This window comes from Rattus norvegicus, chromosome 6 (assembly GCF_021556685.1).
Source record: "Rattus norvegicus strain SHRSP/BbbUtx chromosome 6, alternate assembly SHRSP_T2T, whole genome shotgun sequence".
Taxonomy (NCBI): domain Eukaryota; kingdom Metazoa; phylum Chordata; class Mammalia; order Rodentia; family Muridae; genus Rattus; species Rattus norvegicus.
In genome coordinates, this window is record NC_141539.1 from 19,238,387 (window position 1) to 19,310,475 (window position 72,089).

Below are 72,089 nucleotides of genomic sequence, written 5' to 3' on the forward strand. Positions count from 1 at the left end.
GGAAGGCAGGTAAGGAGTTAGAGTAGGGAAAGCAATATGATAAAAATGCATTGTACAAAAATTAAAATAAATACATTTTAAAGCAATTAATTTTTTCATGTCTTAAAAACAATAATAATTTGTTCTATGACAGACTGATGCTATGGCAGATTGCTCTAATATGCTCACATTATATTTGTATAATGATACAAAACCAAACGAGATGGTACAAATATGGTCATCTCCTGCTGTATTCCAGAAAACTTTGACAATCTTTATTTATATCTAAGTATATTGCCTTTGGCAAGAGATTTTTCCAGCATGAGTTTATTCAAGGCAACAGCGTGTGGATATTTCCACATTATAATTTTCTAAAGAGACTTTCATGGGCAGGAGTGAGTTTTCAACCAAAGTTAGGCTCTGAGCCTAAGTCTCTGTTGTTTTCTATTTGAACCATTTCTCCATTGTCGCCATCTGAACACCTGCTGTTTCCTAGTTCTTTCATGCCATATGCATCTTTACTGCCATAGTTTTATTAGTTTTGTTTCCTAGGTATAAATTCTTCTTCCTTCTGTCAAATTATATAACATTCATGCTCTGAAACCTAGTTCAAGGTCTGTTATAATTCCAGTCACCGGTCTATCTTCTCCACATCTCAGATTTTTCTTTGTTACACTTTCCAAATATGTGTGCCTATACTGTTACTATCCCATTTTGGAAGAAAAGGCTGACTGGTGCCATATTAAGCCCTCGTATGGAAATCAAGTATTGAACATTGAGTTTGTTTCCATTTCTAGAAAGGATGTTGGTCTTTTGTAAGCATAGAAGGTTATTTACCCTTTTCTCCCAAATAATTGACAAACTGTGATGCTTAGACACTAAAAAAGAAAGCTTTTAACATTAATGTTTTATTGTAGACTAACCTATGCAGATGGGAATTGTTCTAAGCAAACATAATAGAAGAAATCATTTTAACTCATAATTGTGAAAACTGTGTAGTTATAGGACTTCATTTGGGTCATAAAGTCACATAATCTGGTCAGTAAACAGATTTATTCTTTCTTTTAGAATACATTAAACTATTTTTGTTTTATTAATTTATTAGAAAAATAATAACTATTCTGTTAACTGTGTTCTCTGTTTTACTAGTTTTATTGTCTTCACATTGTTGACATTCGTCATTTTAGTTGAGTATTTCAGTTTAAATATATATAACACAAGAACAAATTTTCAATTTTCATTTAATTTGTTCTTCGACATATTTATACAGGATTATTTTCACCCCTCTCCACTCCAAGAGACATTGCATATGCTTAGGACAATGGAAATTTGATACCACATTAATTTTCCAATTGACCTCACAGTTTATAATATCAGTCATGCATCCCTTCTCATGAAATGGGGCTCTGACCCAATCAGAAATATCAGAAGAGCATGTGTATGAAGAGCCCCTGTCCCTAACCACAAACACATTGTCTTTGTTGCTAATTTTCATCTTCAGTGTCAACTCTCAAAATGTAGATTATGATCTGTCCTTGCTAATTTCAAAGTATCTAGTTCCAGCATTTTGACTGCTTATCAGAATTTTGCATCTTTCTCTTGAAATCTCCTCTTTGAATGTTTTTTTATCATGTATCACCCATTTAATTTTTTTGACCTTTATAAATACAGGTAGAATAAATGTATTGCTAATCTCCAAAATGGTATATTTGGGCATCCCTTGATGCTAAGGCAAAGAAAAGCATCAGGTATAAATAGGCCAAGAATGTACCGCAGCTGGTAGAGCACTTGCTTAGCATGTGCACAAAGCTGAGGCTTATCCTCCAGCATCACATAAAACAGGGCAATGGTGGCACAGCACCATCATTGAAGTATTGCAGACAAGAGGATCAGAAGTTCAAGGTTACCCAGCATAAGCTGCATAAGACCCCATTTAAAATAGTAATGAGTTAATAAATCTTAACTCATTCACTTGATGACATTACCTTTTATCCAGTTTTCTGAATAAGATCACAGCAAACAAATAGAAGCACCAAAGTTCCTACCTAAGGATATAAATTACGATCCCAAACTCTGCAATCTGACACTGACACCTCCAGCCCCTAAATCTTTCAAATACTCATTTCCATCTTCCTATTCATTCCCACTGCTGTCCTAGGAAAAGCCTTCATTATCTCCCTCTTACAACAGGACCACAATTCTACCAAATCCATCACTATGCCCTCAATATATCATCTATACATCTTCTAGTGTTAATCTTCATATGAGAGTCCAACCATGTTTTTCTCATACAGCCTTAGTAATTCCACACCCTTCCTTCCACACTGCATTTCTCCAAGTGGCGCAGCCCAAGTGGTGAAGACCATTATCCCTGTAAACCCTTTATCTGAAACACTGGCTATGGGGTAGAAAAGTTCAACTTTACATAATTTCCGAGTATAATATAGTACACATCATGTCATTTGAAAGACACTCTTCTGTAGGCAACAAATTAATCTACCTTTGAGGTATACAATCACATTTATTATCTGAATTAATTCTCTAATTTCTTTTCTGATTTTTCTCAGCATTGGTGAAGTAATATGTAATCCACTGAACATGATGCTTGCTCTCAAAAATTAATTGGTCAAACAAACTGGTATCTTTAGTTTGTAATTCTTGGAGATTCTGGCAAATTTTATTCATTATTTTTATCTTAATATTTGACATCAGAAAATGACTTTGTTCAAGTATACACATTTGTGAACATGCTCATGTATGTTTATGTCAGTTCACATATGTACAGGTCCTTGGGTGTCAACCACTTTCTTGTTGAGTCTTTCATCAGCCTGGTAGTCTTTATGTAGGTTAGCTTTGTTGGCCAATAAGCACCATGCCTCCTTTTTCCTCTGCATCCCCATTGCTGGGATTATAAGAGCCTGAGACCAAACTTTTTACATAGATTCTTGGGGTCAAACTCAGTTCAGTTTTTTTTTTTTTCACAAAAGACTTGACCCAGACTGAGCTCTGTATGCCGAGGAAGCTGTTTTGAACCTCTATGTCCTGAGAATTTAGCCTGCATTGAGAATCTATCACAATGCCTGAATAAAAAGGATCCAACATCACCCAACCCCTACATACATTGGGCTACTCTTGAATTCGTTTCTCATGCTCTCGTTCACATTTAGTGTAGGCTCTATTCTCCTTACACCATCAGGTGTCAGTTCACGTACTGCAAGGATTTCTTTCCTTGTTATAGTCTCTTTACCTACATCAGAACATGGCACGCAGGAAAGTTTGGTTTGACTGTTTCAATTAAGAACTTAATGTGTGTGGCAGGGTGAGAAATAGCTTAGTATTTAAGAGCGGTGATTGCTCTTCCAGAGGACACAGGTTTGATTTCCTTCATTCACAAGGTGGCTCACAACTGTTTGTAACTCCAGTTCCAGGGCGTCAGACACATTTTTCTTATGTTTATGGTCCCCGAATGAAGGTGTCATACAGATATACATGTAAGCAAAACACCCAGATATATAGTTTCTAAAATATGGAGTTTAAAAATAATTTAATGTTAGAAATATCTTCTTAATAAATCTTTATATTCTGTGATGTACAAATGATAAACCCTGGGGGAAAATATATCTACCTGGATTTGACAACTATATGAAAATTTGAATTTGGTGACTACAGTCAGGCTGTGAATACCTAGTTCCTCAGGTCAAAGGGTCCCAGATGATTTCCATTATATCCTCTACAGTAGTAGATGACTGGTGTATACTCTTACTTCTCTTCCTGTCCTCAGTAAATTGAATTTTCATGGGCAAAAGTGGCACATATCAGACTCTTTATGCACACATTAAAAGCTAGTGTTTTCTAGTGATTTTAGTATTGTTTAAGCACACACACAAACACACACACAGAGACACACACAGACACACACACAGACACACACACAGACACATACACACTGCTTAAAGCAAAAAGCTGACTAGAAAAATTTAAATCTGGTAAAATATAATTCACTTATAAGAAGCAAACCAAAACCAGTGAAATGAGCTGTATCAAAAGCATTCTGCTTTTCTTTATCTAAATACAACCTCCTATACATGCCCTTCATTTTATGTGGAAACAGCCTGCTCCTGGTCTCCTTTCACAATCTCTGCTCTACTGTCCACTGAGTCAATGACTGACAGTGACATTATATTTAAGTATTGTCCAGAGAGAAGATGACAAGCTGAGCCTGACTCATTCAGAGATCAATGGAGCTACCTATTTGATATTTCTTTCTAATGCTGGTTCTGTACATTTAAAATAAGCTTATGAACTGAAACAGGAGGATGCATAGCGATAAAGCAAAGGACACTCAAAGGGAAGTCTGAGCTGCAATCAGCATGGTCGATGGCACAGTGAGAAGGAACCAGAGAGGAGTCTGAGCTAGTTGAATCATTGTGAGCATATAGAAGGAAGTCAATACCAGCAAAATAGGCAATATATCGAGTCCCCTGAGGAAAATGTCAACAAACTTTGTCAGTTTATTTGAAGTTTTCCTACACTACTTAACCCCAACATCTTTTTTCTTGTCTTCTCATAGCTGGAAAAAATTAAACATGCTTAATAGCCTCTGCACTCTGAACGTCATTTTTTACTTAGTGTGCCTTCTGACAATTCTTCTGCCACTGATTCATGCGTAAATCTCAACTTTCCATCAAAGTCAAACTCAGTTGCCTTTCTGCATCCACCCAAGAAACCTAACACTTCACTCTTAGTTATATCTCTATGCTAACTGCTTGGAATACCCATGGTATCTATTCTCTTGCTGAATCACCTTATCCCAGGCAGTCATATTTGTACATGTATATTGCCTCACTCAACCTGTGCTCTTAGCCTGCTAATGCTATTCAGACAATAATATACATCTGTAGATTCTTGATTCCTAATGTACTGTGTATATGTTTATACTGGAAGATAAAAAGAAAAATATGCTTGATTAAAAATGTGAGTTGGGATCGAAGACACGGTCAGTAAAGTATCCGCCACACAACTCTGAAGATCTGAGTTCAGATTTCTAACATGGGATGTTGCTTTGTGAGTGGAGTCTATAACTCCACTATTGTGGAATTGGAGAAAGTATAACTAGAGTTCACTGATGGCTAGTGTAGCTGGCCAGTTCGGTGAGAAACCCTGCCTCAAAAAAATAGGCTAGAGAGATGGCTCTGTGGTAAAGAGCACTTGTTGTACGGGATCTGGGATTGGTCCCTAGAACCCCAATGGCTCATAACTATCCATAACATCAGTCCTATGATATCTAAACCCTCTTTTGGACTTTGTTAGCACTAGGCATGCACATGGTACACAGATAGATATACATGCAAGCAAAACATACACATAAAATAAAATAAAATAAATCTAAATAAGTAAATAAGCTAGTGAGTGAGTGTGACACAAATGCTGGTCCCTGACCATCATTTATACTTATATGTACATCTGTGCACACACACGCGCGCACACACACACACACACACACACACACACACACACACATGCACACATACATGCATGCAGACAAACACCACATCAAAATTAAAATGAAGACTAATATGGACAAAGTTATGGGAACTTAGATGTGATTTATAAAACAAGGTATTGGTGCAGGACATACGTGCACATGATACAAATATAAGTTAAGGATAAAAATTAGTCACTGCTATTTGTATTAATCAGTTTCTCAGTCATTTTTGTGCTTGCTGCAAGACAGTGTATGTTTGTAGAGAGGGGTTGTTGAACAGTTTGCTATGCCACAATGTGTGGAAAATAAATGAAATAGAAAAAAAGAGGTTACAATGTCTCCTTCAAGAACATTTCCTCCAAAGTTCTAGCAACTTTCCTCCATCTTCTTCACGTTTTACTGTTGGGTAGGAGTTCCACAAGCTACTAACCAAACCTTCAACAAATGGGCTGTTGAGAAGCCTCCCTCAGACACCTCCTGCCACAGCTATGCCAGGCTTCTTCTGTTCAGGGTGTTTAAAAACATCATTCCTCACAGTTCCTCACAGTAGTCCCACGAAGTAGATTTTTCTGTCTTTACTTTTAACAAAGAAACTAAGTCTTGAAACTAGTTGCCAAGGGCCAGTTCTTTTGTTGATTTCCAAATACTTGGGATTTTCTCTGCTATATTCTGTTGTTTAAGAATTAAAGTTTCCTTATATTGGTTACAAATTTTCCCAAATCACTAATTGTCGATGTTCACTGACAGTAGATACTATACTGAGGTCAGGTGGGAGTCAGAAACTCTAATGTGCTATTGCACAGCAAGGTGTCTGTGGGTGACAGTAGAGTATTTCAAAGAGCCAGAGAAAGGATTCTGAAGTGTTTATCTATTAAAAATGAAAACTACTTGATGATATAAATGTTGACCCTCTTTTGAACACTGCATAGTACACATGCATTTAATAACTGCAGGGTACCCAGTAAATGTATACATTTTGAATCAGCCTGAAGACAAACTTGCTTTAAAACTACTAAGCACAGAAAAGAAAACATTGCAGAGTTTTTTTCATACAATATTTTACTTTAACTTTTAAAATTCTGTTTTGTTTGAAAGAACAGCTATAGCTAGTATTTGTCAATATGAATATCTGATTGAGACATATAGTCACTATGTAGCAAAACATTACAACTTCTTAGTGATAAACAGTAATACATATTAACAATACAGGAAGATAACATGGTCAAGGCCAGACTTTCTCTATAAATGCACATCCACATGCACACTCATGAGTGTGTGTACATATGTGCATATATGCATACATACATGGATTTACAAAAAGTCACAGTTCTTCGGTGACTTTTATCTGTAAAATAGAACATCTATTTTACATTTTAGCTTCTATAATTTTATATCAAAATTATTTTACTTTTTCATTTTTAAAATACAATCAAATAAAAGTGATGGTTATTTAAAAGTCATATGCTCAGTAAAAACTTCTCGGGTCTAGTATCATTAAGTACTTGGTTTTAACCACCCATACTAGATAGTGAAGGACTGAGAAAAGTGCTTTTGAACTTAGTACGGTGACTGTACTTCAGCCTTAGTGTCCCAGCCTGTCTGGAACATTAGTATTACCATCAGTTCCTACAGAAGCACTCCAATATTGTTTGACACCCCAAAATTGGGATAATTTAGTTTTGAGTGATTTGGGTTTGTCAATTAACTCTGTTGATCCAATTAGTCATAGTAAGGAAACATTTTTACATGCACACACACACACAAATACACACACACAAACACACACACACACACACACACACACACACACACATACACACCACCACCACCACCACCAAAATAAAATGAGGAAGAGTTGATGGAAAAGTGTCTTACAGCTGTATCAAGTATTAGATTAAGAAAGATGTTGAAGCTTTTGGAAACTGAGGAGGATGTGATCATGTATGGTCAATGTATGATTCATTTTTTTCTCAATTATTTATTATTTGAAATACTCAGTTAGTTATCAGCCTGTGTGGAGTTCATAATACACTGAGACACAATGATTTTAGCTTTACATTGCCTCCAGGACAATTAAAAAGAAAAAGAAAACAAAATGTGAAATGCCTTGAATTTTCCTTAAATTGCATTGAATCCCATCATGAGCTTTTCTAAGTAAGGTTTAGAGTATAAAATATTTTCATATTCATGTTAGGATAACTGCTAAATAATGAAAATGACTGGTAAATGTAATCTATACAGCAGAATCAGCCTGTAGTTCACAGAAAACACCCTTGAGGGACATCTGCTGATGGGTAACTCCAGGGTAGGTAAAGTATTTACTGAGACTAACATCTATAATTGTTCTCATCTGAGATCTGACAACCCTGCTGTGTAGCCATGGTGAGATGTAGACTCTGTTAATGATGTCCTCTCGGGCAGATATAAAACTTTACTTCAACCCACTTTAGGAAATCATTTTAATATAATTTCACAAGTAATGACCCCTTCAGGGTCTAGAAAAAGACAAAGTAGAAATATATGGACTTCAATAGGCCACTATGTTTTATTCCTCCCTCTGGGAAAGAGAACTGCAGCAATGTGATAGTCATCTCCAGGAAGTAAATGCATTCCTTAGTATTTTTATATATATTTTTATTACATCTGTTTCATTCCCTCACAAGACTCAAGTGTGTGCTATTGTTCCCAAGCAGTCCTCAGTTACCAGAAGAAAGAAATGTGATTTGAACTTATACAACACTACTGCATTTGCAATAATGTTTCATCATTTATCTTTGAGGCCATTTCCTATCTCCCAGGGACTAAACCGGCAACCAAAGAGTAGACATGGAGCAACCTATGGCCCCAGCCACGTATGTAGCAGAGGATGACCTTGTCTGGCATCAATAGGAGAGGCCCTTGTGAAAACTCAATGCCCCAGTGTAGAGAAATGCCAGGGCAGGGAGGCAGGAGGGAGTTGGGGGGGGAGAAGGGAGAGGAAAGCACACTCATGGAGGTAGGGAGTGGGGGAATGGGAGAGGGGTATTCTGGAGGGGAACCGGGAAGGGGGATAATATTTGAAATGTAGATAAAGAAAATATCCAATAAAAAATGAAAAAAATCCACATTCCAAACCAGTTCATATAATCTTGCTGGATATTAACAGCAAAATCCAGAAATAGTTCATCTAATTTAACATTTTTTTATAGTTTAGCAGACGTTGTTGCAATCATCCAAAATGTATATTTATTTTTCTGCTTCATAGATATTTCTATCTAGAAGTTGATCTCTTTCTTCATGACTTAAATCTGAACTTAGAAATTTTTAATGAAGAGAATGTCAGTTATTTTGGAACACAAGGTTCAAGAATCCTTCCCACTTACCCTCTCTCCAGAAACCCAGCTGTACTGTCATACGTCTGTTCCCAGATTATTCTGTATAAAATGGGGAGAAATAACTGGATTGGTTATCCCCACTACCCCCGTTTAAATCTAAACAGCTGAAAAAGCTTAACTATTCACATCTAGGGAAATAGCTGGAACCAAAATTACTCAACTAAACTCGGTCTAAACAACTGCAAATGAATAATGAGCTAAGTAATTGTTTATAGTTTTAAGTCATTGAGTGTTACCTGCCTTGTTATGCAACAAGGAACTAAGAGATTAACTCTATATGAGTTCTGTGTCTCTGACACATGCCTAGCATAATATGCAGTGCTGAGTAGAAACTCAATAATGAGTTCCTTGACTGACCTGAATGTTCTATAGAAATAAGAATGAACCGTTTCCATTGGACAATTAAGCATCATCTAAATGATCTTCATAAATAATCAAATCACATCCATTACATCAAATAGCCTGAACATTTCATAAGAATATTGATATATAAGGGAAGATTACTGTTAAGATGATTATAATCTTACATTGACTGTATATAATCCAATGAATGCAACTGTGGCTAGAATTGATCAGAGTACAAAAGTTAGATTCTATGTTTTCCTCATATTTGTGGAACTAACTTCAAAATGGGTTTACCCCATCTTACATTTCTTTCCATTAACATTTCCATTTCCATTAGCATTCTTGGATTTGCCAATGGAGTTATAAAGAGTAGTTAAACTTAACCACTTCCTTAAAAAGAGTGGTTACTGGATGACAGCAGCTGAATCACCACAGAATGCTCTAAAAACACAATATTTTGTGCTTTTTGTCTAAATTAGATTCTGTAATTTAGTAGGGTTCCCAAGTCATTTGCCAATGTGTCACCTTGAAATAAACTGAAAAGAAGTGTCCCCAGCCCAGAGTGATTGGATAGTACAAGGGTAGAAAATTGTACTTGTTCTCACTTTTTTTTGTTTTTGCATGAGCATTAAAAAGTCACAAATGCAAACTGGTTAAGAGATTTTTTTTCAACAAACGTTAATCGCTTTCACATAGCTGTTCATAGAGGACAGAAATTCTGTCTCTTCTAGAGAAGACTGTTTTGGGATGCTACAATCATCAAGAGGGTGGAGAAAGAATGGTTATAATAGCAGTAATTCCTGGGGCGGGGTACTAATATCCCCCAGAAACTGGGCTGACCTGAAATTGGGCAGACTGCAAAGGAATGAGGTAATTCCTTTAGATGGACGGACTCTAACCTCCAGTCACTTTATAAGTTTTTTGGCAATTTCTAGGTGCCAGAGAGGTAGATATCATGGGCCTCTGTGATTAGCCAAGGTTCACTCCATCATCAGATAATTACAATGGAACTTGTAAATCTCTATACTTAGGTTGACTTCCTATTTTCGTAAAACAATGCATTTTTAAATGAGGCAAAGTGACATTTTGAGAATTTGTGGCTCACCGAGAGTACTCCTTCTGAAATATGCCTCTCCCAAGAACAATAGAACAAAATAAAGGAGGTGGGGGGAAGCGGGACACTCATCCATTGCTGGTAGGAGTGCAAACTTATACAGACAGTATGGAAATCAGTGTGGCGGTTCCTTAGGAAGAAGGGAATAGATCTACATCAAGGTCCAGCTATACTGCTCTTGGGCATACACCCACATAATTCCATATCCTACTACAATGACAGTTGTACAGCCGTGTACTTTTCTGCTCTGTTTATAATAGCTGGGAGTAGCCTAAATGCTCATTAATGAATTAATGGATTTTTAAAAATGTGCACATTTACAAAAATGCAGTATTACTTGGCTGCTAAAACAAACAAACAAAACCCAAAAAGAAAATAAACAAACAAAACCTTAAATCATGAAATTCATAGGAGCTAAAGATCAGCCTGAGTGAGGTGACCTAGACCCAAAAGGACAAATATGGTATACATTTGCTTATACATAGATGTTAGTTTTTAAGTCTTTGAGAAGCAGATTGCAAGCCATAAAACCATAGAGGTTAGGTATAGAGTAAGGGACTAGAGAGGAAGGATGAATCTCCTGAGGAAGGGGATATAAAAGTTGCGTGGGCACTAAAGCAAAAGGATCAACTTAATAGGAGGAAGGCAGAAATATGGATTGGATAGCTAACCTTAGGGCCATTTGAGAGGTTTATGGCAACATACTACAGTAGAACCTTCTTAAAATATATACATATATGAAAGAAATCTATGTGGATTCACTAAATAATGCAGGAAGCAAAGCAGCAAGTAAATATCTCTCACCAGCAAATGAAGCTTTCAGTGCTAGGAATTGGTTCATGAAATGGATAGCCAAAACAACACCAAACAACAAAGAAACACCAAACAACCTAAGTTATTTCCAAAGCTACGGGTATCTCTCCACAAATTGGCAAGTCCCTATTGCTGGAGACAATACCTACTAAGTTACTGAACACAGAGAAATCAAGCTGGGGCCTACTAAGAGCCTGAACTCCTACTGGTTCTGCATGCTATAGGAGAAAGTGAGATACTGCAAGAAACTCCAGTACCACACTGATCCATGCTTGTGGAACTATTCAACCACTATCTGATTGGATTTATGGCCCACTCCATGAGATGGACCCCATACCCAATACTATTTAGGTGATCAAGAACCTCAGACTAGATAGGCTAGTTATCTAAGGGAAAATCAATTATATTGTTCTTCCAAGGGAGCATAGCAATACAATGACTCTGCTATAATATAATGACATTCTGTTATACTCACAGATCAGGTTTCACTTAGCCATCACTAGAGAAACTTCCTCATCCCACACAGGGAGAAGGGAACAATTACAGGGACCTACAACTGGTTTATGTACATAGAGTGAGATACCCAGTATGAAATGGAATATCTCAACCAATACCCTGCACCCCAGGACTCAAGGAAACTTGTTGGGGGGGGTGGGCAAAGAAAGAAATGAAAGACCAGGTCATAGAATTCACCAAGAAAACAAGACCCTTCAAATACTGCAAGACTGACAGACATATGAGCTTACAGAGATTGTGGCAGAGTACACAGGAACTGTACGGTTCTAAGCCAGATGGTGCCCAGCACTGAGAGGAAGTGAGTATACATCTTCATTCCTAGTCTAGAATGCATCTTCTGTTAATAAACTGCTCACTAAGGAAAAATCAGTTTTCTCCAAAAGTCTTACTAGGGACATAGACCAAACTTAAGTTCAGAAGCCATGCCTAGCATTATTAGGTGGCCAATGCAAAATGAACTAAGTGCTATTTTTTATTTTCTTATCCCTAGAGATATTTTGTTAATCTCTTTTTACCTGGGTTTATGTTTTTTGGGATTTCTTTCTATATAAATGCATGCATCTCTGCATTAATACATGTTAAACTTATGCTTTTTTATTTTTATTTTGGTTACTTTTTCTGTTCATTTATTTGTTTTGTCCATTCAGATTTACTTGTTTTTATTTCTTCACAACCTATTTTTCTTCTTTTCTTTCCTTTTCTTAGATGTCTGTTTGTTTTCTACTGAGAGAGAGTAAGAAAGGGGTTTGGATTTGGTTGGTGGGGAGGTACTGAGGATCCAGGAGTAAAAGAAAGGGAAACAAACGAACTTATCCTGGATTATTTGGGTTATTGGTATTAAACTTTGAGTTCTTCATAAGTTTTGGATATTAGCTCAGTACCAGATGCAGTGCTGGCGAAGATTCTTTCCAAATATGTAGGCTACTGTTTTGTCTCGACAGTGTCCTTTGCTTTACTTTGTCTTGAAAATTTCATGCCATCCCATTTATCAATTGCTGATCTTAGAGGCTGAGCCATTGGTGTTTTGTTTAGAAAGTTGTTTCCTGTACCAATATGTTCAATGGTATTACAAAATGGGGCACAGAGATAAACAGAGAATTCTCAAAAGAGGAATCTTGAACGCAGAGAAGCAGTTTTAAAATGTTCAAAGTCCTTAGACATCAGGGAAATACAAATCAAAACAACTCTGAGATTCCATGTTAAAGCAGTCAAAATAGCTAAAATCAAAAACTCGAGTGACAGCACATGATGGCAGGCATATGAAGCAAGGGGAGAACTCCTCCATGGCTGGCACTTATACAACACTTCGGAAACAAATTTGGTGGTTTCTCAGAAAACTGGGAATGTATCTATCTCAAGACCGAGCTACATCACTCCAGGGCATATACCCCAAACACAAAGACACTTGCTCAACTATGTTCTTAGAAGCTTTATTTGTAATAGTCAGTAACTGGACATAACCTAGAAGTCCCTCAGCTGAAGGATGGATAAAGAAATTGTGGTACATCTACACAATGGAATACTATTCAGCTATGAAAAACAAAGACATTATGAATTTTCCAGGCAAATGAATGGACCTTGTGAATATCATCTTCGGTGAGGTAACCCAATTCCAAAAGGGTATGCAAGGCATGTATTTGGATGTTAGCCAAAAAATACAGGATGCCCATGCTGTACAAGGTGGCTGGACAAGAAGGAGGGCACAAACAAGGAGGCTTGAGTCTTATTGGAAGGGGGAATGGAATGATTGTGAAAGGCAAATGGAGGGAATGAACTGGGTGGGAAAGAGGATGGGGAGGGGAGTGGGGGACCCAAGGTCAGGTGTGGAATGGGCAGGTGGGATAGCCTAATGGCCATGAGAATGAATGGAAATCTGCAATTGACTGTATTGGGGAAGTAGGAGACATACCCAGAAAGAGCTGGAAACCTTGGATTAGGGGTATGCACAAGAATCAGTGGGAGTGTCCTTAGTTGTGACATTGGGTATATGGAGCTTGGGGAGGCTGCCTCCTGTGGCCAGGCAGGAAACCTGCTGAAGATATAGGGATACCAACACCTACAAATTTTCAACCCAAACTTATCTACAACAAATGCAGTGACAGCGAATGGAGAAAAGAGTCAGGGAATGACCAATCAATAACTGGTCTCTAATACTATTAATGATACACTTTTCTGCTTGCATACAGGAGTCTAACATTGCTGTTCTCTGAGAGGGTCCACCCACCAACTGATTTGGACAGATCCAGATACTTACAGCTAAACAGTAGATGGAGCTTGGGCACTCTTATGGAAGAACAGTAGGAAGGATTGAAGTCCCTAAGGGGATAGAAACTTCATAGGAAGACCAACAACAGAATGAACTAACATGGACCCTTGCGGCTCTCAGAGCCTAAACTACCAACCAAAGAACGTACACAGATTAGATCTAGGCGTCCTCACACATATGTAACAGATGTGCAGCTTGGTCTTCATGCGGGTCCTGAACAACTGGAGGGAGGCTATCCCAAAATCTGTTGTGTCTATGTGAGTTATGTTCTTCTAGCTGGACTGCCTTATCTGGCCTCAATGGGAGAGGAAAAACCCAGCTTGCAGAGACTTGAAGTATAAGGGTTGTAGATATCCAGGGTGCTCCCCACCTTCTCAGAGGAGAAAGGGAAGGGGATGGGGAAAGGATTTTTGAAAATGTGACTGGGAAGTGGACAGCGAGCAGGATGCAAAGTGAATAAGTAAAAAATAAATTAAAAAATTAGAATAGAATTCTCTGAATATATACCAAAAGGCATCTAAACAAGACAAGAACTAAGATAATATTAAAACAAGCAAACTTGAGTGGAACAAACCAAACACACAGATACAAGGAGCACAATTAGACTGTCACTTTAATATCAGGTTTTCTTTGCCCTTCCTTCTTCAGGGATACTATTTAATGAGAATATCTCATATCCAGACCAGGGACTATTACAGACCATGAAGACAAAAATGTCTCACATACTGAAGTAGAACAGAGGCCAAAGAAAATAGAACACAAACTGCAGAGTCACTGTGTTCCCTGCATGTAAAATAAAACTTGAACCATGACCTATCCAGCCTTAAATAACAACGTGAAGAACCCTCTCAGTTGGTTGCAGGACTCAACATCAGCTTTGGCAACCCAATTAATCTACGCAATAAAGTTTAACAAGGAATAAAACACACGGGACGACAATCTCTCAAGGCAACTCTGGTGTGACATGAGCTGTGGCTTTTAAAGAGGCCTAACAGCCTACAGTCTTCACAAATCATTTCTTAGGTCTGCATTTTGGGGAAATGGAACTGAATAAGTGGCCTGTGGGCATTTTTATTTGATGCTCTTTAGGAGTTAGGTAAGCCCCAGAGGCATCTTTTGAATTTGCCATGTGGGGCCATAGGACTGATTTCTCCCATCTTCAACTCTGATTTGAGATATGGAAGGAAGAGTAATTTCTGTTTTCCGTTACTCTTGCATTAGGACTGAAGAACCAAACTTTTCCTGTTTTCCTGCTTTCATTCGCTGTCTTTCTTTCTTCAGAACACTTAAAACAGTCTCTCACAACACATAAAATTCTCTCTCTCTCTCTCTCTCTCTCTCTCTCTCTCTCTCTCTCTCTTCCCCTTCCTCTTCCTCTGTCCCTCTCTCTCTTCCCCTTCCTCTTCCTCTGTCCCTCTCTCTCTTCTCCCTTACTCCCTCTCTCCTCACTTTTATTCTCTCCCTACTTACCTCCCCCTCTTAGAATTCAGTGAAATTTGTCCTAACTTTACAACACATCAACCCCAAATTTTAGGATTTAAGACATACAATGCATTTTATCCATTCATCTGGCCTATATGAAATAAATGTCTTACTCCCCTGCTGGCTAAACACTGGACATACACATTAAAGGGAAACTCTGAATTTAGAAGTTTAAATCTTGACCACAGCCATCCTATAGAGCAAGTTTTTAATGTTCTCTTCAAGTCATTTGCGTATTCTGCTAAGGTTTCTGTTTGTACGTTCTGTGTTCTTTGTTTTTCTATCTGTAACTAGACTCTTCTGACTAATTTGGTCTCCTGTTTCTTTTTAGAAATATTCCATTTTTCTTACATGCATCATTAGAAAAATATGAAAATGTTATTTTTATATCATTATACATAGTGATAACAGTACTATAAGTTGAAAATGAACATTAGGGGAACTGCAACAGCTAAACATAAAGAAAGAAAGAAAGGAAGAAAGAAAGAAAGAAAGAAAGAAAGAAAGAAAGAAAGAAAGAAAGAAAGACAGACAATGCCCTTAGTGAAATCACTGTGGTAAAAATTCAAGCTAAAAAGGGTTCATTTTGTCATTGTAATTTATGATTGTAATAATAACCAAAGTAACCCTCAGCTTAACATTATGTATTATTTCTAATTCTGTAATTATGATAAAAAGTTCTATTTTGTAATCTTAAAATATTCTAATTGGAGAATTTTATAGAAAGATTTCCACTGAGAGGAACTATGATAAAGGTAGAGATTTTGTAAATTGAATGCATTTTTTCAAAGCAGCAACGGATTTTGTTCAATATTAATGGGACTTGCTTCCTCCATTGTGACCTTAGTACAAAGGATGATATATCTAATTTATCTTATCTTTTAACTCTTGCTATACTTCTATTTATACTTAAAAAGCATAGGCATGTAAATTATACCTGCTAACCTCCAAAATCTTTCATAATAATCAAATACTTAAATTTATTTCCCATTGTTCTTCCTTTAAATTAAGTGCGTCAGAATCAATGTGACTTTTATTTTACTTAAGTCTGCCATGTGGCCCTTACTGCAACATTTTTGTTTTATTTAATATACTGAATTTACAGGAAAGGCAATGCAAATTATAGAATAGAGCACAAACATTTTCTCTCCAAAGGAATATTATATAATTAATATAAAATAGTATACAGCAAAGGACGAACTTAGAATGCAAGCTCATTCTAGTCAGATCATTTTTAAACATCAATCATCTGAGATGTTTATTAAAGTCGTTAATTATGTGTATGTTTGTGTGTCTATTTGTTTATATGTACACTTGAATGCAATACTTATTATGGCCAGAAGAGGGTGAGGAATTCTCTGAAAATGGAGTTGTAGACACTTATGACCTACTAGAAACAAGTTCTAGGAACCAAACAGGTCCCTTGCTGGAAAATCATGGTGCCCTTAATCACAAGATCATCTCTCCACCCCTTAACATCACTCATTTAAAATTACTGCAATAAAAAATGCTTACATTTTATTTAAGCTATTTCCCAAAAGAGCTTCACTTTATCATTCTATAAAATTCAAGATGATGTTTTATTTGCTAAAACCCTAAATTAACCTTTCCATTTTTCTTGTAAGTCAGATAAAATGGAATCTCAATAACACCTTAATCATTTAAAATCAATATCTTACTTTCAAATGGCCTTTTGTAATGATTGGCAATGCTTTCCTAGGTTAATAGCTATCTGTTTGTAAACAAATTAATTACTTTTTTATTCTAAAACCACGAATATGAATTACATATGATCCTGTCAAATAGGAACACTGTTTCAGAGTAATATTCTTTGGAGACATCTTCCAAATGTACATGCGTATTTTCTTTTCCCTGTGAGTTCTTTAGTTTTTACTTAGCTTTGTAGAGTAAAAACAGCAAACTTTTTATAGACTTGAATTTAATTTCAAGGAATCAACCACGTTTACAAGGCCAGTAACTCAATTGAATGGGGCAAGGCTTATCTCAATGTTTCTAACCTTCTTTGGTCATGTAAACTATAGAAACATTCAAGAAGTTTCCAGGCTTAAACAGCATACCAAGTGAGACAGAAATAAAAAAGAAATAAAAAGTGTTCTCCTTGGCACACCTCGCCTTCTAAATTTGATTAATAGCAGCCATGGTGTGCTCATTTTACTGCCATGTAAAACATCAAGTAAGATTGCATCAGCAGAGGACCCACGGCAAGAAATAACAAAGCTGTGGTTTTAAAGATGTTTAGTGTCAAAAATGTTTAAATTATAAATAGAATTGTGATAGAAACAACCTGAAGGGTATTCCTTTCACAGGATAAAAACGTGGGACTCATACTGTGTTTAGTTTTCCTCAATATTTATAATTCCTTTGAGTTATGTATTATGTATTTTCATCTCATTTACCCTGTCACCAAACTCCCACATCAAACCGCCTCCTCTCTATTCACTCGGTTTTGTGTCCTCTTTGTTCACTTTTTTAAACACATCAAGTACAGTTTGTGGAGCACATATACTCTTAGGTATGTAGCTTTCTTACAAAGCATGATCAACCTTTCTGCAGCCACATTCTTAAGAATGATATTCTCTCTCCCAGTAGTTATCAGTTGGCAAAAGATGCTTGGCTAGGGATGGAATTTTATGGTCATCTTTATTCTCCATGGTGGGACTTTATCTAATATGAGCTTTGCACAGATGTTGTCCATTTTGTCACAATTGCTGTAAGCTCTTGGGTGTGATTCATCCTGCTGAATCTGAAAAACAATATGTCCTTGTAGTCATCCACCATAGCTGGCTCTTACAATATTTCAAAAAACTCTTCTGCAACGACCCCTGAGCCCTGGAGGGAAGGGATATGATATGGATATTTGAGTTAGGATGAGATTTCATAGCCCATCATTCACTGTTCCATGACTAATTGTGATGCCCTGTGTTCATCATTATCTACTGCAAAAAGAAGCTTCTCTGATGAGAGGTTGAGAGATACATTAATGTATAGGTGTACATGATAAGACAGTAGGAGTCAGTTTGATACTATGAACATTTAACAACATAATAGTAGTAGTTTCTCCCATAGGGCTTATGATCGGTCTATCCAAAGATTTTTGGACCCAGTAATGGTGACAAGTATGAGTTTCAGCTTATGGAGTATGCCTTATATTTAATCAGAAAGAGGTCAATTGCTCCCATGAAGTGAGTATTTCAGAGGAAGGACACATAAAATCTCAAAGTTCTGTCCTGTTAGCTATTGCCTAGAGAAACAGATCCATGCCTTTAGTACTATGCCATGGTTTCCATGAAAGAAATAATTTTAATTTTACTTTTCGTGAGATATTTAAAATAAAACTAGATAGCTGAATGTGGCACTGTATTAGTTACTTTTATATTACTGTGATAAATTGCAATCACCAAAAGCTAATTGGGGAAGATTTTAGTTTGACTTGTGATTACAGATGTTTTTAACAGTGGAAAAGACCTGGTTGAAAGAATGGTAAGCTGATCATTTTATCCAACCATATGTATATACAACGAAAAATCAATAGAAAAGGCAAGTACAGAAAAAATATCAACAACTAGACATTAAACAACACACCTTTGAGTGATGAATGGGTTGTTGAAATCAGTAAATATATTCCCAAACTCATAAAATTGAATGAAAAGTAAAATACAACGTATCTGAACCTTCATGATATATTAAAGACAAACCTATGAGGAAAGTTCATAGTTATTAGTACTAATTTTTAAAATTAAGGAATCCTATCCAAAGCACCTAATGATGTATGTTAAGGTCCTAGAAACACAAGAGGAGATTTTGAGGACAGAAAGAAATAGTAAAGATCGGAACAGAAACCAAAGTAAGGAAGACTAAGGGTACAGTGCGAAAAATCAATGAAATAAAAAAAAATTAGCTCACTGAAAAGATAAGTAAGATTGGCAAAGAATTAGCCACACAAACCAGAAGAAATGAAAATTACCCAAATTAATACAATTAGAGACGATTGTTAAGCAGCAAACCGATGTTAATGAAATTAAAAAGATCATTAGAGAATGCTTTGAAACCCTAAATTCTAATTAACTTGAAAAGTTGAAAAAATGGATATGTATCTAGTCACAAATGACAAATTACAATTAAACTAATACTATTAAAACTTGGGTCTGTATTAAGCAATTATATTGAATAATAATTTAGTCTCAAATTTAAATGATAAATTCAGGAACAGGAGAGTTCACTCTTTGGTTTATACCAGAAACTACACCTGTAAAATCTCAGCAGACTGACGCCCAAACATGAGCTGAACAAAAATTATACCAATGGGCATGGCAAAAGAAACTGGGAAAAGTCCACAAGGCCTCAACTCTACACAAAGAACTAGGCTACTTAGGAAGCCTGAAAGTGGAAGAAGTGGTCTTTCCCACGAAGAACACACCAATTCGTTGTCCAGTGCCAAACATCAGCCTGAAAACAAACAAATAGCATTAGACAAAGGCAACAGGTTATATTTAAGAAACACATGTCCAATGACCATTAGTGAAAAAAGGAGGCCATACATTTGAAAGAGAACAGGGAGAGTTTGGAGAGAGGTCTGGGAAAGGAGAAATGTTGAAATTGATTTATAATCTCAAAAGTAAAAAAGAAAAATTAAAATTAATATATACTGGTCTTGCCAAGGACCTGAGTTTGGTACCCAGTATCCATGCCAGGTGTTTAATGCTGCCTGCAGCTCCAAATCTGGGAAGTCTAACACCTTGGACAAGTACACACAAACCTGCATGCACACGCATGCATACACACATACCACATATGCATATAGAGACACATGCATGCATGCGAGTACTCACATACACACACACACACACACACAACTATACACACACAATTAAGAATACTAAAAGTAAAAAACAATTAAAGTTTAAAAACAACTAGATTCCCTTCTGAACTCTACAGGACTTTTTTATTTTTCCTCCATCTTTATTAAATTGGGTATTTCTTATTTACATTTCAATTGCTATTCCCTTTTCCAGTTTCCAGGCCAACATCCCCTAACCCCTCCCCCTTCCCTTCTATATGGATGTTCCCCTCCCCATCCTCCCCCCATTACATTACAATCACGTTCACTGGGAGTTCAGTCTTGGCAGGACCAAGGGCTTCCCCTTCCAATGGTGCTCTTACTCGGCTGTTCATTGCTACCTATGCAGTTGGAACCCAGGGTCAGTCCATGTATAGTCTTTGGGTAGTGGTTTAGTCCCTGGAAGCTCTGGTTGGTTGGCATTGTTGTTCATATGGGGTCTCAAGCCCCTTCAAGCTTTCAGTCCTTTCTCTGAATCCTTCAACGAGGGTCCCGTTCTCAGTTCAGTGGTTTGCTGCTGGTATTTGCCCTATTCTGGCTGTGTCTCTCAGGAGAGATCTATATCCAATTCCTTTCTGCCTGCACTTCTTTGCTTCATCCATCTTATCTACTTTGGTGGCTGTATATGTATGTGCCACACGTGGGGCAGGCTCTGAATGGGTGTTCCCTCAGCCTCTGTTCTAAACTTTGCCTCCCTATTCCTTCCCAAGGGTATTCTTGTTTCCCTTTTAAAGAAGGAGTGAAGCATTCGCATTTTGGTCATCCTTCTTGAGTTTCATGTGTTCTGTGCATCTAGGGTAATTCGAGCATTTGGGCTAATATCCACTTATCAATGAGTGCATACCATGTGTGTTTTTCTGTGATTGGGTTACCTCACTCAGGATGATATTTTCCAGTTCCAACCATTTGCCTACGAATTTCATAAAGTCATTGTTTTTGATAGCTGAGTAATATTCCATTGTGTAAATGTACCATATTTTCTGTATCCATTCCTTTGTTGAAGGACATCTTGGTTCTTTCCCACTTCTGGCTATTATAAATAAGGCTGCTATGAACATAGTGGAGCATGTGGACTTTTATAGAAGAAATTATACCAATGTTCTTCAAATGGTTCATAAAGTAAAAACAGAGAATTGCTACTAAGCTCGTTTTTCAAAACCAACCTCACCCTGATAACCAAACTGAAAGGTAAAACTGAATAAAGAAGTGAGGGAAGAAGAGATGGTGGCAAATTTTAAGAAGAAAGGAAAGAGGGAGTGAATGGAACAATGAACGAAAGACGAAGTAAGGAAATAACCCAGCCACTTCCCAGAGGAACATGACTGCTAAATTTTTCACTAAAATACTTGCATATCTTCTATAGTGCACTTTTTTCAAAACTCACATGTGTCAACTGAGGTATCTAGAACACAACCCCTAAGTGTAAAAATATCACAGAAGAGAGGAAAGAAATCATGTGAACCAGAGAATTAGAAAGTCTTCTGTGAGACTGGGTTGGCTAGAAATTGCAGGGAAGCTACATGATGAATCCCAATAATAAGGCTACCTAAATAAAACCTGAACAAAGAAAACACTAACTGCCATGAAAAAAAAATGGGTGGGAGAATGGCACAGGTCCCCAACCTCAGGTCAAAAGTTACAGGAAATGAGCAATTTCTAAGAGAGGAAGGATTCGTCTTCGTCCGTGGGGATGCATACCTACATATCCAATACCAAGTGATCAGACCTAAAAACATAAAACTAAAAACAAAACTGAATTCCTCAGCACACTGAATTTATAGATCTCTGAAAAATAATATCTATTACACAACAGATTTATATAAAGTACATTTATAAATATAATAATTATGACATTGATGATGAAAAGTGGCCATGATTTTGAAAAGAAGCACATGAAAGGGAGGGAAAATTACAGGATAATATTTTATTTAAAATTTTAAACTAAAAGTGAAATTTAAAATCACCTATATAGCTAAATTGATTTCATTCCAATAATATAATAGTGTACTATACAAGCTGATACATGGAACAAAGTATATAAATAGCCCAAGGGTTGAAATCCCATGATCATCTCAATATATTCAAATGTCTTTTTACAGAGCTGTGAAGAAGCTAAAATTAGAAGAAACACATGTTAACATATCCATGGCTACACACAATCCTATACCTACCATCATTTCTTTATTTCATTTTTTCTTTATCAATTTTATCGGATATTTTATTTATTTACATTTCAAATGTTATCCACTTTCCCAATTTCCTCTCCATAAATCCCCTATCCCATCCCCCCTTCCCCATTCTTCTGTGAGGGTGCTCCTCTCACGCCCACCCATTTCCACCTCATTGACCTGACATTCCCCTACACCTAGCCTTGGTCCTCCAAGGGCCTCTCCTCCCATTGATGCCAGATAAAGGCAATCTCTACTTCATATGTAGCTGGAACCATGGGTCCCTCCTTGTGTACTCTTTGGTTAGTGTCTTTAGTACCTGGGAGCTCTACAGGGTCTGGTTTGTTGATATAGTTGTTCTTCCCATGGGATTGCAATCCCTTTCAGCTCCTTGAGTCCTTTTCATAACATCTCCATTGGGTTTAACATCATCTTAATAGACAAAAATTAAGAGCCCATCTCTAAAAGAATGAGCCAATGCCATTCACTCTCCATTTCAATAACACCTAGTACTTAAAGTCTTAGCCAGAACAATAAAACAAGAGAAAACAATAAAACAGATACAAGATGGGAAGGGAGATAAAATGATACTCACTTGCATTTGATGTGATCCTTTACTTAAAGTATTCTGGAAAATAAAATAATCTGCAAAAGATTTTTTTCCAGAAAGTTCCTTGATTTGGATATGTTCAGAAAATTAGTGGTATATAAAACCAGCATACAAACATCAACAGCTTTCTGTGATTTTTCAATAATGAATGTGTTGAGCAAGAAGTTGGGAGGGCAATTACATTCATGATACTCTTGAAATAAAGAAACACAATAAAATTAAATGTTGGAATAAGCCTAACTGAAGAGCATGAAGTACACTACAAGGCAGATTTTAAAACAGTAAAGAAAAAAAACCTCAAAACACATTTGTTATGGTTAATTAATTTTGATTATAGGATTAATTGAATCCACAAATATCTAGAATATTAGTGAAACAGCGTATTTGTGGCACAAAAGCACAGGCGTAAGCCACTGTCTTTAAGAAAAGCTTAGTGAGAAAAATTATACAAGTTACTATTTTCTAATCACAGTTGATTTTAAAAGAAAAAATTGTTTTGTGATCTAGGTGATTATTATGAAAATAAGTCAAATTATAACAAGTATTATAATTTATTATAACATTATGATTATGTATAATATGTATAGACATAATATAAATTCATAATATTATATATAACATATATAACAATTATATTCTATATAATATGTAATTTATGTGAATTATTATATATAATATACAAGATTTAACATAATTAAATGTTTATAATAAGTATAATTATTACAAGTATTATAATAAGTATAAGGTTTATAATTATATATAATTTTAATATATGGCAATATATTATACATATATACTTCCAATGGTATATGTTACTACTTTTAATGTTATATATTAGCACTATAAGAGTAATCTTCTTTGTTTTACAGGACCATAAGAATAAGAACATTGGAAATAAAACTAAACTTTTTAAAATAACATTACTATTATTATGTCATATTTAATTTTAAAGAAAGGTATGGCATGCTCTTATTTCTTGGAAAATGATATTTTAAAATAGGATAAATGCCTGAAGATATAGGTCAAGATTTTCCTGGTAGTTACAGGTTCCTAGCACTACAAAAATGTTTTTGTACTATTCAGTTTTCTAACTTATTCTCTGCACATTATTAATGACTTAGCACTTTTTATTTACCTGTTTTACAAATAAAAGAACTGTAGATCCAACTTAAGCTGGCTTCCCTGACACTAGTGCAGAACATACGAAACAGAGTGCTATCTCGTGGACCCTAAGACTTGAAATCATGTCCTTACTAATTTAAAATACATATTTATCTTAGAGCCTTTGTCTGACACAGTCAATACACTCATTCTTCTTCTTTCCTTAGGACTTTTCTCTCAAGACCTTCCTATTTGCTGTATCATGTCATTGTATTTATGTAGCTGTGCATCAGGATGATATACCCACCCATTCTTTAAACTCTTGAGAAATGTATGTACTTGAAACACCAACTTTGTCAAAGCATTGATGTAAATAAACACAACAAAGCACAGCCTCCCTTCAGTCAATGTGACCTGAACAGATGATCAAGTCTCACTGAGAACTGAGGAATAAAGTTATGTGTAATAGAGGCCATCATTCACATTTACCAAGTTCTGGTCTTCTTTGGTGTGGTATGTATCTCTTTAACATAAATGAAGGAGTGTGTTATTATGTTGATGGATTTCAGTATACAGCACCATCCCTACATCCCTGGGATGAAGTCTACTTGAACATAGTGAGTGATCATTTGGATGATCAATAGATTTGGTGTGCAAGAATTTTATTGAGTATTTTTGCATCAATGTTCATAAGCTAATTTGGTCTGAAGTTCTTTTTCTTTGTTAGGTTTTTGTGAGGCTTTGGTATCAGTTCAACTGTGCCTTCCTAGAATAAATTAGGTAGTATTATTTCTGTTTCCATTTTGTGGAATTGTTGAGAAGTATTGGTATTAGGTGTTCTCTGAAGGTCTGGTAGAATTCTGTACTAAAACCATCTGGCCCTGGGCTTTTTTTGGTTGGGAGACTTTTAATGACTGCTTCTATTTTATTAGGGGCTATGGTACTATTTAGATAGTTTATGTGGGCCTTATTTAACTTTGGTACTAGAAAATTTCCATTTAATCTACGTTTTACTGTCTTGTTGAGTACAGGTTTCTGTAGTAGGATCTGATGATTATTTAATTTTCCTAAGTTTCTGTTGTTATGTCTCCCTTTTCATTTCTGATTTTGTTAATTTACCTATGGTGTCTGTGCCCTTTAGTTAGTCTGGCTAAGGGTTTATCTATTTTGCTGATTTTCTCAAAGAATCAGCTCTTAGTTTTGTTGATTCTTTGTATAGTTCTTTTTGTTTCTAATTAGTTGATCTTAGCTCTGAGTTGAATTATTTCCTGCTCGCTACTCCTCTTGAGTGTGTTTGTTTCATTTTGATATAGAGCTTACAGATGTGCTGTTAAGTTGCTGTGTAGGATCTCTCCAATTTCTTTATGAAGGTACTCAGTGCTATGAATTTTCCTCTTAGCACTGCTTCCATTGTGTCCCATGTGTTTGGGTATGTTTTGCCTTCATTTTTTGTTAAATTCTAAACAGTCATTAATTTCTTCTTTCTTTCTTCCTTTCTTCCTTTCTTTCTTTCTTTCTTTCTTTCTTCCTTTCTTTCTTTCTTACCTGTCCAAGTTATCACTGAGTAGAGAGTTGTTCAGTTTCTATGAATATGTGGGATTTCTGTTGCTTTTGTTATTGAAGACCAGCCTTAGTTTGTGATGATCTGATAGAATGCAAGGGATTATACCCATATTCTTGTACCTGTTGAGGCTTGTTTTGTGTTTAGTTATACAACGAATTTTGGATAAGGTCCCATGAGGTGCTGAGAAGACATATTCTTTGTTTTAGAGTGAAATATTCTACAGATATGTATTAAATCGGTTTGTTTATAACTTCTGTTAGTTTCACTGTGTCTCAGTTTAGTTTCTGTATCCATGATCTGTCCATTGGTGAGAGTGGCATGGTGAAGTCTCTCACTATTTTTGTGTGAGGTTCAATGTGTGCTTTCAGCTTTAGTAACATTTCTTTTACAAATGTGTCTGCCCTTGCACTTGGATCATAAATGTTCAGATTTGAGAGTTCATCTTGGTGGATTTTTCCTTTAATGAGAATGAAGTGTCCTTTTGCATCTCTTTTGATTGCTTTTGGTTGAAAGTCTATTTTATTCAATATAATGGCTATACCAGCTTTTTTCTTAGGACCATTTGCTTGCCAATTTTTTCCAATCTTTTAGTCTTAGGTTGTGTCTGTCTTTGTCACTGATGTACATATCCTCTGTGCAACAAAACCCAGAATTTTTCCTGTTTAAAGAAAATGAAGGGACAAAAACAGAGCAAATGCTGAAAGAAAGAACCACCAGAGACTACCTCACTTTGCAATCCATTGCATCCATAGAAACCAAACCCCAATACTATTACTGATGCCAAGATGTGCATGCAGACAGGAGCCTGGTATGGCTGTCCTCTGACAGGTTCTGCTGGCATCTGCGTAAGATGGATGCAGATACTCACAGCAAACCGTTGGACTGAGTTCAGGGACCCCTATAGATGACTTAGAGGAAGGGCTGAAGGAGCTGAGGGGGATTATAACCTCATAAGAAGAACAACTGCATCAATTAACTGGACTCCTTGGCATTCACAGGAACTAAACTGCCAACCAAAGAGTATCCATTGGTGGATCCATGGCTCATGCTTCCTATGTAACAGGGGACTACCTCATGTGGCATCAGTGAGAGAGGAAGAACATGGTCATGTGAAGGCTTGATGCCACAGAGAAAGTGGATGCTAGAGGAATGAGGAGAGAGTGGGTCGGTAAGTTGGGGAGCTCCCTCTTGAAAGCAAAGAGGAAGGTGAAGGAATAGGAAGTTTGTGATGTGGAGAATGGAAAAGGAGATAGCCTTTGAAAAGTAAGCAAATAAATTTATTAATTAAGAAATAATAATAAAAGGAGGACTAGGAGAAATTTTTTTCTGAAAATGGAGAAAGGCCTTTGTAATTAATGGCAGAAAATCTATTCTAACACAAGTCTAGTACCTATGGAGACTATAAGGGATTGGTAGCTGCATAGAGAATTAGATGATCTAGTATGCATGCAAATCACTAATGAACATTTTAAAACTATTCCAAATGAAGCTACCATTTATTTCAAATTTTAAAAAATAACAGTTAAAAATAACATGAAGCAAACGATAAACTTTTATTTGACTTTTATCTTTACTCACATAAGCTTTTTATTTAGTGTTATGTGTTGTTTCCTTGTCTTGTTTAACTATAAGGTGCACATAGATCTATGTCTTTAAATAGGTTTCTTTGCACTGGTTGCTTCCTCCACCCTCGTAAATTTACTTTACATAAAAGTCTTTAAAAAATGGGTGATTTGTGGAGCAAACACCAACCTATTGACAAAGATACCTGAATTTCCTATCTTTTCAGTGGGCTCATTAATTATTTTGCTTTCTGAGACATGGTTACTATAGAATTTGATAGAAGTTAATCCAGCTACTTGCAGCCTAGCATAAATGCATAACGTGAAAATCATGAACTCTCCGTGGTCCTGCCCAATATTCACAATTCTCATCTTAGAGAAACAAATACAGAGGCGAATGCTAGAAGCAAATGAATGAACTGAGAACGAGGTCACCATTGGAGAAGTTAGGGAAAGGACTGAAGGAGCTGAAGGAGCTGAAGGAGCTTGCAACCATACCAACCAAGCAATAAGAACAACAATACCAACCAACCAGAGCTCCCAGGGACTAAAACACTACCCAAAGACTACACATGGACAGACCCATGGCTCCAGCTGCATATGTAGCAGAAGATGGCCTTGTTGGGCACCAATGGGAGGAGAAGTCCCAGATCCTGTCCAGGCTGGACTCCCCAGTGTAGGGGAATATCAGGGTGGGGAAGTGGGAAGTGGGGGTGGTTCGGGAGGGGGAACACCCTTAAAGAAGAAGGGGAAGGGAGATAAGATAAAGAGCTTATGTCCTGAAAACTGGGAAAGGGAATAATATTTGAAATGTAAATAAAAAATATCCAATCAAAAATAAAAATAGGGAACACAGCTAAACAAAGAATTCTCAACTGAGGAATATCAAATGGCTGAGAAGCATCTAAAGAAATGTTCAACAACCTTAATTATCAGAAAAAGTGCAAATCAAAATGACCCTGAGGTTCCATCTCACACCAATTAGAATAATTAAGATCATAAACTCAGGTGACAGCAGATGCTGTCAAGGATGTGGAGAAAGAGGAACTTTCTTCCATTGTTGGTGGGATTGCAAGCTGGTACAGCCACTCTGGAAATTAGTCTGGCGGTTCCTCAGAAAATTGGACATAGTACTACCTGAGTAGTCAGCTACACTATTCCTGAGTATATACCCAAAAGAGCTCCATCATATAACAAGGACACACACTCCACTATGTTCATATCAGCCTTATTTATAGTAGCCAGAAGGCAGAAACAACCCAGATGTCCTTCAGCAGAAGAGTGGATACAGAAAATGTGGTACATTTACACAATGGAATACTACTGAACTATTAAAAGAAAAATGACTTCATGAAATTCTTAGGCAAATGGATGGAATAGAAAATATTGCCCTGAGTGGGATAACCCAATCACATATAACATGGTATGCATTCACTGATAAGCAGATATTAGCCCCAAAACTCAGAATACCCAAGATACAGTTCACAAACCACATGAAGCTCAAGAAGAAGATCAAAATGTGGATGTTTCAGTTCTTCTTAGAAGGGGGAACAAATACTCATAAGAGGAAATACAGGGGCAAAAAATGGAGAAGAGACTGGAGGAAAGGCCATCCAGATCCTGCCCCACTTGGGAATCCATCCCTTATGCAGCCACCAAACCCAGTCATTACTGCTGATGCCAAGAAGTGCTTGCTAACAGGAGCCTGATGTGGATATCTACTGAAAGGCTTTGCCAGAGCTCTGCTGATACTTGCAGCTAACCATTGGACTGAGCATGGGGGACCCCTATGGAGGAGTTAAAGAAAGGACTGAAGGAACTGAAGGAAATAACAACCAACCAGACTCCCAGAGCTCCCAGGGACTAAACCACCAACCAAAGTGTACATATGGAGGGACCCATGGCTCCAGCCGCATATGTAGCACAGGATGGCATTGTCTGGCAACAACAGGAGCCCTTGGTCCTGTAAAGGCCCATTTACCCAGTGTAGGGGACTGCTAGTTTGTTGAGGTGAGAGTGTGTGGGTGGAAGGGGGAGCATCCTCATAGAAGCAGGAGGAGGGGGCATGGGAGAGGGGAACTCAGAAAGGGGATAACATTTGAAATGTAAATAATACATAAAATATTCAATAAAAAATGTTTCAGTTTTCAATGTCTTAAAAATACCTTTACTTCTACTATTCCAACATGACTACTTTGACTACTCAATCCTGTTGCCTCCAATTTCAACTTAATTTACCTACCTTATAAGGTTTATGATCTGTCAATATGCTGTTTTGTGACTTTGTGGTATCTATTATGTGAATAGCCTGTCAAGGACATTCTATGCATTAATAAGATCAGAAACTTACCCTGAGTTCACTGTAATAAATACACGTAGTAGGATACCTATGCAGTCTCTTCCAGTTTTTATGACTGTACTAATTATATACAATACTAATGATGGAGCAGAAAGAAAAATCTGTGGAAAGATTATAAAAACCATAAGGTAAAACATAGTAATAAGTTGAGTTCTTCAGTGTTTTTATTTCTACCACCTTTAGTGTTTTCTGAGAACCTCTGCAATACTTAATGCCCCAAACCACTCAGTTGTTTGAAATATGTGCTAATCCAGATACAAAGAACAGTGTTGTTAATTTCTACCCCAAAGCACTGAATTATGACTTTGTTCTTGATCTCTTGGCCCCCATGCCTCACCTGACCTCAGTTTGCTCATCTTAAGATGTATAAATGTATTCTTCATGACCGATTAGTTGCTATGGACTGAGTGTGAATTGCCCACAACAGGCTCATATATTTGTATGTTTGATCCTCAAATGATCACACCATTTTGGAAAATTGTAGAACGTTTGTGAACTGGGAGGCTGGCTTCAAAAAGTGAGTGATTATGGGCAGACTGTACATTTTATAGCTGGCATTCCTCTGGTAGAACTCTTCATCCTATGAAATGTTAAAATCTGCACTGAAAGTTTTTGCCAACAGAGCTGGAGAAGCCACACTACAAGCTTCCCAAGTTATGATGCAGGGAAATAGATTCCTCCTCTCTACACTATGTCAAGTATTTGTCACAGTAATGAGAAAAGTAATTCTTATAATTGCATATGATGTTAATTCAAAATGTACTCCATAAATGTTCTTTATAGTGCCAATCGTACAATGTCTCTTCGACAGAACAACAAAAGAAATGGGAATTCATAAAACTCTATCACATAACCACCTTTAATTTTTGTAAAAGACATCAAAACAGTGTAAATTATGAATTGAATGTAAGAATTCTACAAAGCAGTGCATAGAATACTAAAATTTCAGAAACCAAGGAAAGAATAAGTGATTTAACAATAACAAAACTTAAAATTATAATTTTTCTAATTAAAAATATTCTTCTCAAAATGAGCACTTATTCCAAAATTCATACATACTCTAAGGTAAAATAGAAATTATACTTGCATATTGTATCTGTTTATTTATAACTAAATCTAATTTTCCCTTCCATTCTTTTCTTTTTTTGGTTTTATTATGTTTGATTTTTTTTCTTTTTTTTTCTATCCCCTCCCCCCTCCCCTTCCTTATGGGTGTTCCCCTCCCAACCCTCCCCCCATTGCCGCCCTCCCCCCATAGACTAGTTCACTGGGGATTCAGTCTTAGCAGGACCCAGGGCTTCCCCTTCCACTGGTGCTCTTACTAGGATATTCATTGCTACCTATGAGGTCAGAGTCCAGGGTCAGTCCATGTATAGTCTTTAGGTAGTGGCTTAGTCCCTGGAAGCTCTGGTTGCTTGGCATTGTTGTACTTTTGGGGTCTCGAGCCCCTTCAAGCTCTTTCAGTTCTTTCTCTGATTCCTTCAATAGGGGACCTATTCTCAGTTCAGTGGTTTGCTGCTGGCATTCGCCTCTGTATTTGCTGTATTCCGGCTGTGTCTCTCAGGAGCGATCTACATCCGGCTCCTGTCGGTCTGCACTTCTTTGCTTCATCCATCTTGTCTAATTGGGTGGCTGTATATGTATGGGCCACATGTGGGGCAGGCTCTGAATGGGTGTTCCTTCAGTCTCTGTTTTAATCTTTGCCTCTCCCTTCCCTGCCAAGGGTATTCTTTTTCCTCATTTAAAGAAGGAGTGAAGCATTCACATTTTGATCATCCATCTTGAGTTTCGTTTGTTCTAGGGATCTAGGGTAATTCAAGCATTTGGGCTAATAGCCACTTATCAATGAGTGCATACCATGTGTGTCTTTCTGTGATTGGGTTAGCTCACTCAGGATGATATTTTCCAGTTCCAACCATTTGCCTACGAATTTCATAAACTCGTTGTTTTTGATAGCTGAGTAATATTCCATTGTGTAGATGTACCACATTTTCTGTATCCATTCCTCTGTTGAAGGGCATCTGGGTTCTTTCCAGTTTCTGGCTATTATAAATAAGGCTGCGATGAACATAGTGGAGCACGTGTCTCTTTTATATGTTGAGGCATCTTTTGGGTATATGCCCAAGAGAGGTATAGCTGGATCCTCAGGCAGTTCAATGTCCAATTTTCTGAGGAACCTCCAGACTGATTTCCAGAATGGTTTTACCAGTCTGCAATCCCACCAACAATGGAGGAGTGTTCCTCTTTCTCCACATCCTCGCCAGCATCTGCTGTCACCTGAGTTTTTGATCTTAGCCAATCGCACTGGTGTGAGGTGAAATCTCAGGGTTGTTTTGATTTGCATTTCCCTTATGACTAAAGATGTTGAACATTTCTTTAGGTGTTTCTCAACCATTCGGCATTCCTCTGCTGTGAATTCTTTGTTTAGCTCTGAACCCCATTTTTTAATAGGGTTATTTGTTTCCCTGCGGTCTAACTTCTTGAGTTCTTTGTATATTTTGGATATAAGGCCTCTATCTGTTGTAGGATTGGTAAAGATCTTTTCCCAATCTGTTGGTTGCCGTTTTGTCCTAACCACAGTGTCCTTTGCCTTACAGAAGCTTTGCAGTTTTATGAGATCCCATTTGTCGATTCTTGATCTTAGAGCATAAGCCATTGGTGTTTTGTTCAGGAAATTTTTTCCAGTGCCCATGTGTTCCAGATGCTTCCCTAGTTTTTCTTCTATTAGTTTGAGTGTGTCTGGTTTGATGTGGAGGTCCTTGATCCACTTGGACTTAAGCTTTGTACAGGGTGATAAGCATGGATCGATCTGCATTCTTCTACATGTTGCCCTCCAGTTGAACCAGCACCATTTGCTGAAAATGCTATCTTTTTTCCATTGGATGGTTTTGGCTCCTTTGTCAAAAATCAAGTGACCATAGGTGTGTGGGTTCATTTCTGGGTCTTCAATTCTATTCCATTGGTCTATCTGTCTGTCTCTGTACCAATACCATGCAGTTTTTATCACTATTGCTCTGTAATACTGCTTGAGTTCAGGGATAGTGATTCCCCCTGAAGTCCTTTTATTGTTGAGGATAGCTTTAGCTATCCTGGGTTTTTTGTTATTCCAGATGAATTTGCAAATTGTTCTGTCTAACTCTTTGAAGAATTGGATTGGTATTTTGATGGGGATTGCATTGAATCTGTAGATTGCTTTTGGTAAAATGGCCATTTTTACTATATTAATCCTGCCAATCCATGAGCATGGGAGATCTTTCCATCTTCTGAGGTCTTCTTCAATTTCTTTCCTCAGTGTCTTGAAGTTCTTATTGTACAGATCTTTTACTTGCTTGGTTAAAGTCACACCGAGGTACTTTATATTATTTGGGTCTATTATGAAGGGTGTCGTTTCCCTAATTTCTTTCTCGGCTTGTTTCTCTTTTGTATAGAGGAAGGCAACTGATTTATTTGAGTTAATTTTATACCCAGCCACTTTGCTGAAGTTGTTTATCAGCTTTAGTAGTTCTCTGGTGGAACTTTTGGGATCACTTAAATATACTATCATGTCATCTGCAAATAGTGATATTTTGACCTCTTCTTTTCCGATCTGTATCCCTTTGATCTCCTTTTGTTGTCTGATTGCTCTGGCTAGAACTTCAAGAACTATATTGAATAAGTAGGGAGAGAGTGGGCAGCCTTGTCTAGTCCCTGATTTTAGTGGGATTGCTTCAAGTTTCTCTCCATTTAGTTTAATGTTAGCAACTGGTTTGCTGTATATGGCTTTTACTATGTTTAGGTATGGGCCTTGAATTCCTATTCTTTCCAGGACTTTTATCATGAAGGGGTGTTGAATTTTGTCAAATGCTTTCTCAGCATCTAATGAAATGATCATGTGGTTCTGTTCTTTCAGTTTGTTTATATAATGGATCACGTTGATGGTTTTCCGTATATTAAACCATCCCTGCATGCCTGGGATGAAGCCTACTTGATCATGGTGGATGATTGTTTTGATGTGCTCTTGAATTCGGTTTGCCAGAATTTTATTGAGTATTTTTGCGTCGATATTCATAAGGGAAATTGGTCTGAAGTTCTCTTTCTTTGTTGTGTCTTTGTGTGGTTTAGGTATAAGAGTAATTGTGGCTTCGTAGAAGGAATTCGGTAGGGCTCCATCTGTTTCAATTTTGTGGAATAGTTTGGATAATATTGGTATGAGGTCTTCTATGAAGGTTTGATAGAATTCTGCACTAAACCCGTCTGGACCTGGGCTCTTTTTGGTTGGGAGACCTTTAATGACTGCTTCTATTTCCTTAGGAGTTATGGGGTTGTTTAACTGGTTTATCTGTTCCTGATTTAACTTCGATACCTGGTATCTGTCTAGGAAATTGTCCATTTCCTGAAGATTTTCAAATTTTGTTGAATATATGTTTTTATAGTAAGATCTGATGATTTTTTGAATTTCCTCCGAATCTGTAGTTATGTCTCCCTTTTCATTTCTGATTTTGTTAATTTGGACACACTCTCTGTGTCCTCTCGTTAGTCTGGCTAAGGGTTTATCTATCTTGTTGATTTTCTCAAAGAACCAACTTTTGGTTCTGTTGATTCTTTCTATGGTCCTTTTTGTTTCTACTTGGTTGATTTCAGCTCTGAGTTTCATTATTTCCTGCCTTCTACTCCTCCTGGGTGTATTTGCTTCTTTTTGTTCTAGAGCTTTTAGGTGTGCTGTCAAGCTGCTGACATATGCTCTTTCCTGTTCCTTTCTGCAGGCACTCAGCGCTATGAGTTTTCCTCTTAGCACAGCTTTCATTGTGTCCCATAAGTTTGAGTATGTTGTATCTTCATTTTCATTAAATTCTAAAAAGTTTTTAATTTCTTTCTTTATTTCTTCCTTGACCAGGTTATCATTGAGTAGAGCATTGTTCAATTTCCACGTATATGTGGGCATTCTTCCCTTATTGTTATTGAAGACCAGTTTTAGGCCGTGGTGGTCCGATAGCACGCATGCGATTATTTCTATCTTTCTGTACCTGTTGAGGCCCGTTTTTTGACCAATTATATGGTCAATTTTGGAGAAAGTACCATGAGGAGCTGAGAAGAAGGTATATCCTTTTGCTTTAGGATAGAATGTTCTATAAATATCCGTTAAGTCCATTTGGCTCATGACTTCTCTTAGTCTGTCGACATCACTGTTTAATTTCTGTTTCCATGATCTGTCCATTGATGAGAGTGGGGTGTTGAAATCTCCCACTATTATTGTGTGAGGTGCAATGTGTGTTTTGAGCTTTCGTAAGGTTTCTTTTGCGTATGTAGGTGCCCTTGTATTTGGGGCATAGATATTTAGGATTGAGAGTTCATCTTGGTGGATTTTTCCTTTGATGAATATGAAGTGTCCTTCCTTATCTTTTTTGATGACTTTTAATTGAATATTGATTTTATTTGATATTAGAATGGCTACTCCAGCTTGCTTCTTCTGACCATTTGCTTGGAAAGTTGTTTTCCAGCCTTTCACTCTGAGGTAGTGTCTGTCTTTGTCTCTGAGGTGTGTTTCCTGTAGGCAGCAGAATGCAGGGTCCTCGTTGCGTATCCAGTTTGTTAATCTATGTCTTTTTATTGGGGAGTTGAGGCCATTGATATTGAGAGATATTAAGGAATAGTGATTATTGCTTCCTGTTATATTCATATTTGGATGTGAGGTTATGTTTGTGTGCTTTCATTCTCTTTGTTTTGTTGCCAAGACGATTAGTTTCTTGCTTCTTCTAGGGTATAGCTTGCCTCCTTATGTTGGGCTTTACCATTTATTATCCTTTGTAGTGCTGGATTTGTAGAAAGATATTGTGTAAATTTGGTTTTGTCATGGAATATCTTGGTTTCTCCATCAATGTTAATTGAGAGTTTTGCTGGATACAGTAACCTGGGCTGGCATTTGTGTTCTCTTAGGGTCTGTATAACATCAGTCCAAGATCTTCTGGCCTTCATAGTTTCTGCCGAGAAGTCTGGTGTGATTCTGATAGGTCTCCCTTTATATGTTACTTGACCTTTTCCCCTTACTGCTTTTAATATTCTTTCATTATTTTGTGCGTTTGGTGTTTTGACAATTATGTGACGGGAGGTGTTTCTTTTCTGCTCCAATCTATTTGGAGTTCTGGAGGCTTCTTGTATGTCTATGGGTATCTCTTTTTTTAGGTTAGGGAAGTTTTCTTCTATGATTTTGTTGAAGATATTTACTGGTCCTTTGAGCTGGGAGTCTTTGCTCTCTTCTATACCTATTATCCTTAGGTTTGATCTTCTCATTGAGTCCTGGATTTCCTGTATGTTTTGGACCAGTAGCTTTTTCCGCTTTACATTATCTTTGACAGTTGAATCAATGATTTCTATGGAATCTTCTGCTCCTGAGATTCTCTCTTCCATCTCTTGTATTCTGTTGGTGAAGCTTGTATCTACAGCTCCTTGTCTCTTCTTTTGGTTTTCTATATCCAGGGTTGTTTCCATGTGTTCTTTCTTGATTGCTTCTATTTCCATTTTTAATTCCTTCAACTGTTTGATTGTGTTTTCCTGGAATTCTTTCAGGGATTTTTGCGATTCCTCTCTGTAGGCTTCTACTTGTTTATTAATGTTTTCCTGTGTTTCCCTAAGTGTGTTCATGTCTTTCTTGAAGTCCTCCAGCATCATGATCAAAAATGATTTTGAAACTAGATCTTGCTTTTCTGGTGTGTTTGGATATTCCATGTTTGTTTTGGTGGGAGAATTGGGCTCCGATGATGGCATGTAGTCTTGGTTTCTGTTGCTTGGGTTCCTGCGCTTGCCTCTCGCCATCAGATTATCTCTGGTGTTACTTTGTTCTGCTATTTCTGACAGTGGCTAGACTGCCCTATAAGCCTGTGTGTCAGGAGTGCTGTAGACCTGTTTTCCTCTCTTTCAGTCAGTTATGGGGACAGAGTGTTCTGCTTTCGGGCGTGTAGTTTTTCCTCTCTACAGGTCTTCAGCTGTTCCTGTGGGCCTGTGTCTTGAGTTCACCAGGCAGCTTTCTTGCAGCAGAAAAGTTGGTCTTACCTGTGGTCCCGAGGCTCAGGTTCGCTCGTGGGGTGCTTCCCAGGGGCTCTCTGCAGCGGCAGCAACCAGGAAGACCTGTGCCGCCCCTTCCGGGAGCTTCAGTGCATCAGGGTTCCAGATGGTGTTTGGCTTTTTCCTCTGGCGTCCGAGATGTGTGTGCAGGGAGCAGTCTCTTCTGGTTTCCCAGGCTTGTCTGCCTCTCTGAAGGTTTAGCTCTCCCTCCCACGGGATTTGGGTGCAGAGAACTGTTTATCCGGTCTGTTTCCTTCAGGGTCCGGAGGTGTCTCTGGCAGGTGTCCTGCCGCTCCTGGGCCCTCCCCCACGGGAGCCCAGAGGCCTTATACTGTTTCCTCTTGGGCCAGGGATGTGGGCAGGGGTGAGCAGTGTTGGTGGTCTCTTCCGCTCTGCAGCCTCAGGAGTGCCCACCTGACCAGGCGGTTGGGTCTCTCTCTCACCGGGTCTGGGAGCAGAGAGCTGCTGCTATTATGTTTGATTTTTATTGATCAAATTTATAGTTTGACATTTCAGAATACAAGATAAGAGACCAGTAGATGCATAGATAGATGATAGATGGTAGATAGACAGATAGATGTATAGATAGATGATAGATAGATAGATAGATAGATAGATGTGTAGATAGATGATAGATAGATAGATAGATAGATAGATAATAGATAGATAGATAATATATGATACAGAACTTTCTCTCACATGCTAACTATGTCATTCCCATCCCTGTTTAAAATGGTTAACATGCACATCTCCATCTGAATGTTTCTTCAGGGGATGTCTTGTGGAATGAAAAAAAAATGTCACAACTTTAGCCATACGTGTAATATCTGAAAAACAAAAACAATAAAACAATAAAGAAAAAAAACAAAAATACCAAAAAATCAAAAAACATATAAAGGCTCAGAAACAAATAGTAGGTGTGTTTGTGTGTACATTTGTGTGTATGCATGAATGACAACTACAGGGAGGTAGAGAGGTTTGGCATGTGGTAAACATGACACCTATAAGAATAAATTTCTGCACAAGGTATTTAAATTGCCACGTGTTTGCATAATTTGATTAACTTTTCAATAACTTTTCTAACCCTTTCAGCTGAGCCTGGCAATGTGATCCTTACCCTCACCTCAACTGTCAGCTATAGAATTGGTTCAAGAGTTCAAGACCGGCCTCAGCTATACTGAGTTTAAAGCCTTCCTGGGTTTCTCTACCCCTGCCTCCTGCAACATCTGATCTTTTCCTGTCCCCAGATAAACGTTTTCTTTATTTAAATGGATACCATTCATATTTGATATAAATATAAAAGGGTATTTAGACAGAATACATACTTGGAAAATGGATGGGAGGCATGAAGTCCTTGTAATTAGCAAACACCTAGACTTTCAGTTAGCTTGACTGTCCTTGAAGTTTCCTCTACTTGTGGAAAGAAATGAAATCAGTAAACACAATGAAACCATCAGAAAGCATCCCATAGTTGGCAGTTGCCCATGACCATGCCTGCCTCATGTGAATGCACACATGCAGTTGCCCATGACCATGTCTGCCCCATGCGAACGTGCAATGCTAATTTTTAAGTTAATCATCTTTTACTCATCGTCTCTTACTCAACATTCCTCTCTGGATATATCCACACTTTACCTGCAAAATCTGCAGAATTATTATCTGCAAAATCTGGGAAATGAGTCACTGAACTCATTTCCTATCTTTGGCAATTCTGAATTACACACTGCCTAAGTGGAAAGAAGAGAGGGGGAGGAAAAGAAACACTTTCAGTTCAAAAAATACACAAAAAATGGAACAGTAAAATTAATAACTAACAAAAAGTACATAGCAGAAATGATGGGTGACTAATTTTTAAGAGCATATGAATATTGAAAATGAATTCAGCGTGTGTGTTTATACCTGTATTACTAGTACTGTTTATAGTTATCAACGTTTTCCAAAACTATTTCTTTGGTGTTAGGCATCTCTCATGCTTCTAAATCATCAGTATGGCGTGGTGTATATGAGAACTAAAGCATTTTAAAACAAACTAAAAATCAGTCAAATTTTAACTCACAGCCCATAGGACACAGATTTCATATCTAAGGCTATTGACAAGAGGCAGTGGGTAATTATACTCAAGAAAAGATGAACTTAACATCCAAGATGAGCTAAAAAGTCTGAAAAACTTAATAAATGTATTTAAAAGTTGCAGATTGTTTGCAAAGTATTAGTTTGTAGATATTTCATTCATTTTGATCCCTGAGGACTGCGGGGGAATGAATGGTGGTGGGGCAAAACAGAATGGAGTTCATGGACAGGAATGGGAGAGGGAAGGGGGAGGGGGACCGGAAGGAGAAAGGTACTGAAGCCTGAGCATGCGCCATGCTTCTTGCTTCTAAGTGCTCTACAGCAGAAACAAACAATGGTCTCCAGTTGTGCTTCTTGCCTAGCTGGGCCCACTCAAGCACGATAAGACTGTGAGTGGGAAGTGCTTTAAGTTTCTTTGGAATGCGATGTTTTATAAATACTATTATTATTATTAAAGCTATTATTAAAGCTGAGCCCTAGTTTTAGCTGATGATGCTTTTCTGGAGGCAGCGGGTGGGCAGTAGTAGCTGACTTTATCACCCTGCAAGGAATCTGGGCATCCTCTATTTCCTCCATGCCGAGGCGATCAGGCTAATGCTCCTCCCTTTCTTTCTTCCAGAAACTCAACCTCCCTTCTCCTCACAGAAGGCTACTCCCCAGAAAAGAAAGTAATCAGGCAGGATGTATAAGAAGGACAGATCAAAGGGGTAATTTTAGTAAACTTACTGGATTTAGCCCAGTATAATGGGGCTTTTAAAGCTAAGTTTGCCTCGTGCACACATTCATTACTGTACATCTCTCCCACACACTGCAGTTGTCCAAAGGTGTCAACCTGGCAGGAAGTGAGCTCTTCCTCAGGCGCCTTGCAGTTTCTCATGCTGTCTATAACCTACTCGCCTGGACATCTGAGATGACAATCAGATCTCACCTTAATCTATTCACATACCAGCATACACTAGCGGTTTCCACATACACAAGCAGTCAATGTTATAAGGATGTTTCTCAATTCTTTTTTTAAACAAAATGTTTCAAATTGTGTTCACGATGCCCAAAATTAAATGCCCTCCCACACATACATTAAGTGTACATGTGAAGATTTAGAAATACCCAACAAAAGAGGCAAAGTTATGAGTATAATGTGCCATGCTTATCACCCAAGAGTTAGTTTGTCTAACTGGATTCTGTCTGAAGTCCAAACTTTAAAATGCTTATTTACAACAGGATCCAGAAACAGAGAGAGCTCTACTTCTTCCTTTTCCTCCTTCTCCTCCTCCTCATCCCCTCTCCTCCCCACCCCTCCTTCCTCTTCCACCACCTCCTCCCCTCCTCCTCCTTTCCTCTGCCTCCTCCTCTTTCTTGGTGTTTTGTTAATGTATATGTTTGTCATTTTATGCAGGACATCACTGCACAGTCTTGATTCCCTTGCCTCCACCCTCTAAGTTTTGAGATTACAATTATGTTCCACTATACCTTCTTTGAAAGGAAAGGGATTACACTTGCTTTTCTAATTGGTCCTTAATTAAATTAATAGAAAGGTGGTTCTTTGTCTGCATCAGATCTCCCATATGAAGCACTATTGTGAACAACGACTGGCCAACATCTTATAACTTTAGTTCCAGGGGATTTGCCTCCTTCTGATCTCCACAGGTACTGCATGCATGAGGTGCACATCTGTACATGTAAGGAAAATACTCATGTGCATAAAATAAATCTAAAACATATTTAAAGATTTAAAGCAAACATTAAAGACAAAGGCTGTGAAAACAACTTCAGGAAAGTAAATCAATGTGTAAGAGAATTAAAATAGAGTTGATGTGGAGTACCAATTTATTCAATTGGTTCCCCACGCCCTAAATTATTTACTTTTCTTTCTACCCCTTTTCTCTCCCCTTTGGGAATTGTTCCTTGAAAACTCTTTTGCTTATAAACTAGATGTTTATCAAAACAGCTCTTAAAAGAAAAAAAATATGCTGACAGCTATTGGAATGTCAATCTGTCAACAGTCACGAAGGAGAAAGAATACAAACATGAACTTGCACTACCTGTCCCAAAAGCAAGGATTACAGTGACTTGAAGTGAAAACTGCCAGTGTAGCAGACCAGAAACACCCTGTGCTTAATTTTCCACCGATCAACTCATTTTCTGGCTAGGAAGCTTTCTTGGTCTTTAAAAGCCCTCCTGTGGTCAGTCCTTCCTGCTTCTGCTCCAGAAATCTGGTCTTCAAGGTAAGAAAGCCTTTAAACCCTACATAGCTGTATTTTGGATTCCCCCGGGACAAGGATAAAGTAAGAACTTGATAGACATTTGCTCGCCATGCATGCATATAAAGGCACAGATCACTCCTGCTTCTTTCCATAGAAAATAATTATGGGAAGAAAGAAAGTTAGTACACATTACATAATGCATATTTTATATGTATATATATATATAAACATACCATGTATATGAGTGAAATATTATTACAGAAGTGCTACGTATTTACAGAGATATGGTCAAACACAAAGGGAAAAGTAAAATTGAACAAAAACAGCTTATTCATTATTCACAGAGGGAAGTTGGAAATTGATAAGTGCGGACCATAGATTTGTTTTTAAAGAGGGCAGATACATTCCTTTTCCCACCTTCTACTTACTAAAAAAGTAGTCATCATCTTAAAATGAAGAGAGTGTCAGTTTTAGGGTGCAAATTCTGGGAAAGGAGGAGATTAGAGGTCATAATCTGGTCCACGCATATCTAACATGTGGGATTAAGATCCTGAAATCACTTGTGATTTCCATGGTGATCTGATAGGATACATAGTATTATTTCAATCTTGGTATTAATTGAGGCTTGTTTTGTGTCTGATTATATGGTCTATTTTGGAAAAGGTACCATGAGATGTTGAGAAGCAGGAATATTCTTTTGATTTTGGATGATTTAGGGTGTTCTGTAGATATCTGTTAGATCCATTTGGTTCATGACTTCTGTTAGTTTCACTGTGTCTCTGTTCAGTTTCTGATGCCATGATCAGTTTCTTGGTAAGACTGGAGTATTAAAGTCTCCTACTATTATTGTGTGAGATTCAGTGTCTGCTTTGAGCTTCAGTAATGCTTCCTTTACAAATGTGGGTACCCTTGCTTTCAGGGCATAGATATTCAAATTGAGAGTTCCTCGTAGTGGATTTTTCCTTTCATGAGTATGTAGTGTCCTTTGATATCTAGTTTGATAACTTTGGGTTGAAAGTTTATTTTACTGGATACTAGAATTGCTACTCCAACATGGTTTTTTGGACCATTTACTTGGAAATATTTTTTTCCAGCCTTTTTCTTTGAGGTAGGGTCTGTCTCTGCCATTGAGTTGTGTTGATGTGTCCTGTTTACGTATCCAGCCTGTTAGTCTATATCTTTTATTAGGAAATTGATTCCACTGAGGTAAAGAGATATCAAGGACAAATGATGGTTGCATGCTGTTATTCTTGTTGTTGGAGGCAGAATTATGCTTATGTGAAACTCTTCTTTGGATTTGCTGTCAGATTAGCTTCTTGCATTTTCTAGGGTGTAGTTTTCCTCCTTGTGTTGGAATTTTTCTTCAATTATCCTTTCTAGGACTGGATTGGTGGAAAGATACTGTTTAAATTTGTTTTATGAAATGGAATACAATAAAAACAACAGAAAGCCCACATGCACATGGAAGCTAAAAAGCTATTTTCTCAATGATAACTTGGTCGGGGAAGAAGTTAAAAAAAAAGGAAATAAAAGACTTGTTAGAATTTAATAAAATCGAAGGCACAACATAACCGACTTATGAGACACAAGGAAAGCAATGCTAAGAGGGAAATTCAAAGTTCTGAGTGCCTTCATAAAGAAATCTGAGAGAGAGAGCATACCCTAGCAGCTTAATATCACATCTGACTGCTCTAGAACAAAAAAAAAGGCAAATACCCAAGAGGAGTTGAAGGCTAGAAATAATCAAACTCAGGGCTGAAATCAACCAAGTAGAAACAAAGAATCAACAAAACCAGGTGCTGGTTCTTTGAGAAAATTAATAAGATAGATAAATGCTTACCCAGACTAACCAGCGGTTACAGAGACAGTATCCAAATTAACAAAATCAGAAATGAAAATGGAGGCATAACATCAGAAACTGAAGAAATTAAAAAAAACTATGAGATCCTACTACAAAAAGCTATACTCAACATGACTGGAAAATCTAGATGAAATTAATGATTTTCTGGACAGAAACCAGGTACCAAAGTTAAACCAGAATCAGATAAACTTTTTAAACAGTCCCATAATCCCTAATGAAATAGAAACAGTCATTAAAAATCTCCCAACCTGTAGCTGTAAAATTATAAAGAATGCTGTATTTTATACCACACTAGGTATGACACTGTAGTACCCCAAGATATCTGGTACACATCTTCATCTCAGTCAGCCAACCATCTCACCGCTGTGTTCCATCAAATATCACACTGCTGATGGCTTCTCTCTGAGCCTGACAGCAATCCCTCTACCCACCTAGTTCCCAAGGCAGGTTGCCTCCATGCCAGAAACACACATCCCAAGTGTCTCTGGCTGCCACATACTCTCTTAAACTTAAATCACCACATGAAAGAACACACAACACAATAACCTCTGATCCAATTGATAATATATAATTGCCCACCTAAACATATAAAGCCCTGTACACATCCATTCCTTAAGAATATTCATAACGACCGTTTATGTGCAGAGAAGAATCTTTTTTTTTACTTTACTGTGATTTTATACTTATCAATAGCTCTCTCCTCTCAAGATTGCATATGGTTTTTTTTAATCTTTATTAACTTGAGTATTTTTTATTTACATTTCGATTATTATTCCCCTTCCCGGTTTCCAGGCCAACATCCCCCTAACCCCTCCCCCTCTCTTTCTATATGGGTGTTCCCCTCCCCATCCTCCCCCCATTACCTCCCTCCCCCCAACAATCACGTTCACTGGGGGTTCAGTCTTGGCAGGACCAAGGGCTTCCCCTTCCACTGGTGCTCTTACTAGGCTGTTCATTGCTACCTATGAGGTCAGAGTCCAGGGTCAGTCCATGTATAGTCTTTGGGTAGTGGCTTAGTCCTGGAAGCTCTGGTTGGTTGGCATTGTTGTTCATATGTGGTCTCGAGCCCCTTCAAACTCTTCCAGTCCTTTCACAGAGAAGAATCTTTTTTTTTTTCTCACCGCTGCTTCCCCCACCTCGTCCAGTCTCCTCCTCTCTCTAAAACTTTTCTGCCACCCATCCTTCCTTCTCATCTAATGACAGGCCTCCTTCTATCTATCTTGTACCTGCCTTCACCTGTATGACATCCTAAACCAACCAAAAAAATCCCTGGACCAGATTGTTTTATACAGAATGCTAGCAGACCTATAAAGAAAACCTAATACCAATATTTCTCAATCTATTTCATAAAATAGAAACACAATTGATACTACCCTATACATTCTATGAAGCATCACAGTTACACTGATACCTAAGTCACACAAAGTCCCAACAAAGAAAGAGAACTGCAGATCAGTTTCCCTCATGAATATTGATGCAAAAATGCTCAATAAAATTCTCGCAAACTGAATCCAAGAACACATCAAGATGACCATTCATCATAATCAAGGAGGCTTCATCTCATGGATGCAGGGATAATTCAATACACAGAAATTCATCAACATAATCCACTATATAAACAAACTCACAAAAAAACATGATCATTTCATTGCTGAAAAAGCCTTTGACAAAATTCAACACCCCTTCGTGATAAAAGTCCTGGGAAGATCAGGAATTCAAGGTCCATACTTAAAAACAATATACAGCAAACCAATAGCCAACACCAAACTAAATGGATAGAAACTTGAAGCACTCCCACTAAAATCAGGGACAAGACAAGACTACCCACTCTCCCCATATCTATTCAATATAATATCTCAATGTTCTAGCCAGAGCAATTAGACAACAGAAAGAGATCAAAGGAATGCTAATTGAAAATGAGGAAGTCAAGATATCACTATTTGTGGATGATATGATAGTATATATAAGTGACACACACCCCACACACACACACACACACACAACTCACACCTATGATTACTTGATCTTTGACAAAAAAGCTAAAACCATCCAGTGGAAAAAAGAAAGCATATACAACCAACTCTGCTGGCCTAAGTAGAGGTCAGTATGTAGAAGAATGCAAATTGATCCATTCTTATCTCCTTGTACAAATCTCAAGTTCAAGTGGATGAAGGCCCTTTACATAAAACAAGATCTACTGAATCTAATAGAAAAGAAAGTGGGGAAAGAGCCTTGAACATATGGGCACTGGGAAAAATTTCCTGAACAAAATACCAATGACTTATGCCCTAAAATCAACAATCAACAAATGGGACCTCATAAAATTGCAAATCTTCTGTAAGGCAAAGGACACTGTCAATGGGACGAAACAGTAACCCACAGTTTGAGAAAGGATCTTTACCAACCATATATCTGATAGAGGGCTAATATCTAAATTACACAAGGAACTCAAAAATTAGACTCCAGAGAATCAAATGACCCTATTAAAAATGGGGGTACGGAGCTAAAGAATTTTCAATTGAGGAATCTTGCATGGCTGAGAAGCCATTAAAGAAATGTTCAACATCCTTAGTCATCAGGGAAATGCAAATCAAAACAACCCTGTGATTCCACCTCATGCCACTCAGAATGGCTAAGATAAAAAACTTGAGTGACAGGAGATGCTGGTGAAAATGTGGAGAAAGAGGAACACCCCTCCATTGCTGCTGGGATTGCAAGCTGGTACAACTACTATGGAAATCAGTCTAGTGGTTCCTCAGAAAATTGAATATAGTATTACCTGAGGACCTAACTATACCACTCCTGGGCATATACCCAAAAGATGCTCTAACATGTAGCAAGGACACTGCTCCTTTATGTTCATAGCAGCCTTATTTTGCAATAGCCAGAACCTGGAAATGACCCAGATGTCCCTCAACAGAGGAATGGATACAGAACATGTGGTCTGGTACATTTGCACAATGCACTACTACTCAGCTATTAAAAACAATGACTTCATGAAATTCACAGGAAAATTGATGGAAATGGGAAAATATCATCCTGAGTGAGGTAATCCAGTCAGAAAAAGAACATCCATGATATTTACTCACTGACGAGTTGATTTAAGCCAAAAAAAAATGCTCAGAATACCCATTGTACAACTCATAAACCATATGAAACCCAAGAAGAAGGAAGCCCATATCAAATGTGGATACTACAGTCCTACTTAGAAAGTATAAGAAAATAATCTTGGGAAGTAGAAGGAAAGAGGGATCTGGGAGGGGAAAAAGGACAGAAAGGGAAATGGTTTAGACACAGAAAGAGATAGGGGTGTAGTACAGAGGGTCAGGAGTTTGAAAGGAGGTATGTAGCAGTGGGGGAAGGGGATCTGGATGTATCCAATAGAAAATTCCAGCTGTCAGGGACCCAACAGACTCTCAGGACCCAAAATGGAGGACTTAGCAGAAATACCCAAGAAAGGGGGGAAAGAACCTGTAAAGACCAAATCCATTGGATAAGCATGGTCTCTGAATGAGTGATAGGGCCACCCACCCACCTCAAAAATAATAATTCCGAATTCCTCATGTCAAGGACGCAGAGTGAAGCAGAAACTGAAGGAAAGGCCATCCAGAGACTGTCCCACCTAGGGATCAATCCCATCTGCAGACACCAAACCCAGACTATAGCTGATGCCAAGAAGTGCTTGCTGACAGAAGCCTTGTATAGCTGTCCCTTGAGAGGCTCTGCCAGATCCTGACCAATACAGATGTGGATGCAGACAGCCAAACATGGGATTGAGCTGGGCACCCCAATAGAGAAGTTTGGGCAAGGACTGAAGGAGCAGAAAGGGTTTGCAACCCTGTAGAAAGAACAACAATATCAACCAACCAGACCCTCCAAAGCTTCCAGGAACTAAACCACCAACCAAAGAGTATACAGCAGGGGAACGTATGGCTCCAGCTGGATATATAGCGGAGGATTGCCTTATCAGGCATCCATGGAAGGGGAGCGGCTTGGTCCTGTGGAGGCTTGATGCGCCAGTGTTGAGGAATGCTAGGGCCCTGGGAGTGGAAGGGCAGATGGGAGAGAACCCTCATAGAGGCATGGGAGAAGGGAGGGGATAGGGCAATTTTGGAGGGGAAACGGAATTATATAGCCTTTGAAATGCAAATAAATAAAATAATTAAGAAAGAAAGAAAAAAACTAAGCAAACCATTTTGAAATCTGAACTTGTGAAATTGCCTGCAAAATGTTCTAGGATTGAAAAACAGTACTTAGGGCCCCTTGGAGACAATAGGCTGGGGAAAGATAGTTTAGGTACCTATAGGGAATGGCTGATAATGCACTTAAAATTAGCTCTCTATCCAATGAGAAGATAGAATTCTGTTTTAAACCACGAAGCCATTAAATTCAGTTTTACTATGAACTTACTGCAATTACAGGACAATAATTTAGTGATACTCATTTAATTTTCACTCTAAAATATTAGTATCAGTCACCCTCATGAAAGAAATAGCCTGTATAAGTACACAAATAAATTTTAAAGATGGTTCAATATTTCATAAGCCAAGTAGACCACTTTTAATTAACAACTATGTACCATTTTTCATGTATTCCCTGAATACCATCTGAAAATCTAAATATTGAGAAACAAATTAAGTAGGTTTTCCCAGTATGTAAGTACATCTTCCTGATTGTACAATTAGTACATTCTTTTTATAATTTTTCAAAATAATAATCACAGTGAAGAAAATAGAAATTCCCTGAAATCTTAGGATCAAAGCCTCATGTTTTAGCTTCCTGTTGCCTTGGTTGTAGTACTTTATCATAAGCACAGAGAAGTAACTAACACAGCATCAGACCTGAAATTTGTGAAAGTTGAAAACAATGATAAGTACCTCCCTTTCACATGAACATAGAAGTAGATAAATTATTTTTTAATTCAAATTGAGTAACACAAATAATCTATAGATATACAACACATATGCCAAGGAGAGTTGATGCCTGAAAAAAAGTGAGCTCATAAAACAACTCTAAGTTGATAAGTACAATGTATTAAATAAATCATGAATAATGAATAAATACATAGCATCTTGATGATGTCACAGAAGAACTTCCCTGAATTTCAACACTAATTCAACAATAAATGAAAGACCATTTTTTTATCTTTATTAACTTGAGTATTTCTTATTTACATTTCGATTATTATTCCCCTTCCCAGTTTCCAGGCCAACATCCCCCTAACCCCTCCCAATCCCTTTCTATATGAGCTTCCCCTCCACATCCTTCCCGAATTACCACCTTCACCCAACAATAAGGTTCACTGGGGGTTCAGTCTTGGCAGGACCAAGGGCTTCCCCTTCCACTGGTGCTCTTACTAGGCTATTCGTTGCTACCTATGTGGTTGAAGCCCAGGGTCAGTCATGTATAGTTTTTAGGTAGTGGCTTAGTCACTAGAAGCTCTGGTTGGTTGACATTGTTGTCCATATGGGGTCTTGAGCCCCTTCAAGCTCTTCCAGACCTTTCTCTGATTCCTTCAACTGGGGTCCCAATCTCAGTTCAGTGGATTGCTGCTGGCATTCACCTATGTATTTACTGTATTCTGGCTGTGTCTCTCAGGAGAGATCTATATCCAGTTCCTGTCAGCCTGCACTTCTTTGCTTCATCCATCTTATCTAATTTGGTGGCTGTATATGTATGGGCCACATGTGGGGCAGGCTCTGAATGGGTGTTCCTTCTGTCTCTGCTCTAAACTTTGCCTCCCTATTCCCTCCCAGGGGTTTTCTTGTTCCCCTTTTAAAGAAGGAGTGAAGCATTTGCAATTTGGTCATCCTTCTTGAGTTTCATGTGTTCTGTGCATCTAGGGTAATTCAAGCATGTGGGCTAATAGCCACTTATCAATGAGTGCATACCATGTGTGTTTTTCTGTGATTGGGTTACCTCACTCAGGATATTTTCCAGTTCCATCCATTTGCCTATGAATTTCATAAAGTCACTGTTTTTGATAGCTGAGTAATATTCCAATGTGTAGATGTACCGCATTTTCTGTATCCATTCCTCTGTTGAAGGGCATCTGGGTTCTTTGAGCTTCTGGCTATTATAAATAAGGCTGCTATAAACATAGTGGAGTATGTGTCTTTGTTATACATTGGGGCATCTTTTGGGTATATGCCCAAGAGAGGTATAGATGGATCCTCAGGTAGTTCAATGTCCAATTTTCTGAGGAACCTCCAGACTGATTTCCAAAATGGTTGTACCAGTTTGCAGTCCCACCAGCAATGGAGGAGTGTTCCTCTTTCTCCACATCCTCACCAGAATTTGCTGTCACCTGAGTTTTTGATCTTAGCCATTCTCACTGGTATGAGGCGAAATCTCAGGGTTGTTTTGATTTGCATTTCCCTTATGACTAAAGATGCTGAACATTTCTTTAGGTGTTTCTCAGCCATTCGGCATTTCAGCTGTAAATTCTTGTTTAGCTCTGAACCCCATTTTTTTTCTTTTTTTCTCCATCTTTATTAACTTGAGTATTTCTTATTTACATTTCGAGTGTTATTGCCTTTCCCGGTTTACGGGCCAACATCCCCCTAAACCCTCCCCTTTCCCTTCTTTATGGGTGTTCCCCTCCCCATCCTTCCCCTATTGCCCCCCTCCCCCCAACAATCATGTTCACTGGGGGTTCAGTCTTAGCGGGACCCAGGGCTTCCCCCTTACACTGGTGATCTTACAAGGATATTCAATGCTACCTATGAGGTCAGAGTCCAGGGTCAGTCCATGTATAGTCTTTAGGTAGTGGCTTAGTCCCTGGAAGCTCTGGTTGCTTGGCATTGTTGTTCATATGGGGTCTCGAGCCCCTTCAAGCTCTTCCAGTTCTTTCTCTGATTCCTTCAATGGGGGTCCTGTTCTCAGTTCAGTGTGAACCCCATTTTTAATAAGGTTATTTGTCTCCCTGTAGTCTAACTTCTTGAGTTCTTTGTATATTTTGGATATAAGCCCTCTATCTGTTGTAGGATTGGTAAAGTTCTTTTCCTAATTTCTGGGCTGCCATTTTGTCCTAACAACAGTGTCCTTTGCCTTACAGAAGCCTTACAGTTTTATGAGATCCCATTTGTCAATTCTTGATCTTAGAGGCCATTGGTGTTTTGTTCAGGAAATTTTCTCCAGTGCCCATGTGTTCGAGATGCTTCTCCACCTTTTCTTCTATTAGTTTGGGTGTATCTGGTTTGATGTGGAGGTCCTTGATCCACTTGGACTTAAGATTTGTACATGGTAATAAGCATGGATCGATCTGCATTCTTCTACAAGCTGACCTCCAGTTGAACCAGCACCATTTGCTGAAAATGCTATCTTTTTTCCTTGGCTCCTTTGTCAAAAATCATGTGACCATTGGTGTGTAGGTTCATTTCTGGGTCTTAATTCTATTCCACTGGTCTATCTGTCTGTCTCTATACCAATACCATACAATTTTTATCACTATTGCTCTGTAATACTGCTTGAGTTCAGGGATAGTGATTCCCCAAGAAGTCCTTATTGTTGAAGATATTTTTAGCTATCCTGGGTTTTTTGTTATTCCAGATGAATTTGCAAATTGTTTTGTCTAACTCTCTGAAGAATTGGATTGGTATTTTGGTGGGGATCGCATTGAATCTGTAGATAACTTTTGGTAAAATAGCCATTTTTACTATGTTAATCCTGCCAATCCATGAGCATGGAAGATCCTTCCATCTTCTGAGGTCTTCTTCAATTTCTTTCTTCAGGGGCTTGAAGTTCTTATCATACAGATCTTTTACTGGCTTGGTTAAATTCACACCGAGGTAATTTATATTATTTGGGACTATTATGAAGGGTGTCATTTCCCTGATTTCTTTCTCAGTTTGTTTCTCTTTTGTGTAGAGGAAGGCTACCGATTTATTTGAGTTAATTTTATACCCAGCCACTTTGCTGAAGTTGTTTATCAGCTTTAGTAGTTCTCTGGTGGAACTTTTGGGATCACTTAAATATACTATCATATCATCTGCAAAAAGTGATATTTTGACTTCTTCTTTTCTGAACTGTATCCCCTTGACCTCCTTTTGTTGTCTGATTGCTCTGGCTAGAACTTCAAGAACTATATTGAGTAAGTAGGGAGAGAGTGGGCAGCCTTGTCTAGTCCCTGATTTTAGTGGGATTGCTTCAAGTTTCTCTCCATTTAGTTTAATGTTAGCAACTGGTTTGTTGTATATGGCTTTTACTATGTTTAGGAATGGGCCTTGAATTCCTATTCTTTCCAGGACTTTTATCATGAAGTGGTGTTGAATTTTGTCAAATGCTTTCTCAGCATCTAATGAAATGATCATGTGGTTTTATTCTTTCAGTTTGTTTATATAGTGGATCACGTTGATGGTTTTCCATATATTAAACCTTCCCTGAATGCCTGGGATGAAGCCTATTTGATCATAGTGAATGATTGTTTTGATGTGCTCTTGGATTCGGTCTGCCAGAATTTTATTGAGTATTTTTGTGTTGATATTCATAAGGGAAATTGGTCTGAAGTTCTCTTTTTTGTTCGGCCTTTGTGTGGTTTTACGTAAAAGAGTAATTGTGGCTTCATAGAAGGAATTCGGTAGTGATCCATCTGTTTCAATTTTGTAGAATAGTTTGGATAGTATTGGTATGAGGTCTTCTATGATCGTCTGATAGAATTCTGCATTGAACCTGTCTGAACCTGAGCTCTTTTTAATGACTGCTTCTATTTCTTTAGGAGTTATGGGGTTGTTTAAATGGTTTATCTGTTCCTGATTTAACTTTGGTACCTGGTATCGGTCTATGAAATTGTCCATTTCCTACAGATTTTCAAGTTAGTTGAATATAGGCTTTTGTAGTAGGATCTGTTGAGTTTTTGAATTTCCTCTGATTCTGTAGTTATGTCTCCCTGATTTTGTTAATTTGGACAGACTCTCTGTGTCCTCTCGTTAGTCTGGCTAAAGGTTTATCTATCTTGTTGATTTTCTCAAAGAACCAGATTTGGTTCTGTTGATTCTGTGTATAGTCCTTTCTGTTTCTACTTGGTTGATTTCAGCTGTGAGTTTCATTATTTCCTGTCTTCTACTCCTCCTGCATGTATTTGTTTCTTTTTGTTCTAGAGCTTTTAGGTGTGCTGTCAAGCTGGTGACATATGCTCTTTCCTGTTTCTTTCTCCAGGCACTCAGAGCTATGACTTTTCCTCTTAGCACAGCTTTCATTGTGTCCCCTAAGTTTGGGTATGTTGTACCTTCATTTTCATTAAATTCTAAGAAGTGTTTAATTTCTTTATTTCTTCCTTGACCATGTTATCATTGGGTAGAGCTTTGTTCAACTTCCATGTATATATGGGCATTCTTCCCTTACTCTTATTGAAGCCCAGCTTTAGCCCCTGGTGGTCCGATAGGACACATGTGATTATTTCTATCTTTCTGTATCTGTTGAGGCCTGTTTTATGACTGATTATATGGTCAATTTTGGAAAAAGTACCATGAGGTGTTGAGAAGAAGGTATATCCTTTTGTTTTAGGATAGAATGTTCTGTAAATATCTGTTAAGTCCATTTTGTTCATGATTTCTCTTAGTCTGTCTATGTCTCTGTTTAATTTCTGTTTCCATGATCTGTCCATTGATGAGAGTGGAGTGTTGAAATCTCCTACTATTATTGTGTGAGGTGCAATGTGTGTTTTCAGCTTTAGTAAAGTTTCTTTTATGTATGTACGTGCCTTTGTATTTGGAGCATAGATATTTAGGATTGAGAGTTCATCTTGGTGGATTTTTCCTTTGATGACTATGAAGTGTCCTTCCTTATCTTTTTTGATGACTTTTAGTTGAAAATGGATTTTATTCGATATTAGAATGGCTACTCCAGCTTGCTTCTTCTGACCATTTGCTTGGAAAGTTGTTTTCCAGCCTTTCACTCTGAGGTAGTGTCTGTCTTTGTCTCTGAGGTGTGTTTCCTGTACGCAGCAGAATGTAGGGTCCTCATTGCATATCCAGTTTGTTAATCTATGTCTTTTTATTGGGGGGTTGAGACGATTGATTTTGAGAATTATTAAGGAATAGTGATTATTGCTTCCTGTTATATTCATATTTGGATGTGAGATTATATTTGTGTTTTTCTTCTCTTTGTTTCATTGCCAAGACGATTAGTTTCTTGCTTTTTCTAGGGTGTAGCTTGCCTCCTTATGTTGGACTTTACCATTTATTATCCTCTGTAGTGCTGGATTTGTAGAAAGATCTTGTGTAAATTTGGTTTTGTCATGAAATATCTTGGTTTCTCCATCTATGTTAATTGAGAGTTTTGCAGGATACAGTACCCTGGGCTGGCATTTGTGTTCTCTTAGGGTCTGTATGACATCTGTCCAGGATCTTCTGGCTTTCATAGTCTCTGGTGAGAAGTCTGGTGTGACTCTGATAGGTCTGCCTTTATATGTTACTTGACCTTTTCCCCTTATTGCTTTTAATATTCCTTCTTTATTTTGTGCATTTGGTGTTTTGACTATTATGTGACGGGAGGAGTTTCTTTTCTGGTCCAATCTATTTGGAGTTCTGTAGGTTTCTTGTATGCTTATGGGCATCTCTTTCTTTAGGCTATGGAAGTTTTCTTCTATGATTTTGTTGAAGATATTTACTGGTCCTTTGAGCTGGGAGTCTTCAGTCTCTTCTATACCTATTATCCTTAGGTTTGATCTTCTCATTGAGTCCTGGATTTCCTGTATGTTTTGGGCCAGTAGCTTTCCATTTTACATTACCTTTGACAGTTGTGTCGATGATTTCTATAGAATCTTCTGCTCCTGAGTTTCTCTCTTCTATCTCTTGTATTCTGTTTGTGATGCTTGTATCTATGTCTCCTTGTCTCTTCCTTTGGTTTTCTATATCCAGGATTGTTTTCCTGTGTTCTTTCTTTATTGCTTCTATTTCCATGTTTAACTCCTTTACCTGTTTGATTGTATTTTCCTGGAATTCTTTCAGGGATTTTTGTGATTCCTCTCTATAGGCTTCTACCTGTTTATTTATGTTTTCCTGTGTTTCTCTAAGGGAGCTCTTCATGTATTTCTTGAAGTCCTCCATCATCATAATCAAATGTGATTTTTTTTTTTTTGGTTCTTTTTTTCGGAGCTGGGGACCGAACCCAGGGCCTTGCGCTTCCTAGGCAAGCACTCTACCACTGAGCTAAATCCCCAACCCTCAAATGTGATTTTTAAATCTAGATCATGGTTTTCTGGTGTGTTTGGATATTCAGTGTTTGCTTTGGTGGGAGAATTGGGTTCCGATGATGCCATGTAGTCTTGGTTTCTGCTGTTTGGGTTCCTGCACTTGCCTCTCGCCATCAGGTTTTCTCTGGTGTTACCTTGTTCTGCTATTTCTGACAGTGGCTAGTCCGTCTTATAGGCCTTTGTGTCAGGAGTGCTGTAGACCTGTTTTCCTGTTTTCTTTCCACCAGTTATGGGAACAGAGTGTTCTGCTTTTGGGCGTGTAGTCTTTCCTGTCTACTGGTCTTCAGCTGTTTCTGTGGGCCTGTGTCCTGAGTCCACCAGGCAGGTCACTTGGAGCAGAAAAGTTGGTCTTACCCGTATCCCGCAGCTCAAGTTGCTCATGGGGTCTTCTTTGGAGTTCTTGGTGAGGGCAGCAACCAGAAGGGTCTGTGCCGCCTTCTCCGGGAGCCCCCGTACACTGGGGTCCCAGATGGCGTTAGGTGTTTTCCTCTGGAGTCAGAAATGTGGGCAGAGTGTAGTCTCTTCTGGCTTCCCAGGCATGCCTGCCCCTCTGAAGGTTTAGCTCTCCCTCCCACAGGATTTGGGTGCAGAGAACTGTTGACCGATTCCCTTCAGGTCTGGGTGGTGTCTGGACTGCAGGGGGTCTGCCATAACAGTGCCCCTATCTTCTGGCTCCCAGAGGCCATATACAGTTTCCTCTTGGGCTAGGGATGTGGGCAGGGTTGGGCAGTATTGGTGGTCTCTCCCACTCTGCAGTCTCAGGTGTGCCCACCTGTCCTGGCGGTGAGCTCTCTCTGACCATGTTGTTTTGATAGCATAAATCTGCCTTTTCAGTCACTGAAAGTCGAAGAGTTCATCATGACATTGATCGTTCTTAATTTGTTGCTGGTTAAAGTAAATATATAGGGAAAATTGTCAGTTACTCTACTTAAAAGTTTCTTGATAGATTTGTTTCCATACTAACTTAAGTTGGCTTTTATTCTCACAAGTTTTAATTCTAAGGTGAAAATAAACATACACATTTAAGTTTTAACTTATATAGAAATTTATAAGCTATCCATGTGTTGGCACAGTAGTGGATAATTTTTTAAAGTGGTATTGATATGTTTATACTTTCTAAATACTTTTTAATTTTTATTCTTATGTTATCATTATGTGTATAGTGCGTGCATGTGTGTGTGTGTGTGTGTGTGTGTGTGTGTGTGTGTACATGTACGCATGAGAGTTGGGGACACACACATACAACAGTGCACACATGAGGTCAGTGCACAGCACTACAGAGTTACCTCTCTACATCCACCATCAGTTACAGAAATAGAACTTGAATCCTCACTCATGCTTTCAAGAATAATTCTTTTTTTAAACTCATTGAGACTCTTGCTAGCCTCATTTTTATATGCCTCAATTTTGATTTTTGTTTGTTTGTTTCCTTGTATGTGTTTTGTAGCTTAGGAGAGACTACTTTGTGACTTTGAAAAGAAAGAACATTGTAATGGATTCTGAAAAACTATTTTTGTATGTGTTACAATAGATTGCTTTTGATCTTTGAGAAGTCTGCTTCACATAATTCCAACTACCCTGCAGGTAGGGGATGATGCCTTACTCATTTTTCTGTCTTCAATTTCAATGATCAATGGATTTAATATAAAAACATTTTCAGTATGTTTGTCAATTTGTCTTACTTCTGATATTATCTGCAACTGTGTCTTTGTTCTGGACAAATGCATTTTGTATAACAGAATGCATTCTAAGCATAATTTTTGGAAGCAATCTGTTTGTGTGAGTTTATGTTGCAAATTGATAATGAGACAGTATGGACCATGTTGAAGAAAAATCAAAATATTACTTACTTCTGTAAAATTCAGTTACTTCAGATCATCTGTAACATTCAGGTCTTCTACAAGATCAAGATCACAGAAAAAAAGTAGATATTATTTCTGCAGCATATAGCATATTATTTTAAGTGAACTGTACTTCTATGTTTGTCTGAGGACAAGATACAGTTGAGTCTCAGTAGCTAAGAATACCTGAAATAATGCTGCATTTTCTAAGCAAGCATTTCAAAACAATTTGGGAGTAGCAACCTTACCCACCATCAACATCCTATTGAATTATTCTGCCTCAGTTCCTTTTTGCTTTTATCTTATTTTATTTTATTTTCAGATATGATTCTCAGACTTGGTAAGAAAAATTTTTGGCAGTAAATAAAGATATTTTCTCCACAAAACTTCATTTTCCCTTTCTCATGTTTGTGATGTTCATGAATTTGTAATGCCTTGAAATAATCTAATTTTACTGGAAGAAATGGAATGAAAAGTGTTAAAGGATATCATAGGCCAGTATTTCTCACTCATGCCTTATTTATTAATGATTTTCTATTTTGAAATATTTCACAGTGTCCCTGAACCCCTTTGGGCCCTTAATTCTCCCTCCAACTTTTCCATACAGGTCCTGGAGCTCCATCCAATATTTGGCTGTGAGTCTCTACATCTTTTTCAGTCAGCTACTGGACGGATCCTCTCAGAGGCCAGTTATGCTAGGTTCTGGTCTACACACATAACAGAGTATCATTAAAAGCATCAAGGATAGGTGCTTACCTTTGGGATAGGTTTCCAACTGGGCTGGTTATTGGTTGACCATTTCCTCAGTCTCTGGTCTATCCCCCATCCCTGCATTTCTTATAGGCAGGACAAATTTTGAGTCAAAAGTTTTCTGGGTGGGTTGATATTCCTAACATTCCAATGGGGTTCCTGCCTGACTAGGGGAGGCGGTCTCCTCAGGTTCCATATTTCTGCTACTGTGAGTCTCAGCTAAGGTCACTCTCCTTGATTCCTGGGAGCCTTCCCCAACCCACGGCTCAGGAAGTTCTTAGAGATATGCCCCACCTATCACCCCCACCAAGGACAAATTTCCATTAGTTTTCCTGGCCCTCTCTCTCCTGTCTCTTTCCACATCTAACTGTGAACACCAACCATACCCTTTCATCTACCCAATTCCTTCACTCCATCTGCCTCCTATGACTATTTTATTCCCCTCATATCATCTTCACCTAGGCCTTCCTTCTTGTTTAGCTTCTGTGGAGTATACCCTGTTTATCCTGTATTTCATGGCTTATATTCACTCATCAGTGAGTAAATGCCATGCATGTCAGTTTGGATTTTGGTTATCTCACTCAGGATAATATCCTTAAATTCCATCCAGTTGCCAGCGAATATTCGTGATGTCTTTGTTTTTAATGGTTGGATAGTATTTTGTTTATTCATTCTTCATTTGAGAGACATCCAAGTTGTTTCCAGTTTCTGGCTATTCTGAATAAAGCTGGCTATGACCATAGTTGTGCAAGTGTCCCTGGAGTAATGTGGGGAATCTTTTGAGTATATGCTCAAGAGTAGGATAGTTGGGTCTTGAAGTAAAACTATTCCCAGTTTTCTGAGAAACGGCTATATTGATTTCCAAAGTGGTTGTAAGAGTTTGCACTCCTATCAGCCATGGAGGAGTATTCCCCTCGCTCCACAAGCTTGTTAGCATGTTCTACTACTTGGGTTTTGTCTTGTTTTGTTTTCTTTATCTTTTCTTTATCTTAGCCATTCTGAGGTGTATATAAATGGGAACTCAGGGTCATTTGAATTTGCATTTCCCTGATAACTATAAACATTGTACATTTCTTTAAATGCTTTTATCCCATTTGAGATCCCTCTGTTGAGAGTTGTCTGTTTATACTCCATACCACGTTTTTAAATTGGATAATGTGAACTGAAGAAAATGGGAAAAAGGAGATTCTATGTTTTTATAAGATTTTATAATTTTTAAGAGAAGTTTATTACCAAAATAAACTTTAAATCACAAATATAATTCATGGAGACAATGAAGCCTCATGTTCTTGATCCTTATATCCCTTTATATAATAAAACATCTTTGGATGCTTTTATATAAGTCTACTTAACCATTTGTTTTAGCACAAAGAGTATCATTATAGGAAAGAAAAATTAAATTGGTTTTCATAAAAGAAATATTTCCCAGAGTATAGCATTGGATTCACGTTTGTAAACTATAGAATAGATTAATGCACCCATAGTGAAAGATTGTGAAGTCACATGGGATCATCTAAAAGCCAACTTGAAAAAAGAAGAAAGGATTTAGAATGTTACAGTCTAAGGTTAAAAGTTCTGTTTTATAAGTGGACTATTTGCTAGGTTTCATTACAACTTTTGTTAATAGCTGCTGTCGTTATTTTATAAGTACTCCAGATTATTTCTAAAAGAAATAAAAATTATTATTATGTGAAAATATATTATCAAACACTCCCATATTCATCAAAATTATAGGGGGAGGGATATTAGAGAGAAAAAGGAGAAGGAAAGGACATGAGGTGGAGAATAGGAAAATAACAAATGGAGTAAGTTCCTATGTAGTCACAGATCAGATCTGAGTGCTGATGGAAAAAGAAATGGTTTGTTCAGGCTAGAAATTGACAGAACCAGGAACATTAGGTGAGAAGGAAATTCTAAAAAGAATAGAACACGGAATTTAAAAGACTGTGGCAGTAAATGTGCTCACTGTGAGAAAAAGAATTCTTAAATATACCACACTTTGCCACACATGGTCACCAACTCTGGAAGTACCTTGCAACTTTGCCAGCAGATGTCTTAACTCAACCCTGCATGTTCATGGTTGCATATTAAGACAACGAACGCAGCACTCATTTATCAGTTTACATCCCATTGGTTAGTTTGGGGAGACCTCGACTATCTCTTGAGGATTTCACAACCACACTCCTATCTGGAATATGAGTGTTGCTCAAATTTTTGGTAGCATTCTAATTCTTCTGCCCATCGGCCCTGAAGTCCCTTACACCTTGTAGACTGGGAGCCAGATGGCAGTCTGCCTCTGATGTAGAATCTACATCCTTTCCATGTAGCTACCCTGTCTTCCAACCAGCAGTGACTCACATCCTAGTCATCACCCAATCTCTCAGAATTCCTCCTTTTCCATAAGACACAGAACTGTGATTGTCAAGTCTCACCTATTTTTAGTTTTTTTTAATAAATATTTCCATATTGATTTCTATAGTGGCAAGAAGCAGAAGGATAAGAAAATAGGAGGGGATATGTTAAACAAACAATGTGTAGTTAAATAAAAATTCTCTTTACATAACACAATACCATGTGAAATGAATGTACACAATGAAAATTGAAGGAAAAAAAAGACAAAAATACATGAATGCCTCACCTAGTTGATACTTACTTAGATACCCTCCATATCATGAGGATGTGTGGTTAACTCATCTTAATCCTGTCTCCAAGTCATGGAAGTGGTACCCCCATCAAATCAGGAAAAACAATTTTATAAAAAGCGATATTGACAAACATATACAGACATTTGCCTACCACATGCCTTCTAAGACTTGAATGAGTTCTACAAGATTTTTTAACCTAAATAATACAAAACAATGTTTATAAAGCTAACTCAGCACATTTTTGCATATATATGTACATATGTATAACATTCATTTTATACACACACACACACACACACAAGTAAAGCTAAACTTGAAACTGTGTCTCAATGTACTGATGGAGGAGTTGAATTACAATTACAAGTCATCAGTTAACAAAAGAAAGATCAGGGCTAGAGAGATAGCTCACAGGTTAAGAGCACTTGCATTTCTCACAGAGGACCAAGATTTAGTCCCCAACACTCACAGGCTGGCTTATAACCCTCATTATCATCAGGTCCTGGGGATGGAGTGGTGGAAACTTGGATCTGCTTCTGGCCTCTGTGTGTGTGCTAAATATATGTGGTACACAGAAATTAATGTAAACCAACTATATATATATATATGAAATATAAAGAAATCTTCAAAAAGAAATGAAAAAAGACAAAATTTACCCTAATATTTGTAAGATACTCATCATGGAAAACAATTGTAGAAGAGTCCAATGTTAATACCCATCCCTCAGATCTTCTCACAGAGACAGAATATATCTGTAGAGGGAAATGTACATGAGTATATATTTAAAATATTACTAATGCTTTTTCCTTTTAATGATTAGGTGAATGGATGGCAAGACATGTGCAGAATAAATTTGCAGGTAAGTGCTTCCATTCAGATGCAATGTCATAGATGAAATGTCTCCAGGTCTCATTGTTTGCTTGTTCCAGAATAGGAAGCAGGAGAGGGGAGAAAGCCTACATATTCCAGTGATATCTCCTGCAATAATAATATAGATAGAATGAAATGGAGAAAAGGCATTGCCTGAAGATCACATATTCAGAAGGGTGAGAACTAATAGTATCAGCATAATTCAAGCAAAAGCTGTCTACCATTAAACAATGTCTTAGATAAACCTCCCAGGATTACCTATCAGTTCACTCAAGCTACAGGGAGAAGTCTTAGAACAACTGCTAAGTAAAAAAAAAATTTAAATTAAAAAAAAGCCCTGCAGAGTAGCAAAATCAAGTATCTAGGGATGCTTGGATTATCTATGGAGAATCTCCACATGGTCCATCCTGACTTACAATCACAAAAACTGTGATTAGACTATCTGTACTAACACAGCATGCAAAAGCCATGGACAGCAGTACAAGGTTTTCTTAACAACCAAAGGAGAAAAAACAGAAACCAAATCCATGAACTAAAGCTTCTCAGAGGCTTTGCCAGCACATCCAGGTCACTAAAGCAGTGCAATTGCATGCAGACCAGTCTTTAAGCATCTGGCAACTTGTCCCCTGATCTCCACATGCATGCTCTGGAAAGAGTGTTTCCAGCCAGAAGCAGACATACAAAATAAAGAGGAAATGTTCAAGTTTTGTTTGTTTGTTTGTTTGTTTGTTTGTTTGTTGTTTGGTACTTTTGTGACACACCAGTAGGACTGAGGTGTTATAGTACAACAATTAAAAACTGGAGAAAAGGTAAGTTTGTGTTGAGGTAAACACATCCTCATAGCCTTGTTCACTTCAAGTCTGCATTTATTTGGTGGCCACATTCACTCAACTGGACATGAAGGAAAGAAATGGTTGAGATCTAAGGTCATTGCATGCGTGGATCAGAGATGATTCCACATAATTTTCTTCTGAAACTGCCTACAAGAATATTCAGGAAGTATTTAATAAACTACCTCATAACAGTCTTCAATGATACATTAACCAAGTAATTTTGCCCAAACCTTTAAGTCTCTGCACACTCAGGAAAACACTAAGGTATTTACATTAAAACCAGCATGAACTTCTCAGAGGCAGGAAGCCATAAGCAGGTGCTTGGAGAAAATACAGCAGGAGCTGGGGGCTCAATGATAAGATTAATAAGATTTAAAAATATGCATAAGATTAGTATTACCATCCTTGTTCTGACCTGTGCATGAAAGAACTTCAAAAGTTTTTCTGTATGAGAAGTAAAGTAACTTCTAAACTCAACTGAAAGCTTTTTTATAATTGCGTGCTTTAAAGAAACTTTTTCTCCATGCTGATTTAAAGCAGATTAAAGTTCTAATTTTACTTCTCTAGTGGTAATTTAGGAACATCTGTTTATAAGTAGTTTTTAAACTATAAATTTAGTTTTTATACAATTTGCTATATAATATTTAATTTACACAGAAGAAAGGGTACACAAATAAGTGAACAGACTATGATACAATTTTCAATTCTCTGCAGATTAAATTATGAAGCAATTTCCAATGTAAAATTTTTTTCTTGGGTGGTATCAGACATAAAGGAAGGAATATAAGGTATAAGTAAAGAAAAACATAAAGTAGGACAATGAGAGCCTGGAAGAAAGCATGAACTTGGGCCAGCAAGATGGCAGGTAAAGCACTTACTTTGGAAGCCTAATGGCCTGATCTAGACAACAGAACTGACTCTGGTAGGAAAAACACAACTAAAAAGTTATCCTCTGACATCACAAGTACACACACACACACACACACACACACACACACACACACACCACTAAATATTTTTTCATTTAATATTTTATATTTTTATTTAAAACTTTCGATGCAACATAATTTGATCATTTCCCCTCTCGTAGATCCACTCTACTTCTCTACCTACCCAACTTCATGTTATCTCTGTCTCTGTCTCTGTCTCTATCGCTCCCTCAAAACAAATGAAACATACAAAATATGCCAAAAAGAAAAGCACAAGAAATCATGGAGTCCATTCTGTATTGACATGGAAACTGGCCAGAACTATGGTAAGACTCTACAGTTTCTTAGAGAAAACTGACTGTCCTTTCTCAACTGGTTAAGGATGGGATTTCAGGTTCCCTTCTCCTGGTCTCAGGGTTTAGTCTGATTTAAACTAAGCAGGTCTCATGACTACTGACCGTTTCTGTGATTTCATATGTACTAGCCCTGTCATGCGAGGAAGATGCTGGTTCTTTGGAGCCAACCGGGGGGTTAAGTAATTCACTGATTTATGGGTATAACAATATGTTATTGGCAGTTATTTTATTGCTATTTTCCATTAACAGAGTCCAATACCTGCCATACAATTGGTAGCTAGGGTTGATTCCTTTGAACTTCCTGTCTAAATGGGCGTCCTCTTCCTCACTCACTGTACCATGAGTTCCTGAAGTAGCAGCTCAGACAAAGATAATGACCGTCACCAAATAGAGGAAAACCAGTCGTTGGTCAAGAATATACAAGTAGAAGTATTCTGCTGAAACCACCAAATCAATTCACAGATAAAATATTTAAAATATATTTAGATATATAAAACAAAACAAAACATTTTTGATAACAGTCTAACAGCAATTCAGAGATTTAGTGTTTCAAGAGGTCAGAAGAGCTAGCTCTGTCCATCATCTGCTGCAGCATTCTGAAGAGTGAGCCTTGTACCTCACCTGGACAGCACAGTAGAACTGACCTGGTGGCAGTGTCTCAGGGTGAGTTGGCTCTGAGGTCATGAGCATGGGCAAGCTGGCCCTGCTCCTCACTTGCTACAGCATTTGGAAAAGGAGGACCTGCACCTCACCGGGGCAACACAGTAGAACTGACCCGGGACATGAGGATTGCAGGTGAGCCAGTTCTAAGAGCCTGAATACAGAAGAGCTAGCCCTCCCTCTTTTCTGCTTTTCAGTGGGACAGAAGAGAAAGAGATGTCCCTTCCTCTCCCTTGCTACCTATGGCAGGCAGGAGAGCAGGGCCATGAGAGTGAGAGAACTGGGAATGTCCCTTACCGGCTGCAACACTATGTAGAGTGTTTTCTGCCCTCGTCTGGGCCGCAGAGTAGAGCTGGTCCTGGTGAGAGTAGGAGAGTCAGCGTGCTGACCAGCTCAGATAATTTTCATGCCCATATCTAGGGCTTTAAATTGGACGATCCTAACATCTACCTCGTCAAGGACTATTGGAGTACATGAAGGGGCCAGTCCTACAGATCCAAAACTATGGGATTTCCACGACACAGGGCAACAACAGGATACCTGGGAGGCGTCCCAATGAGATTCCAGTATTGATAGAGTAACAGAAGCCAGAGACCTTCATTACAGTGAACATTTGCAAGCAAAGAAGTGTGGACAAAAGGGTGTACTGTGGGATACAACTACAGTTTCCACAACAAGATATTTTTCTTTGTTGGAGGAAGGTTGAAAGGGTGGAGGGTGGATACAAAGGGAGGGGCAGATGTGTGGGTTTGGGGTACATGGTGTAAAATTCACAAAGAACCAATATAAAGTTTTTAAAAGAACATCAAGAGCAGCTCTTAGAAAGTCACTCATAGCTCTACCAAGGAAAACAGTCTACAAAAAAAAAATGTACAAAGCACAGCACATGAGTTAAGAGTACACAGTAATTTTAATAAAGTTTTGGAAAAATAAAAAGTTGGGCATTGGTTGAAATATTCGAAGATAAAATAAGAATGGCTTAGCAGAGAAGTAAAATGTTTTTGTAGATTTTAAGATGCACTAAAAATACCGAAGATAATAAATAAAAGTAAATGTCCACTAGACCTTACCAGGAAAGCTGCGGCACATCGACCACAAAGAGAGGCATTTAAAAATAGCTACAAAAGACAGTGTGCACTGCAGTCATAAGACAATAAGGCCATAAACACATATGGAAAAATTCAATGTCATTTCAAAAATGAAAGTTATATTTTATAGTGCATGTAAGAAAGACTTCTCTATCACTGCGGGTCTAGGCATACACAATAAAAGCAAACTTGGCAGGCGACTTGGTAGTACAAAGAAATGAAAACTTCCTCCTCTCTTGGTGAGTAGGGAGCCAAAGAGCAGAGCCAGGATTAAAAACAAATGAGAGAAAATGTATTAATTCTGTCAAGGAAGAACAGCTTAGGAGTCCTTTGCCAGAGAATGCTCTCCTGGAGGAAACAGTTCTGGGGTTTAAGTTATAGTCCTTTAGGAAAGAAGATAGAGAAAGCTGACATCGTCTAAGGCTGCTGTGAAATAAAGCATTTGTGCTGGAAGTAGGCAGGATGGTGTACTCTCAAAGCCTATCCCTGTGTCATTCTTCCTCCAGCAAGACTGTACCTCCTCAACTTCCCCACCTATTGCCACCAACTGGAAACCAAGTGTCCAAATGTCTGAGGCTCTGGAAAATGTTTCCTACTGAAGCTACCATGGAATTGTGCTGAGTGTTTGGAAAGAGTTCTGCTTTGCGTCAATGCCTTCAGTGTGCCTCGTGTTAGTGAAAACACCTTAGTTAGCACAGTACTGGGCTGAGGAGAATAGTAAAGTCAAGGTGACTATAAATGAGCTGCTCTTGTTCTTAGCTAAGAGCTCGCTACCAAAGAGCATGAGAGTAATTATTAGCCTCACTCTATGGTGTGTCTCCATCAAAAAGCACTGCTGGTGTTCAGGGGAAAGCTGTTTTTATTTTATTATCATTATCGTCTTGTTCAGCTTTTACCTGCTGATACTCACACGGCTGGTATATAATATAGGCCCCAAGGCACTGTGGTTTCCCCAATTCAATATGTACCTGAGATGACTACCAAATGATTCCTAATGGTGAAAACTTTCCATGGCAAACTTTTGTCTGGCTGTTTATAACTGAGCTACTAATTTACAAACTACCCTTGAGGTTAACATTTTCAGTCAAAATATTTCCCCTCTAGATATACAAGGTGGTAGTTTTGTGTTCATATTAACATTGGGAATTTTCACTATTTGGAAATTTTTATGGTGGTTTTCTTTGGTTGTTTGTTTTGGTTTTATTTTTTTTTAAGATTTATTTATTTATTATATATGAGTACACTGTAGCTGTCTTCAGACGCACCAGAAGAGGGCATCGGATCTCTTTACAGATGGTTGTGAACCACCATGTGGTTGCTGGGAATTGAACTCATGACCTCTGGAAGAGCAGTCGGGTGCTCTTAACCGCTGAGCCATCTCTCCAGCCCTGGTTTTATTTTTGTTTGCTTATTTAGGGAAAGGATAAAAGGATGAAGTTCAAACCAGCTTTGAACCATGCTCCTCCCATCTGAGTCTCCCAAGACCTAATACATTAAATGTCTGCCACAATGCCTCTATTCTCGATGCATATTTTAATGTGTTAGTAATAATGACAAGTATAGTACATTTACTTTGAATTTAGGGCTACATTAATAATTTTCACTTGTACTTCTAGACTTCTGTCTCCATTTCTTTTGCTACATTTCATAGGCACAAGCAAGTGGACACTGGGGATTACTCATGGATGAGACACAGTAATGAAAGCTGCATGGACAGGTTTCCTTCAGGGGTTGTATTACTATTATGAACACCACCATTCAGAGCAACTTGGGGATGAAAGGGTTTATTTTACCCCACAGATCACAGTCCATCATTGACAGAAGTCAGGTCAGGTACTCGAGGCAGAAACCTGGAGTCAGGAACTGAAGTAGAAGTCATGATGGAAGCTGTTTACTGGCTTGTTCCTCATGGCTTGCTCAGCCTTCTTTATTATAGAGCCCAGGAATACCTGCCCATGGATGGCATTCCTCATAGCAAGTGAGGTCACATCAGTCACATATCAAGAAATAGCCCCACAGGTCAGTCTGATTGAAGCATTCTCTTAGTTGAGGTTTATTCTTGAGAATCTCTCTCTCTCTCTCTCTCTCTCTCTCTCTCTCTCTCTCTCTCTCTCTCTGTCTGTCTTAACAACAGACATCAGGATGGTACAGTGATTCATCTGACTTTAGAAATAACCTGTCTATAATTTACTAATGACTACCTAAAATATATTTCAAGACTTTCAAAAAAAAATGATGCCAAAGTTTTTGCCTTAATCCTTGGAGTAGATTTAAATGCAGACCATATGTAGAAGAAAGAGAGGACAAAGAGATTAAACTGTAAAATGAATTGAATTTCAAAATCTAATGCAGATCAGAAAGATGGGAATATCTTGTGACTGTTTAATGATCAGCTTTGCACTCAGGATCTAACCTATCCTCCCAAGCTTATCTTATCTCTGAGATTTCTTACACACAATTACCAGGCATGATTCATGTCTAAATTAAAGGAAAAGATTCTAGATAAAAATACACTCAATTCCATAAATGTGGTGATGAAAACTGATTCATTTTCTTACTATTTTCTAAGAAATGGTTGACATTATAAATTTATAAAAACACAATCAATTCACTGCTATTTATACTAAAAGACTATGCTAAATTTTACTTATGTAAGTCAAAAAAGGTAAGTAATCATTTAATTTGTTTTCCTGGGGGATGAAACCAATCAGTCATCATAAAATAACTTTTTCTTGAACACAAAAGAATATTGAATATAATACACCCAAACCAGGGAGTAGACACCCTATTTACCGTGACAAATATCTGAATATACTGATTTTGCGATCTTTATTTGCAAAAGAATCTAGAACAACACAAATAGGAGTTAGCACTTAAACATTATCAAAACTTTTTAAATTATATTTCTATTCATTTTGCTAGCTTCCAGGTTATTGGAAAAATATGAAAACTTCACACCTCGCATCTCACATTTATAAATATATATTCCTATTTAGGAGAGGGAGAGGGAGAGGGAGAGGGAGAGGGAGAGGGAGAGGGAGAGGGAGAGGGAGAGGGAGAGAGAGAGAGAGAGAGAGAGAGAGAGAGAGAGAGAGAGAGAGAGAGAGAGATTCTTTGGCGGGCTAGATAATCTTCAAACAAGATCCAATATTTTTAGATGTGCTCTCAGGGAACCTAAAAGCTTTATTTTTGGCAATACGAGTCAACATGCTGTCAGTTACCTCCTCCAAGATGCAATTACACTGAGCACTAAATAATTCTGAGCTTCCGGCAAGAGGCTATATACAAAACTGTTTCCACAGACCTGTAAGCAAATTAACATCTTCTAAAAGAGCTACAGAGCAAAACCTCACTTAACTTATTTCCTGGCAGTAGGATCATGGTGGAAAATTTGGGTTAAGGACTGGTTTTTATTATTGAATATTACTTTTATAAAGGAAAACGTTCAAATTAATTCTTCAATTTCTAAACTCCCAAGGAATTCTTTGTTACCACTTTGAAATTTTCTGGAATATGAGAGTCAATTCTCAAGCCCCTTGAAAGTTTTGTGGATATTTATAAGAATCTCTTTGATTCTTGCTGTATGGATTTGAACTGTTCATCCTCTACCTAGTTCTTAGATGCATAAAGATGATGTCTCTACTCTCCAGACATCTTGAAAAAAAAAAAAGCAAGAGATGACTAATGTTATTTTCACAGAATATTTGTATATGTTAAAAGAAAGGACATAAAAATTTTGGCATCAAAATCTTAATAAATGCTATTGGAATTCATCATAATTCACATGCTATCTACCAAATTTCAAAATATAATTGTTATTGTCAAATTAGGAATAAAATAGGCTGGAGACAAATTGTTTCAGAGGATATGGGATTTCCAACTGTAGTCCTGTGGTAATATCAATGAGACCTTTTTTTTTGAGTTGTAGGTACAACTAATGGTGGAGCTGCCCTGTTCTGTTGAGTGATGGAGTGATAAAGCCATTTAAAGATGAATGAGATTTACCATAGAGAGTGTTATTTTGAGTAGACGCACACCACAGGAAGAAAAATTGAGTCATGAGTCTCAGACGTCCTACAACATCATTCTGTCTTTCAGCAGAATGGTTTCACTGTTAAAAGGAACACATTTCTTTCCTCTTGCTTCATCGTGTCGTCCCAACTCTATCGCGTTAGATTACTGCTCAGGAAAGCATCTGGACCATATCAGAAAAATAGAAAGTGCTGTTCAAAGTCAAGTTACTGGCTGCTTCCAGCATAGAACATGTGACCAACGTGGCAGGAAGCCAGAGGAAAGGTATATAGCTTGCTTATTGTAAAATGGTCTATCTAAACCTTGAGGTATTTCACCAGGGGACCATACATCATATAATATTAGCATCTTCTTCCGAATATAACGTTTATATAGTATAAAATCACTGTTCTGCTGATGGATATTTTCAAGACTGTTTAACTTTAACACCATTAATGTTTACTCTTTCACAGTTCTTCATGCTTTGTATTAAAGGAATCAATTCCTTTCTTTAAAAATATTTACATTACATGGCTGTTGTATGTTGGATCCTGTGGCTGTCCAGAGTTATTAAAGTCTGATGTCTCCAAGTAGCTCATCTACAAATAATGAAATTGATACAACCAGCCATTTATCACCACTATAATTCAACATGAAGAAGCTCCACATAAAATTATTGCATACAATGCTAAAATCCTTTAGCAATAACAATCACATTCAATTTTTTTCTCTTTCTTCTCTATGTCAGGAAGACATTTTCCAGTTAGAATCCCTTTAAGTTCCACTATTTGAACATCATCCAAAAGAAAAAGAAGACAGAATATCAACTTTATTTTGTGCAATGTGTTTTGCAGATGAGTAAACTATTAAGGACAAAGAAAAGAAGCATGAATTTTACCATATTAAGGATCATGGAAATGCAAACTTAAGCTTTAATAAGTGAAACAAACACTTAATAAAATGTATATTCATATATAATAACCATAAATTCACAATATTATACATATATATGAAAATTTATGCTATAGATATGAAATTATATATGTGCACATACGTGTGTACCTTTGGGAATTTCTGTGTGTACTTTATGCTCACTGTTTTGTAGAAACAACTGAAAGACAGAAGGCAAGGTAGTCAGAAGGCAAGGTCTGCAGAGGTCTGATGACAGCATTATTTAGGAGGCCACAGAGTGACAGGCACAGCACACAGCTGCCAGGAGAGTGCATTAATGTGCCAATCCAACACGAGGGAGCTATTTCTAGGAAAGTCACTTAGAGATGTCTTCAGTATGTGCCTGGGAAACCTATAAAAATATCTGTAGAAATGCTAGCTCCAAAGTTACAGAAATGCAAGCACATATAAGTATAAGAGTATACAAGTACATTTTGGTACATTCAAACAATAAAATATAATAATACTGGAAAAATAGTGTGAAACAAATGTCAGTATAATGAATGAATATAAAATAAATATCATTAAATGTTAAATGCTATCACATAGAAAGGAATAATTATATTTGTACACAGTTCAAAAATCAAATTAAAACTTAAGTTACATAATCATTATATATCATATGATTATAAATGTGTTGTTATATCTATAGGTATATATATTCTTATATACTAAAAATTTTTAAACACAGAATTAAGCTATTATTATATTGTTTAGGATGAAAGTATGCTAATATATGGGCATGGGTTTTCATGCATGTCAGTTACTATTTTCTGATATTCAATGTATTTTTGATAGGATAGGATCTGAAATTCTTTAAGGTCCAAGTATCTAAGAACAGCTTAAAGGGGTTCTCTAGATTATCTTAGCCTCTGACATACCTGTGAGGGGCTCTCTAGATTTTCTTAGCCTCTGACATACCTGTGAGGGGTTCTCTAGATTATCTTAGCCTCTGACATACCTGTGAGGGGTTCTCTAGATTATCTTAGCCTCTGACATACCTGTGAGGGGTTCTCTAGATTATCTTAGCCTCTGACATACCTGTGAGGGTTTCCAGATTATGTTCAATTGAGTTGGGATGCAAAATGTGCAGCTGCCTCAAGGCTCTGATGCGGTGACTTCCTTCCTATGATCCAAAATAACTGCTTCATTTCTTAAGACATTTTCATCAAGGAATTTTTATCACAGAAACAGCAAAAGTATCTAAATAAATTGCTACCAAGAAGTGGGCAGTTGCTCTATTAAAATGAATTAAATCCCTCTTACACTCATGCTGCCTTTAGAATTTGTTTGTGGCAGGAAGAGTTTTCATATATAGGCACAAAAGCTCTAGAGTCCTCCAAGTGGAGCTTACTGGGAGTTTGGAAACAGAAATGACAGTAAGAATGCAAATGAGAGGGGCACCAGCTCATGTGGGCAGTGCAGCAGCACATGGAGGTGGGGCATCAGATTATGGGGGGGCACCAGCTGGTGGGTTCCAGAAGGAATAAGGATGCTACTGTGAAATGGGCCACATGTTTCGCCTACCTCCTAGCAAAGAATTTGGCTGGGCTCTACATTGAGAACTTGTATGAAGTTGACTTTCAAAGTAATAGATTATTTCTTTGATGAAGGAAATTTTGGGACAGCATAGCCTTCCATCTATGGAATGGCTACTGATGTTTGCCTTCATCCTGGTCCACAGTCACAAAGAGAAGAGTGGAAGAATGTGAAGTGTGCAGTTTGGCAAGGAGTCCATGAGGTTCATAGTTTAATACAATTGTAATATGTTTTATTTTGGCTATTTTTGTCTGTAACTTTAGGGTCTGTTTCAATTTCATTTCTGATGATAAAATAAAATATTCTGACAAAAAGCAACTTAAAGAAGGAAGAATTTATTTGCCTTGAATTTCCAGGTTACCATCCATCATTGTGGGGAAGTCAGGGAAGGAACCATAAGCAACTAACCACATCACATCCACAGTCAGGGGCAGAGAGCAGTAAGAAATGTGTGCACCCTTGTATCAGTTCAATTTCTTCATTCTTCATAGTATTTCAGGATGCCCTGTATAGAAAAGATGCCCACAGTGGGCAGCATCTTCCCACATCAGTTAGCTTAAGGAAGACAATCCCTCACTGACAAGGCCACAGGCAAATAAAATATAGACAATATTTATTGAGACCATCTTCACTGATGACTCCAGGCAGTGTTAATTTGATAGTTAAAGCTAACTCATGGGATTATAGCTAAGAAATTGAAGCTTGACCAATATTGAGGAGTTTCCTTCTCTTTTCTCCTGGGCACTTACAATTTCAGGAAGAGAGTAAACAGATGGACAATTTTATGTCTGACATCAACTCACAGAGGCTACAATTGCTCCATCACTGTGAACACTCTTAATTTAAATTTTTGTTTACTTTAGTATTACTTGAAATTCTTCATTTAAAAAGTATAATTGTATTAAAAACTCTAGTGGCTGGCAAGTATAAAATCAAACTATGAAAACCTAAATTAAAGTAAGATAGGATTATGATATATATTTTCTGCATTTATTTTGCTGAATGTACATCACCAGTATTTCAGGATTCTCATGCTGATACTGAATGCATGCGCACACACACACACACACACACACACACACACACACACACACACACACACACACACACAGAGAGAGAGAGAGAGAGAGAGAGAGAGAGAGAAAGAAGAGAGAGAGAGAGAGAGAGAGAGAGAGAGAGAGAGAGAGATGCACACACACACACACACAGAGGGGGGAGGGAGGAAGGGAGTGGGGAGGAAGAGAAAGTAACATACATGGCTATGCTCTCTCCTTTTTTAATGTAACTAGCAGAGTGCTGCCCATTATATAAATGAAATGTAAAATTCTGGGGAATATTGCAAATATTATGGGATGTGTCTATGTAACTACCAAGGTTAATTAACAGCTCCTTGACTCAGTCATAGCTAAACATGCTCTCCCTGTTAAAGGTCTATCTGTTGTTTAGTGAGTCAGGTCTTCTGCTTACCGAACCTAAATTGCTCCCACAGTAATGAGTAAGATTCCCTACATAGTAAACTCACTCAACAGCTGTGTTCAAAACAAAACTATCAAGGACAGCGAAAAGAGAGTGGCTTTCCCAGTTTGGCTGAACTAAAAAAAATGCACGTCTCTATTCTCCATTTGATGTGTGTAACAACAAAATATAGTCTCCCTT